The sequence below is a fragment of the Cervus elaphus genome, chromosome 21 (genome assembly GCF_910594005.1).
Source record: "Cervus elaphus chromosome 21, mCerEla1.1, whole genome shotgun sequence".
NCBI lineage: Eukaryota > Metazoa > Chordata > Mammalia > Artiodactyla > Cervidae > Cervus > Cervus elaphus.
In genome coordinates this window covers 41,168,851-41,240,939 of record NC_057835.1, presented here as the reverse complement: position 1 = coordinate 41,240,939, position 72,089 = coordinate 41,168,851, and the positions used below count along the sequence as shown (strand labels likewise).

General features: G+C 37.4%; 1 protein-coding gene across 1 annotated transcript; it reads right to left on the bottom strand.

Moving 5' to 3' along the window:
• Positions 1-16,520: 16,520 nt before the first annotated feature.
• Positions 16,521-51,934, bottom strand: PI15 (peptidase inhibitor 15). The gene is made up of 6 exons (XM_043879993.1): positions 51,758-51,934; positions 50,897-51,209; positions 26,844-26,962; positions 25,714-25,846; positions 25,478-25,593; positions 16,521-22,664 (listed from the first exon to the last, which is right to left on the bottom strand). The coding sequence occupies exons 2-6, from the start codon at positions 51,167-51,169 to the stop codon at positions 22,529-22,531; spliced, it is 777 nt and encodes a 258-aa protein (XP_043735928.1). The 5' UTR covers positions 51,170-51,209; positions 51,758-51,934; the 3' UTR covers positions 16,521-22,528.
• Between the last annotated feature and the right edge of the window lie 20,155 nt (positions 51,935-72,089).

Genomic DNA, 72,089 nt, shown 5'->3' with positions numbered 1-72,089 from the left:
AGGTCCTAGACTAATCAGTAGTATTATGGAAGTTAACCTATTACAGGCCTAAGTTTCTTTATTGTCTTCTTGCCTAGGTAGAAGACCTCACACTTTGAGTATTAGTCTGTGTGTTAACTGACCAAATCTGAGAATCATGAAGTTTTTAAAGACTAAACAGTCAGTATAGGGTACCAATGAAGAGGTTAGTCAATGTGTAAACATATTTTGAGACCCAGCATGTGCCAGGTAATGGATTACTTCCTTTGTGGGTATCTCCTCAGATAAGCCAGTGGAGGGACAAAGGTATCCTTTAGACTCTTCTTGACTATTCCCCCCACCCCCCACCCCAAACTGGGCTCTTATAAATAGGAAGATAAGTAGGCACAGAAAATACTTTACTTGCAAATAAACTACAACATTGTACACAACCTGTGCTTTCTGTTAGTTAGATACTCCTGAATGGATCTAAGCCAAAATTTTCAGAGTATAGAACAGTGAAAGAACCAAGATACATAAGAGCATTTGATATTGCCAGAACAAGAGCTCATCACGATGTCTCATACATCTTTCTCTTAACTCATCTCAACTCATATTCCAGAAATCTCCAGTCTGTTCTGCTATCACCTTGTCCTGCCGTAGGGGTTGAATCTATGTGGAAAAAAGGACAATACATTCAAGAAGACAGCTTTTCCCACTTATTCTCATAGAGAAAATAAGTGTGGCTGACCCCTCTGGAAACACTGCCCTGATTCTTCTCTATCCACAACATCCAAAGAGGCTATGTTTTGTGCTGTTATAAGCTAAAATTGCCGAAAGTGCCACAAAGATGTCCCTGAGATAGTTGAATGTGCAAAAAGACAGACTATGAGGACAGGATATTATTTGTAGTGTGTGGAAAATCTCATGTATGTACTCCTTAGGAACAATTTGCCAAGACTGACAATAACACCAAATGAAAAATGGAGATTGGGATAATCAAAACAATACTCCACTAAGGGCCTGAGCTTCACTTCAGCATCACATTTAAGCTTGGAAACAGAGCAAATCATTTATGCACTGAAACCCTTTTCCAGTCACTGTTTCAATAAAGTAAATGTCTCCTTAAAGAATACGAAGAGCTCATGGAATTTTAGAGAGTAAATTTTGTCCAGTTTTCCATTGACTGATACAGAAAGTGAGGAAAAAGGGGCTAATATATTAAAATCAAGTGAGCCCACAGACATAGTTGCCATGGGAGGCTGAGGGAAAGTCCCTTGCTCTTTATGTTCTCAAATAATTAAGGGACTACCAATTTGAATGCAGACAAGCATTATATGCAGGGAAAAGAAAGTGAAAACTTTCCCCCTCTAAGCTAGAAGCTGGTTTTCTACCTTTTGAAAAATTACTGAGTATGAACAGGCACTAAGACCTCTGCTCAGGAACCAGCCAAACTGCCGGCCGTGGTTAGTAGAAATGCTTATTTGTTCTGGGAAGCAAAACTAGTGGGAGGAAAAAAGGCAACTTTTAAACAAAATACTAAAAAGAAACAGATCTGAGGAATCTGGCAAAACTGAAAGTTTAAGTCCAAAAAAGATAATAATGACTGAATGGAAAATAATCTTCATACTATCATATTTTAATTTCAAACATTGGAAATTCTTTTATGGTCTAAGATTGCTGCCATTGTAGTGTATGATTGTGTTCCATAGACAGCTGTTTCTTGGGGTTTTTTCTTCTCTTAACCTCAGGTTAACTGATCACAGCAAAAGAATTAGTTGGGGGAATTTACTTCAAAGATCATTGTTTCGAATGAGAGGCTGTCAATTCATAATGGTCTCCTTTTGGCTTCCAGTGGCAGAAGATCCTGTTATAAAGTAAGGAAGAAAGCTAAGCATAGGCATGAAGTGTCAGTTGCTCAGTTGTGTCCAACTCTTTGCAGCCCCGTGGACTGTAGCCTGCCAGGCTCCTCTGTCCATGGAATTCTCCAGGCAGGAATATCAGAGTGGGTGTCACTCCCTTCTTCAGAAGATCTTCCTGGCCGAGGGCTTGAACTCAGGTCTCCCTCATTGCAGACAGATTAACTGTCTCTGCCACCAGGGAAGTCCAAGCACAGGCAGGGCTACTTTCTAATATCAGCAGCTGAGCCCTGCTCACGAGCGTCTGTCTCAGCTACTGATGGGGTCTTACTAATGAACACACTGGCTACGTTTTAGGGGAAATATCAGTGTAAATATGTGTCCACTCATAATCCATGTCCAAAAGTCCCATGTTGTTCTCGTTTTGGAAAATCCAGGTGGGAAAAAGATATATACTATGAATTAAAACTAAAAAGATAGACTTTCTAGCCTGTTGCTCATACCTGATGGTGATTCCTTGGTTGGATGTTTTAAAACACCACGATGTGGTTATATATGTTAAGCATGAATTTTAATTTTTATCTAAAGCTCTCTCAATCCTCTATAGAAACCTCACAGACATTTTTTTTTTTGTCAAAGTGAAAACCATAGTTGAAAGCATAATTAAAATTAGATCCACATTTTAAAGTGAATTAATGTTTTATAACTTGAAGTAATGGCAATAAGGGCTTCCCTGGTAAAGAATCTGCCTGCAGTGTAGGAGACCCAGGTTCAATCCAAGGGTCTGGAAGATCCGCTGGAAAAGAGAATGGCTACCCACTCCAGTATTCTTGCTAATAGTAATAAAGGTATCTTGTGTGATTTCCTTTCATTGTTTCACGAACTATTTGCTTTATCAAAGTATTTATTTGATATTCATCAATATAAAATGTAATATCTCTAGTGCCTGTGCACCTGTGTGCCGTGTGTCTTACACTTTGCAATCGTATGGACTGTAGCCCACCAGGCTCCTCTGTTCATGGGATTTTCCAGGCTCAAGAACACTGGACAGGGTTGCCAGTTCCTTCTCCATGGAATCTTTCCCACCCAGGGAACGCACCAGAATCTCCTGCATCTCCTGATTGGCGGGTGGAGTGTCTCTAAGGCAAGCCTCAAATTCAACTCTTTCTTTAAGAAAGGGTGAGTCTGAGATAACCGGTAGAAAAATTATATTTCATCATGAAACAACAACAATAAGGTATTCTAGAAAGAATGTTAACCCATTTGGTAGAATGGGAGTAATTATAATAGCTTTTTATTATAAAAATCTTACCTTACACATTTTTTGACTTTAATATTCCCCAACTTTGTCTACCCTTTGCCCAACAGCAGACGTCCAGTTAGTCTTTTGGAATATCAATATAGCATTTAGCCAAAAAAACCTAAAACCACCTAAATTTTATGCTGTTGTACTTAAATTAGGTATTATTTCCATTTCTATGTTCTTATTGAAATTTGGTTAGTTTCAGCATTTACAGTTGTAGATTGGGCAACTGTTTCTACTCTCAGAATTTTAGAATCAAAAAATATGTTCAAAAGAACTGAAACCAAATTTTAGTTATGTGCTAAAGGTTTTTAAACTGACACAGATGCACTTTAATTATCATATTGAAGTATTGTGTATTGGGATTTTTTTCTCTACCATCAGTCCATGAAAGCTCAAATTACTGGAACATATAGTACTCTTTTAACCAGTGGAGAAAATCTCTCCTTGACAAGACTATTAAAAATTTGATGAGCTCTCTAAAAGGGAAAAGTGTGAACAGTAGAATTACCTACCAATATTGAAATGGAGAATGTAGGCAAGTTTTGGTAATTTCATAAATGTTTTACAAAATTCAAATTGTAAAAATGGAAAATTTAGTTTGACTTAGGAGGAGGAAAGTCAAAATGTAAAAGACATTTTATTCTACAAATAATATGAGTATGTAAGAAGTTAAATTATACCCAGTGCCTAGTTTCAGGGAAGGATCAAAAACATATCAATGCATGAGTATTTGATGATTTACTGTCAGATGGTGGATCCAAAAGCAAGATCATTTCTCTTGATGCAGTTTTGGGTGAACACATGCAAAATCCATCTAAGACATAGTTCCTTGGTTTTCTTCACATGCTTTCACATCTATAATCACTTGCATGTTTTTACTTATGATAATTATTGCTATTATTTATAGCCAGTTATTTGATCTTTATTAGGAATAATGCCATTGTTCAATATTTATCAACTTTCCACTAATTCATGTCAAGAAATCTGTATACAAAATTGAGTAGTGGTTGAGAACAAGTCTGGAGTTAGCTTGTCTGGGGGTTCAAATCCTGGCTTTTCCACTTACTGGCTGACGATCCCCTTGCTCATGTTGTGTAACGATTGGTTCAAACCCTATTCAGATTATGCAGAGTTACAACTCTGTTTCTAATAGTGTGGTAAAAGACATGCTTTGAAAACCCCTCATACTTGAAATTATTAAAATCCTGCATAGAATGTTTATTTGTCTTAATTCATTACTGAGCTGACACAAAAGGAAAAAATATGAGGAATGTTATAATAAAAGAGGAAGCAGGTTGTCTCATAGGGGACTCCACATAAAGCTGGACCCTATAGGTCGGTGTAAGAAAGAAGTGAGAAATGAACCCACCACACAGGAGGGGACAGCTGAAAAACTTGCCTGACTTGATCTTGGCACTAGGTGGTAAGCAAATAAAATCCTCCTTGAGAATTTGTAACCACAACCTAGCCCTTACATGACAGATGTTTCTAGTCCAAATCCACTCTGTCTTTGTGGTCTGAAAAATCTGAATCAAGGAACTTTATTTAAAGTAGTTTCAGATTGGTAGTATCCCTGTGGGACTAACTGGAGTAAAGAAACTCATCTTAGTGGGACTGGGCTTCAGCCCAGGCGTCAGTAATCTGCAGATAACCTTCCTGGTTGTGTGAGGTGGGGGGAAGGGAAAGAGAGCTTTGGCAACATCACTGCAAAAGCAAACCAGTACGAAATTCAGATATTCGAATTAGCAGGTATAGAGTCTAAGATAACTACATTTAATTTCTTTAAGAAATAAAAGCCTATAAATATATAAATGGAATAAAATGTTATAAACAGTGACTAAGCAACTTTGAATAAAAACCAATTACATCTTGAAAAACAAAAATACAAAATATATCATCATTTTTTAGTATTATGTCTGTCTTTTTCTAATTGATTTCTGGATATAAAAACTTTCAGAAGTGCATTATAGACTGTTTCTTCCAGTTCATGCTTTGCCTTTTCTTTTTTTAATAATTGAAGTTGATTTACAATATTATATTAGTTTCAGGTATAAAACATAGTGGTTCAATATTTTAGATTATACTCCATTTAAAGTTTTTACAATATAATAGCTGTATTTCCCTATGCTATACAATATATCCCCATAAGTTATATATTTGATACCTAGTAGTTTGTACCCCTAAATCCCCAATAGCTATTTTGCCCCTCCCTCATTTCCTGTCTCCACGGGTAATCACTAGTTGTTCTCCATAAGTCTCTTTCTGTTTTGTTATATATGTGTGTGTTAGTCACTCAGTCATGTCTGACTCTTTGTGACCCCATGGACTGTAGCCCATCGGGCTCCTCTGTCCATGGAATTCTCCAGGCAAGAATACCAGAGTGGGTTGCCATTTCCTTCTCCAGGGGATCTTTCCAATCTAGGGATTGAAGCCCTGTCTCCTGCATTGCCGACAGATTCTTTACCATCTGAGCCATCTTGTTTTGTATCTATCTATCTATCTATATATGTTTGTTTTATTTTTTAGTTCCCACATATAAATGATAACGTACCATATTTGTCTTCCTTTGTCTGACATTTCACTAAGCATAGTATCTTCCAGGTCCTTCTGTGCTGTTTGTTGCAAGTGGGAAAATTTCATTCTTTTTTACAGTTGAGTGTTATTCCATATTAAATACATACATATATATTGAATAATAATATATAATAATTGAATAATAACTGAATAATATGTTATATATTTTTAATATATATTTAATTCTTTATTCATTCATTTATTGATGGACCCTTGGCTTGTTTCTATATCTTGGCTATTATAAATAATGCATTAGGGTGCATGTATCTTTTCAAAGTAGTGTTTTTGCTTTTTTGAGATGTATACCCGGGGTGGAATCACTGGATCATACGGTAGTTCTATTTTTAGCTTTTTGAGGAACTTCCATGGTGGATTCATCAATTTGTTGTACATTGCCATCAATAGTGTACAAAGGTTCCCATTCTCTACATCCTTCCCAACATTTGTTATTTGTAGACTTCTTGCTGATAGCCATCCTGACAGCTGTGAAGTGGTATCTCATGGCTTTGATTTTCAGGCCTCTAATCGTTAGTCATGTCGAGCATCTTTTCATGTGCTTTTAGCCATCTGTATGTCTTCCTTGGAAAAGATGTCTATCCAAGGCTTTTGTCCATTTTTTAGTTGGATTGCTTGGTTTTTGATATTAAATTGTATGAGCTATTTATAATTTTGGTTTTAAACTTTTGATATCATTTGTAAATATTTTCTCCCATTTCATAGGTTAACTTTTCATCTTGTCGGTGATTCCATTGTGATGCAAAATATTTTAAGTTTAATTATGTCCCACTTGTTTAACTTTTATTTCTTTTGCTTTACAAGACAGATCCAAAAAAAATCTGACTGTGGTTTATGTCAGAGTGTTCTGCATATGTTCTCCTCTAGGAGCTTACTAGTTTCAGTCCTTACATTTAGGTCTTTAATCCATTTTGAATTTATTTTCTATGTGGTATGAGGAAGTGTTCTAATGCCATTCTTTCATGTGTAGCTGTCCACCTTTTCCAGCACAATTTATAGAAGAGACTGTCTTTGTGTTTTGCCTTTTCATTCTCTTAATGCCATCTTTTGATAAGTAGGTCTTACTTTTAATGAAATTCAGTTTATTAATCTATCATTTTAGGTTTAACATTTATTGTGCCATGTTTAAGAAATGTTTGTCTACCCCAAAGTCATGAGGGATACTGTCTTAGATTTCCTTCTAGAAAGTTTATTGTTATACTTTCCACTTATGTATCTGTGAATCTATCTCAAATTAATTTTTGTATATTGTGTAAGGTCGGGTTTAGTATGTTTTCAAATGGATTTCAGTTTGACAAGGAGCCACTTATAGAAAATATCAACCTTTCCCTAGTGAACTACAGTGGTGCCTATGTCATAAATCAGGAACCATACATGTAGGAATTTATTTCTGGACACTCCATTCATTTTGATTTGTGTATCCTTATGCCAAAATCACTCTGACTTTAGAGTAGTTGTAAAATTAGTCCTGAGATTTGGTAACGTATTTCCTCCATGTCATTGCTCTTGCATGCATTCAAGATTTTCTTGAGTATTCTGCATTTTTTTCTTTTTCATATAAATTTTCAATTCAGCTGATAGACTTTCACAGAAAAACACACTGGAACTTTAATAGGGATTGCATTGAATTTGTAGATAAATTTGGAGGGTATCGGCATCTTTAAAACATTAAGTTTTCCAATACATGAAAAAGATATGTACATTTCAATCAATGATTGAATCAAACTTTGTTCAACATTTGTTTTTTGTATTTTTTTTTTACAGTAAAGGTCTTACACATGTTTCATTAAATATATAGCTACATACTAGTATTTTGGTACAATTATAAGTAACTTTTTAAAATTGCATTTAGTTTTTGTTGCTAATAAGAAATTCTCACTGGCATTAATATATATTATAATATGTTACATTATACTATAATGGTATTTAATGGTATGTTGTTGTTGTTGTCCTCAATGGTATTTAAATACTACAGTTGAATAGGATCTAGTTGTTTACATTATGAAGTTATATTTTGCCAAAAATCATTAAATTTACTTAAGGGGACCAACTCTTACATTACAATCAATTTCTAAATTTTTACTAAATAAAAATAAACCTGTAGCTGATTCAGCTTTAAAAATACCTCTTAGTAAACATAAAGTATAGCAGGGATCACATATGGTTGTAAGAGCTGAACATTAAGAAGGCAGAATGCCAGGGAATTGATGCCTTTGAACTGTGATACTGGAGAAGATCCCTGAGAGCCCCTTGGACAGCAAGGAGATCAAATCAGTCAATCCTAAGGGAAATCAACCTTGAGTACTCAATGGAACGACTGATGCTGTAGCTGAAGCTCCAGTATTTTGGTCATCTGATGTGAACAGATGGCTCATTGGAAAAGTTCCTGATGCTGGGGAAGATTGAGGGCAGAAGGAGAAGAGGGCATCAGAGGATGAGATGGCTGGATGGCATCGCTGATGCAATGGACATGACCTTTGGCAAACTTCGGGAGATGGTGAGGGACAGGGAGGCCCGGTGTGCTGCCGTCCATGGGGTTGCAAAGAGTCAGACATGACTGGGTGACTGAACAACACAGCATTGAACCATTTTTAATATTCACAATTCTATGTCAGTTATTCAAACTCTTAGTGTTTCTCTTCAACTTTATTCTGAAATATCTTTCAGAAAATTGCCACCCACTTGCCAGTACACCTGAAGAATGAATTAATTGCATTACTTTCTCAAAGGTTGGGAAATCGAAAATCATTCACATAGTCTCTGTAACATACGCTATCACTTCTGTATTTAATATAAGTAATGCAAAGGAAACACTAATTGTTCCTCTGATATAAGTCTTCTAAGTTCCTCTAAGTTTTCAACAGAAGTGTGCTGCTACAGATAGTTACGAGAGTGGCCTCTGTTGGTCGCTCATGTGGCTGCAGATCTGTGACTACAGCAGAAATCCTGTGGCAGTTGACTGGACCACAGCCTTGCCTAAAAGCATTGACTACTGCGTGAGTGAATGCAGAGGTGACCCTAGCATAGACCTTGGAGTGAAATGAAAAGGTTTTTAGAAGGTTTATAAATATACAGCAAGGGAGGGTAGGAGGTAAGTGCAACAACAGAAATACAGATCAAGTGCTATTGGTGCTCAATAGAGACAGTACAGGTTTCAACTGTGGGAAACCAAAGATCTCCAAACGAGGTAAAATTAAAGCCATGTGAGAAGAGTTTTTGTTATGAAGGACACACATGTAACACATATGCATACACATCCAGACAATGTAAATCACCTAAGACCAGAAAGAAATGTTGGCAAGTGTTGGTTAGGGTATGAGTGATGTCCGTCAGAAAAGTCGTGTAAAACATAGCAGGAGAAAACTGTAAATATAAGCCTTCTCCTCTGCATAAGAGAAGTTAAGTGAAGGAAATGTTGTTTACATTTATTTGATAATAGGCAAGATGCAAAGGAAAGTATTCTAACAAGGGAGTTACATGTCAAGGCTGGCCTCAGAAAGACTCATTTAGTAATAAATGTAATTTTATAAACTCGGTTAAGAACTTCATTATTTCTCAACTGAACCATTGAACATCCCATTCTGTACTCTCCTTGGCCATTCTGTACTTCTCTTCTGGCCTCAGAACCCAAGGATAAGAGTTTTAAAAAATGGAATGAATTATTGTTTTGGATGCAGCAGAAAGGTTGAAGAAAATAAATGCTAGCTATTTTTCAATAACTGTATCACAGAAATCTTCCCCAGGCAGTTTTGTCTGATGAAGAACAACAAACATCATTATTGTATTTCCTCACGTTTCACCTCCTCAGTGAGATCTTTCCTGACCATCATATCTAAAAACACCTCCATCCTCTCCCTCCTTCCTCTGTTTATTTTTCTTAATAATAATTATCTCCACTGGGATTTTAATTATGTATTTAGTGGTTTGTTTATTTTTCCCCTTGTCACTGCAATGTAAGCTTCTGGTGGGTGGTACTTAGTCTGAAATTTATTTTAATAGTACCTGACATGTAAAATGTGCCTGATAAATATTTGTGGACTAAATGTATTAATAGACCTCAAGGATTAAGTCTAGGCTTTTCCTGGTGACTCAGATGGTAAAAGAATCTGCCTGCAATGCAGGAGACTTGGGTTCGATCCCTGGGTTGGGAAGGTCCCATGGAGAAGGGACTGACTACCTACTCCAGTATTCTTGCCTGAAGAATTCCATGGACAGAGGAGCCTGGTGGGCTACAATACATGGGGTTGCAAAGAGTTGAACACGACTGCCGGACTAACACTTTTCTTTCAATGATTAAGTGGATAACCAGGATCTGAAGTCAGTGAATATAAATGGCAAATTTATGATTCTGAGTAGTGAGGGTCTAAAAAGTGATAAGACAGTGACTATTTGTTGTGTTATCCTGGGCTTGGAAGAAGGACAAAAATACAAGAGAAAGAAAGGATGAATGACAGAACTGGGTCTTAATGAAAATGGTCTCTCTGACTCTGTATGGCCTATTCAAACATAGTAGCCAGAGAAGTCCTTCTGAATGTGTCAGATTATAACACTGTCAATGACTTTCCATTTCATTCAGAATAAAAACTAAAGCCCTTGCAATGGTCTGGCCCACCTAACCAGGGATTCCATGACCTCTTTGCCCTCCTTCCAATACTGCTTTCTTTCCTCACTCCACTGAATCTGTGGACACAGCAGGCCTCAGGGCTCCCTTCTTCTTCTGCCTGGAAACTTTTCACCCAGAGGTCCACATGGTATGTGCCCAGGAATAGATTCCACATGGCTATCTCCCTCAAATCTTTCACATCTTTGCTTAAATGTTACCATAGTTGGGCCTTTCCAGACCCCATATGTGAAACTGAGTCCCCTCCCTTCCCACAGTTTCCATGCCTCATCCTGCCTGCTCTTTTCTCCATAGCATCTATTAACCTCTGATAGCATTCCATGTCTTATGTATTTGCTCATTATTGATCTTCCTCTCCAGAATGTAAACTCCGTGAGGCATGAATTTTTATCTTTTGTTCAGTGCATAGCTCCCAAAGAGTATGATACATAGTTGAAAATAAAATATACCATGAAGAAAATGTGTGACTGTGCATAATTACAACAATATACAAGAATGCGCAGCCTTTATGGGAGTTTGATGCATCAGTCAGACTTGTTTGGTTTTGATTTTCCACTCATGAATGTCTCTATCAATGATTCTTACTTAGTGGTATTACTCCACCCTTACGCCTCCAGGAAGGTGCTTAAGAATGTATACAGGTAATTTGCTTGTCACATTTTGTGGAAACTGGAGAAGATTCTATAAGGCATTTTGTGTTTTGAGGATTCAGGCATGATAAATACCTATTGGGAATGGGAGTCCGTCACAACAAAATATTTTCCCACCCAAATGTCAACATCATTCCTATTGAGAAGCACCACTGAAAAATCATGTTTCCTTATCCATAAAGATAACAAAGGTCTACCTGTTACTATTATGAGGCTGCTTATTAATAACTAGAAAAATATTAAAAATACATAGACATTATATTTTATTTTAGGAATTATTTATAATTTACCTGACAGCATTAATATAAATATTATTTATATCATAATTATACTATATAATATGATTTGTCATTTTGTTTTCCATCTCCAAAAAGGTATCTCATGTTCTTAGACTTTTTTTTCTATGTGACTGTTTAAATTGGTTTACTGTCTTAAGTTCATGAATCCAGTTGAAATAGAATTCTTACTTCCTCTGTGTTATGTGTTCAGCACCTCACTAAAGCTACAGGGAAAAGACCCAGATTTCAAACATAGCAATCAATTCTATTATTTCCTGATTTGATTCAAATGGAATCAGTGAGCAAATGCAGCCCTTCACATACTTCTCAGTTTTTCTTTTTTTTCTCTCTGGCCTATTCTCATTCTTCAGCACAAATGGTGGAGGAAAGGCTGAAGAACTCCTTGCTCTTCTCTCAAAACCTGCATAATTTGCCTCATTCTTCTTCAAATAAAAATGAAGTCTTATCTATTTCTGCAGTGTAGTGGTTGCCACATTCATTTGACATATGAGGGTGAAATCAGGGGCCAACATAAAAATGTCTCTTGAAGCAATCCATATCTTCAGTTCAGTTCAGTTCAGTCGCTCAGTCATGTCTGACTCTTTGCGACCCCATGAATCGCAGCACACCAGGCCTCCCTGTGCCTCACCAACTCCCAGAGATTACTCAAACTCATGTCCATTGAGTGGGTGATGCCATCCAGCCATCTCATGCTCTGTCGTCCCCTTCTCATCTTGCCTCCAATCCCTCCCAGCATCAGGGTCTTTTCCAATGAGTGACCTCTTTGCATGAGGTGGCCAAAGTATTGGAATTTCAGCTTCAGCATCAGTCCTTCCAGTGACACCCAGGACTGATCTCCTTTAGGATGGATGGACTGGTTGGATCTCCTTGCTGTCCAAGGGACTCTCAAGACTCTTCTCCAACACCACAGTTCCAAAGCATCAATTTTTCAGTACTCAGCTTTCTTCACAGTCCAACTCTCACATCCATACATGACCACTGGAAAAACCATAGCCTTGACCAGACGTACCTTTGTTGACAAAGTAAAATGTCTCTGCTTTTTAATATGCTGTCTAGCTTGGTCGTAACTTTCCTTCCAAGGAGTAAGCGTCTTTTAATTTCTTGGCTGCAATTACCATCTGCAGGGATTTTGGAGCCCCCAAAAATAAAACCTGACACTGTTTCCACTGTTTCCCCATCTATTTCCCATGAAGTGATGGGACCAGATGCCATGATCTTACTTTTCTGAATGTTGAGCTTTAAGCCAACTTTTTCACTCTCCTCTTTCACTTTCATCAAGAGGCTCTTTAGTCCCTCTTCACTTTCTGTCATAAGGGTGGTGTCATCTGCATACCTGAGGTTATTGATATTTCTCCCAGCAATCTTGATTCCAGCTTCTTCCAGCCCAGTATTTCTCATGATGTACTCTGCATAGAAGTTAAATAAGTAGGGTGACAATATACAGCTTTGACGTACTCCTTTTCCTATTTGGAACCAGTCTGTTTTTCCATGTCCAGTTCTAACTGTTGCTTCCTGACTGCATACAGGTTTCTCAAGAGGCAGTTCAGGTGTTCTGGTATTCCCATCTTTTTCAGAATTTTCCACAGTTTATTGTGATCCACACAGTCAAAGGCTTTGGCATAGTCAATGAAGCAGAAACATGTTTTTCTGGAACTCTCTTGCTTTTTCAATGATCCAGAAGATGTTGGCAATTTGATCTCTGGTTCCTCTGCCTTTTCTAAAACCAGCTTGAACATCTGGAAGTTCATGGTTCACATAGTGTTGAAGCCTGGCTTGGAGAATTTTGAGCATTACTTTACTAGCATGTGAGATGAGTGCAATTGTGCGGTAGTTTGAGCATTCTTTGGGATTGCCTTTCTTTGGGATTGGAATGAAAACTGACCTTTTCTAGTCCTGTGGCAACTGATGAGTTTTCCAAATTTGCTGGCATATTGAGTGCAGCAGTTTCACAGCATCATCTTTCAGAATTTGAGATAGCTCAACTGGAATTCCATCACCTCCACTAGCTTTGTTCATAGTGATGCTTTCTAAGGCCCACTTGACTTCACATTCCAGGATTGCCAAATTCAGACTTAAATTGAAGAAAGTAGGGAAAACCACTAGACCATTCAGGTATGACCTAAATCAAATCCCTTATGACTATACGATGGACGTGAGAAATAGATTTAAGGGACTAGATCTGATAGACAGAGTGCCTGATGAACTATGGATGGGGTTCATGACATTGTACAGGAGACAGGGTTCAAGACCATTCCCATGGAAAAGAAATGCAAAAAGGCAAGATGGTTGTCTGAGGAGGCCTTACAAATAGCTGTGAAAAGAAGAGAAGCAAAAAGCAAAGGAGAAAAGGAAAGATATTTCCATTTGAATTCAGAGTTCCAAAGAATAGCAAGGAGAGATAAGAAAGCCTTCCTCAGCAATCAATGCAAAGAAATAGAGGAAAACAACAGAATGGGAAAGACTAGAGATCTCTTCAAGAAAATTAGAGATACCAAGGGAACATTTCATGCAAAGATGGGCACAAATAAGGACAGAAATGGTATGGACCTAACAGAAGCAGAAGATATTAAGAAGAGGTGGCAAGAATACACAGAAGAACTGTACAAAAAAGATCCATATCTTAAGTTAACCGTTTAGACTGCATGGATCTGTTCCCCAAAAGACATTAATTTAATTCTGATTTTAGCTTCAGATTTTTTAAAGTCATTTAAGAGATAAAATATATTGCTTTTCTGAGACAATGGGGTTGATTAATTGCTTTTGTGGTAAACTAATAATGTTAGCACATACTCAGTAGGGATAGAGAACCCACAGATATTTTGTCATGTTTAAGAACACCATGAAAAAATTATAGTGATGGTTAAAATAATGATTTTTTTGGTTTATTCCTTATCAGGAAGAGTGTGCATGCAGTTCTTTACATAATTACTTCATTTAACCTTTACAACTGCATTCATTCATTCATTGGTCTGCCTAACAAATATTTATCGGACACTTACCTAGGGTCTGGACATACATCAATAAATATAGCAATAAACAAGCAAGTTTCCTTCCTTCAGGAGGCTTACATTCTGTTGGGAGAGATATGGAGGGCAGAAAAGTGTCAACTGGGAGGGGCCCCATATTGACGTGAGAGAGAAAGAAACCCTTGTGACTGTCTGGGAGAATAATGTCCCAGTCTGTTGGTAGAACAAGAGAAGAGTCTGAGGTGGGGATGAACTTGGCAAAAGGGAAGAAGAGAAGTCAGTGCAGAGTGAGCTGCAGGGAGAATAGGAGAGAAGGATGTTGGAGAATGAGGTAGAAGCCAGCCAAGTCAGAAGTGGTGATAAAGCACTGTGTTTTATTAAATGCCTGGGATGTCTTTGGAAGGTGTTGTGTAGGAAAGTCATTAGATGTTCTTTATTTTCAAAAAGAGCAATGCAGATGCCACATTGTGGTGGGCTATCAGAGAGAAAGGTAGAAGCAGAGAAACATGCTGAGAAGCTGCCAGCCTTTAGACCTGGTTCCTCCAAACTGTTTGGTTGTGCACCCTTATTTGTAGAAAGTTCTGGATCTTGCACTCCCACTATATACAATATAAATATACCGCATGCTAGTAGATACTAGACAGTTTTCTATGCACTAGTATGTGTGCACTATGAAATAGAGATAAGTAAAATATTTAACAAATGTAGGGACCAGAAATCAAATTGCCAACATTCGCTGTATCATGGAGAAAGCAAAGGAATTCCAGAAAAACATCTACTTCTGCTTTGTTGACTACACTAGAGCCTTTGACTGTGTGGATCACAACAAACTGTGGAAAATTCTTAAAGAGAATGGGAATGCCTGATCACCTTACCTGTCTCCTGAGAAACTTATATGTGGATCAAGAAGCAACAGAACTGAACATGGAACAACTGGTTCAAAATTGGGAAAGAGTACAACAAGGTTGTATACTGTCACTCTGCTTATTTATTAATAACTTATATGCAGAGTACATCATGTAAAATGCTGGGCTGGATGAATCATGAACCACAAGCTGCAATTAAGATTGCTGGGAGGAATAACCACCTCAGATATGCAGATTGTACCACTCTAATGGCAGAAAGTGAAGAGGACCTAAAGAGCCTCTTCATGAGGGTGAAAGAGGGAAGTGAAAAACCTGGCTTAAAATTCATCATTCAAAAAACTAAGATCATGGCATCTGGTCCCACCACTTCAAAGCAAATAGAAGGGGAAAAAGTGGAAGCAGTGACAGATTTTATTTTCTTAGACTCTGAAATCTCTGTGGATGTTGACTGTGACCATAAAATTAACACACTTGCTCCTTGGAAGGAAAGCTAGGACAAACCTAGAGAGCATACTAAAAAGCAGAAATATCACTTTGCTGACAGAGGTCCAAATAGTCAAAGCTATGGTTTTCCCAGTAGTCATATATGGATGTGAGTGTTGGACCATAAAGAAGGTTGAGTGCTGAAAAATTGATGCCTTCAAACTGTGGTGCTGGAGAAGACTCCTGAGAGTCCCTTGGACTGCAAGGAGATCAAACCAGTCAATCCTAAAGGAAATCAACCTGAATAATCATTGAAAGGACTGATGCTGAAACCTAAGCTCAAATATTTTGACCACCTGATGAGAAGAGCCAACTCATTGGAAAGAGTCTGATGCTGGGAAAGATTGAGGGCAAGAGGAGAAGGGGGCAGCAGAGGATGAGATGAGTAGATAGCGTCACTGACTTGATGAATCTGAGTTAGAGCAAACTCCGGGAGACAGTGAAGGGCAGGGAAGCCTGGCATGCTACAGTTGAGGCTGCAGACTTAGCAACTGAACATCAGTGGTGAACTGGCCTGGGAGCTCTCCCGTCTCACCAGAGGGAAAATTTGCCTGCTGCAAGGCAGAACCATCTGTAAAACACTGGCCTTCTTGGTCAACTAGTGACCAGACATGGTGCATCCCCCCGCAGGAATGCCTATGCTTTCTCTTCTTGCCCTCAGTATGAAACATGGAAATATTTATGTTCAACTACTGCAGTTTTTCTCAGCCAGAACTTCTTAACATAGTGTTGTTCTCCTCTTTCTCCATGAAAATGTCTTTTACATTGGGATCTCAAAATATTTTGTGGAATTAAATACAAAAAGAATGGAAGAAGGGAGGAAGGAGGCAGGGAAGGCAAGGAAGTTTACTATTGTAAAACTATTGAAAATCAGGAAATAATTAAATTCGTCATTATTAATTGAAATCTTAAACACAAAACAATTAATTATAATATTTTATTGAAGGAAAAATAATATAGTGGGGCTTAAAAAGCTACACTTGTTATGCTTTATAAAGTCAGAGGTTTACACAGGCTTTATGTATGTACATATTCATGACATTATATCACAACATCAAAGGCACCTTCTACTGCCACAGTATTAGGTAATGAATAAAAAATATGAAATTAATCTTTTAAAAAATCTAAAATGATACAATATTTTAGGATTATGTACATATTTGAAACATTCAGATATTTTTAAACACGTTCTATGTGCATCACAATTATCTCTAATTCTTAAAATATTATGGTACCAAAATTCTGTTTGTCAAATAACAAAGCACAAGATACTGTAATCTATAACCAAGCACCAGTTAAAATCAGTGTTAAATGCTCTATCAATTAGTTTGACTTCTAACACATGCAAAGTGAAGTGAGTGATTAATAATTTAGATAACCATTGCAAAACTTTTAGGGTCTCCATTTTTTTGTCTTTAATTAGTTGATTTCTTTTGAGAAAATGGGGAGAACTGGATGACTTTCATCAATGTTTTCCTAGTGGTTTTATGGAATCCTAGGGCTCTTAGAAGAAACTTCCAAGGCACTGGAGAAGGTTTAGTCCATGTTATGCATATTATATATCGGAGCTTTGTATAGGATTGAGATCATACAAAGGGTTTATTGCTTTAATATAAATTTGAAAATACTAATATGGGAAACTGCTTTAAAGTATATTTCATTTGGTTATGCTAACACAGTTTAAGAAATATCTTTGTCGAAACAGATTATCACACTTAGTCAGCTGCACAACTCAAGTGAAAAGTTATCTAAAAATGTTGCCTTCATTAGTTAACAAGGGATATAATCCTAAGTTTTTAGGTATATTTTTAAGTCCAGAAGGAATTTGAATGGAACAATAAAATGTAATCATTAGCTCAACAGTATGACCAAAGAGCATTATCAAATTATAGATCAACAAGTAAAAGTGGAGAGAGAATCTTTTGATATATGAAATTGTTTTAATATATAAAAATAAATGATCACTTCTGAAAGTGAAACACAGAGTTCTGTTCACTAGTTTTACCTATTATCATATTTATGATGTAAACACAATTAAAAATATATTTTATTAATACCTAGTTTAAAAAAAGAACACTGTAATAAGCACCTCAGGACTAGAATGCCATAAAAAATTATTATTATTTAGGAAAATGGATGTCAATATATATGTATTACTCTCCTAGAAAATTATGTAAATAGAATCAAGCATCTTTAATGCCATCAGAGTTACAGAGTATCCAAGAATTTAATATTATGCAACTTAAATTTTAATTGAACTGAAGAAATGGTTTTATTGGCAGGCCAAGTTGCCATCAAGAATTTGTTCTTATGACCACCAGAGGGCGCCAGTGCCTGAAGCACGCTTGGTGTAGGTGTAATCTAACCTTTAGTTGATAACTTGAATTTTACATTCCAAGGTTAAAAATGCTTTTTAAAAAGATGGATAACTTCTAAGAAATATATTTACATTCTTTAACACCCAAATAATGTTGGATTATTATATAAAAACAGAGCACACTGGCTTATTTTGTTTAAGATTCATTTAACAGGACGTTATTAATATTTCTAAATCAGGAATTGAAAGGACAACATTTGTAAATATGAATAAAAAGAAACTTCTTAACCTACTAACACTAACAATTCATTTAGCACCACATATATAGCACCAGAGTAGATACTGATAGTTCACACTTATTAAAAACTTGAATTGCAAAGAAACTTCAAAATTAAAGCAAGTATATGGTGGTTGTAATGACTTTTCAGCACCATTAACCAGTGAACTGTGTAACTTTCTAAGTTGTTGACTGACCTCTCATAAGTCAAAGTTAGAAGATGAAATAATTTTTAAAAATTATTTTGCATGTGTTTAAATGTCTTCCCTCACACATATAACAATACAAAAATATGCAAGTATAAAACAAAGATATTAGACGTTGATAGAAATCTAATTTTACTCTCCCTAAACACTTCCGTGGGAAACAGCTTCCTCCCATCCAAGATTGGCGTCCTATGCTCCTGTAGAACATTGGGAATGTTGTTATACAAGGGGAGAAAACAGACCCCGGTGTAAGCATGACTGTTCCTTCCTGAACACACTCAGATGATCTGTTTAACTTATGTGTTCACTTAATAAGCAGGATGTGAACACAGAACACTTGAACTGGCCTAAATATGTTTTCGATTGCTTATGTAGATAAGTTGATCTAACACAAGCATATACTAATGAGAAAAATATATATTGCTTCAATTCAAATATTCTGAGTAAATTATAATGATTGAATTTTCCCTACTGTTTGGTCAGCTCTGTGCTAAAACTTCATGGAACTTTCAAATGAGTATTTCCACAAAAGTTTCAGATGAACTGCCAAGTGAACTTGGTAGGGAAGTCCTAACGGACTGCGGAAGTGATGCTTCTTAGACTACTGGACAGGAAAAAAAACAACAAAACATGATAACAATGAAAATTGTTTCTGCCACATTTTAAAAGCAAACTTACCTACCATAACCAGGAACATTAAGAGTGTGCCTACACAACTCAAATACAATTCTGTAAAGGAATCCATCAGTTTAACAGCTCAACTCGTAATTTTTCCAGTCTTTTGATGACATGGAAGCCAAAAAAACTGATGTTATGACAGATTTTTAAAAAATTTTTCTACTGAATAAAGGATGTAATGAAAAATCCATACCAAAAATAAAAATCAATGCTGTAGAATATGTATGCCAATCACCATTTCGAATGAAACGTATTGAAATGAAAACCTCCATACTATTTAAAGCTGCTCTTATGAAATAGCTTATGCCCAGACCCTTTTTCCCTCTGGGAGTTACAGTGAGAAATAGCTATCCTAGCACCATTGTTGCATGCTGTGAAAAGTATGACACTCTGGGTTGATTCAAGCAAATGTTCATTTGCTTTAGCCTAGCAAATAAAACATTTCACATGGCCACTTTATATTACTAACTTTAAGAAGCACAGATAGAATAACAAATATACCCGTTACATTTTCAGCTGAGTTGTTAAGTTATAAATAAACTTATATTTGGAAAGGACTGTTGTGTACAAGTTTATGAGTATGTGGTTCCTAGTCTTAATCTGTTATATTTGGTGCTTTATCTGGATTGTTGATGCACTCAAAGCTTTGTATCTAAGACATTTTTGTCTTAATGAAACATGGAAAGGTGAGGTTCTTCTAATTCTTGCAATACTAGACTGTTGTGTTAATTCTAAAAACCCATTCATATAAAAACTTATTACACTATAGCCATTATATAAGAAGCTGTTATAAACACACAAAGATAAGACAGAATTTCTGCCAAAGAGGAGCTCATGAAAGACTTAATTTTATCGCAAATAAAACTTCACAACATTAATGATAATTCTAATATTCATGATTTTCTACTAATATGGTAATTTTACCTTCAAATGAACTTCTGTGAATCATGTGGCAAATATCATCATTCTTTTTGAGACCTGAGAAATCAAGCCACGCAGGTAAACCAGCAATAGGATGGAACTGATCATAGCCTTTTTTTGGTTTAATAGTTATTTTACTACTTCTGTAGAACTAGTTTAGGAAACTCAAGAAATACTATCTAGATAAAGCAAACAAATATCCCACTAATGAGCTTTCTCTCCAATTGCCTGTATATATTAGCTAAAAGCTGATTTGAGACCTGACTCTTCCTGTTGTTTCTGTTCTTCACATTAGTCTCCAAAAATACTTATTTTTAATAAAATCTATATATGTTACCACAAAAGCAAAGTCGTTTGATAGGAAAACATTTGGTCAGATTCAGTGTGTGAAAGAAATCTGGCCAATTATTTGTCATCATGAAAACCTGAACTCCAGATGCTGGATAATCCCCCATTGGATTTAATTAACTATCTGTCATCTTTCAATGAATCTACACTAAGCAACTGCAAATGTGTATGGAATTTTAAACAAGTAGCTTCCTTCTGTTATTTGTACTCTGGAACTAACTGTGTTTACTGATTCTGTAATTCTACTGCAGCATTATATAACTTGAACCACACACGCACATGCATGCACATGTAAAATGTAATGTGTTAAGTGTCTTGATCCATGTGTTGAATTTCTCCTCTCTGAAAGTGATTTGGAAATAAGCATTTCCAAAATCACATGAGTGAAATTTTCACAGTGACTTTGACTTGCTTTCCACCATGCTTCACTTTTGGGGCTTCCCAGGTGGTTCAATGGTAAAGAATCCACCTGCCAATGCAGGAGACACAGGAGATGCAAGTTCAATCCCTAAGTCAGGAAGATCCCCTGAAAAAGGAAATGGCAGCCCACTCCAGTATTCTTGCCTGGAGAATCCTATGGACAGAGGAGGCCGGTGGGCTACAGTCCATAGCGTTGCAAAGAGTCAGACAGTACTGAAGCGACTGAGCATGCACACATGCAAACTTAATGGAGAACTGAAAAATATTCTTCTACTTAGATATGGTAATAAAATTTGGTAATTAGTGCTTAGAAAATCATCTGAAGAGGCCCCCTTTCACAAAATCATAGCTGTTTGTGGTGTGTACATGAGATTTTCCACATGATGCTCAAGGACCACCATGCTGAATAGACTGATTCTCATCAAATAAGGACAAGCAGAACGATGGAGAGCAGAAGATATCCTTGGAACCTGCACTGTTTCTTTCTGGTATCCCTCACCTCCTGCTCACAGGCTTCAAGGTATATTAAACCTTCAGGATATGCCTTTCTGAGGCTCTCCGTGTGTGTGTGTGTGTGTGTGTGTGTGTGTGTGTGTGTGTGTGCGCGTGCTTGTGTGGTAACGCTATTTCCGTGGGGTTGCATGCCTGTCTCCTGAATCTTACTTCTCTTGGACCTTGTCAGTTCACTTAGGTCTTGCTTTCCACCTCCCAAAACAACTATTTACACTCACAGTTGTTCATTCTTCCCTGCCTCATTTAGTTCCAAGCACTATAGCTACATTTCATGCTAACCAGGAGAACCTACATATTACATGGCATGGCCTATCACCTATTCCGCCTACATGTGAACATCGTTGGGTTCCCTTCCTCAAATTTACATGAAAAATCAACTTGTTAACAAATAACATTTTTACAGCAAGATATTGAGTTGGCCAAAAAGTTCACTTGTTTCCCCGTAACATCACAGAAAAACCCGAACAAACTTTTTGGACAACCCAATAATTAGGCTGCATTATTTCCTGAATATTTTTGTGAGCTTCTTGAAGACAGGAATTATGTCTTATTATCCTTGCATGATCAGAACATAACTAGCAGAGTTCCTTGCCCATCATAACCACTCCACACATGATTACTGGTTCAATAAAAGAGGTTAAGCAAAATAAATGCGTTCAACCTTACAAAAATTGAGAATATCTTTTGGTGGACCCAAATAAAACAAAATATTTCCAGAATGAAATCTGTGGTTCTTAATTAAATTATTATATCTAGGTATCATGGAGTTTTATTAGTAGTTTGCAAATGATCAGTTTGGGGTTATTAAAGAAATGGGTGCAGGAGATGTCCTACAACCTAACATATTGTTTAGAATAAGATTTTTAAAAAATTCCTCCAAGATAACTACAAAATCATATTATCTATGTATTACATCATCTATGTATGTGTATTTATAGGCCAAATATATGTTCTATTTGTTAGAAACATACATAATTTCTTTGGAAAACAAGCTTTGGAATTGGATGCATCAACTAAGTCAATACTACATACACAGTATTTTAATTTAGACTTAGAGGTCAGAAAATAGACATGGATGTTTGATTACCTCAAAGGATTAAACAAACATACAAGATAAACACTAATCTTTACAATGAATAATAAAAGGAAAACAAGATTATGATAAAATATGTATAATATGTGCAAAACTCAATATATATATATGCCTATGATTCCCAGAAACCATTGTATTTCCTGGAGGAAAAGATAAGCTTATTTAAACCAATACAGGTAGTTTGACGTTACACCTGGAAAGCAGAGATTGTCAGTACAAGACCCTCCATAACTTGGAGGGCAAGCTGAACATGGTACTCCTACTTTATATGGTGCTTCTCCGATCCAGTTGCCCCTAGGAAAAAAAGAAGACAGCGTAAGTGTTACTTGCTCATTTTTTAAAGTTTGATTGTCCTTAAGCACATGATCACACATTGACGTGTGATGACTTTCAGAAGTGTGTCATTTTTAGAAAAGCACTGAAAGTTACATCCATTTCTTATTTCTATAGCAATTTATTCTATATATCTTACTTTTAAAATTCTTTCTTTCTGAGTAAGTTACTATCATGTTAATTTACAATAATTTACAAAGCATGGCGACATTATTTGTCAACCCACATCTGACTTGATGCTCTATCCATCACCACCGCTGCCTCTTTCCTACTGCAGCCTTCCAGAACACATACGCTGTGTCCTCTTAAATGTACTTTTTAAAAAGTCATGCTAATATTATTATAAAGATGGTAAAATATATACAAATACATGCATATATACACACATATATAGGTGTGTATGTGCTCAGTCGCTCAGTTGTGTCCAGTTCTTTAGGACCCCATGGACTGTAGCCCGCTAGGCTCCTCAGTCCATGAGATTTTCCAGGCAAGAAAACTGGAATAGGTTGTCATTTCCTTCTCCAGGGGACCGTCCCGATCAAGGGATCAAACCCTCCTCTCTTACGTCTCTTGCATTGGCAGGCGGGTTCTTCACCACTAGTGCCACCTGGGAAGCCCATATACGGTATATATACAATTCGGGGAGGCTTAGAAATGGTGACATGAGCAAGAAGTTGTCATAAGCACAAAAAACAGGTTCTAAGTGTTCAAAGGATTTCTTTCTAAAGTTGAATAGATTCTCAATATTCATAAAATGAGACACAGAAAACTCAGTAAGAGAATAATGGCTTACAGAAGCAATCATTAAAGATGATTCCAAAACATTTTCCCACATGTAAACTCACAGTTATAATTTTTAGCAATACTGTTAATTTTTTAAAATAATGCTGAACATTTAACTGAATGTTGTCAATATTTTCCTTCATCTTGATGGCCATAATGATACACCAAATTCAGCATTTAGGATAAAAACAGTCACAACGTCTTACTGTTACTAAGCTCTTTTAGCTATGACAGAGGAAGCAATGAATTTATTTTCCATAGCATGGTGACTAGTAACTACAGTGCTAACAGATAACCACAGAGCCAGAAGTGTGAAGGAAACTGAATGGTCAGGAGAAAATGTGGTGTGTTGATAGTAAAAAGTCAGGGTTGAAGATAAAACAACAGTGGAAAAGCTAAAATACTGAGCCATTGGGGAAGCCCCATATTCAATAGTAAATCAGTCAATGGATAAACATATTATTCGTCCTTTTAATTTTTATCCTTTCAGGCTAATTCATTTTCATTCTCTCATTTCTCTCTCTTTCCCTCCACCACCTCCCCCTGCCCCTCCACCACCCAATCCTGTGTTTCATTTTTCCCTGAAAAACAGGGAGGCTTGAGATAACTTCATGCTGGTATTCAACTATCAGTCAGAATTTTTAAACTTTCTCCACTGCCTGTTTCAAAAAATAGTTCTCTGTTACAGCAAATACACCATACTAACACAATATCTTAATCTCTTAGACATAAAACAATCAGACATCTCATCAATAATATTGCAAAAATCCCATCATTGGCCAAAAACAGAATAGCCAAATGAATGTAATAAAAGCCTCTTTCACTATTTGAGTACTGCCTGGCCTATTTATGTCAGAAAGAAGAGTTAGAGTCTTAATAGGAAAATATAAGGTGCATAACTGAAAATATCAAACAAATGCACAGTTTTAATGCTTTTCATGATGCAGTCACATTTTACTTTCCAAATATTACTATTCTAATAACTGTGGAGAGGGGACCATTGGGAAAATCGCTATTTTTCTAACTTTGCAAAAACACTGCCCCTGGCATACGACCATATGAATGAGTAATGCAGTTATTTGTGAAACGTTTTCTCATTCCCTCCCCATACTGGCAAAGCTGGAGAAAAATCTTTGTTTGGGACTTACTTTGGAAGACACCAGGCGTGTCATAAATCCTTTGCACATTTTAGTATTTACTCCAAAAGGGAAAAGACTCATGTATAAATAATGGAACACTTTATCCAAAAAGTCATTGTTATCAAAAAGGCATTTTATCAAATGTTAACAAATGTTTGTTTATCCTCATAAAGAATGCTCACAAATATAAAATACAACTATATTGTATAATATTTGATCAATTTTCACAATATGAAATATATAATTTTATGTGTGCCACAGGATGAAATTACTGAATTTTTTTGTACTGAAGTTTAGATCATGGCACAGCTTTCATTAAAAAGATGTCATTGCATTTAAATTTTCCCTTCTGATTCTCTATGCCTCCTTAACCACCTATGGAAAAAAAATAAATTGTGATTTTAATTCTACCCTTAAAAGAAAGAAGAAGGGCTTGTTTTCTTTTCCTAGTGAAAAAGTTAAGCCAACATTCTAGGAATGATTGATGAGAATACTGTGGTGTTGATAAATTCCCTAGAAGATCCTTGCCTGAGACTTTTATATAAGCTATCAAAAGCCTGGAAATACATGTTTATTTTATAATTTACCAGGTCTAAAGAAAGACGAGGAGGAGAATTTAGTGAATCTCCAAATCACAAATTGTCTTGCCCAAAATTTTAACCTAGAATCCTTGTGAAAAGAAATCTTTCAGCTTTTAACTTTTCAGATAATATAAGAAGACGGAAGATTTGAGGATCTGAGCTTGTTAGTTAAGTCTTACTCATATTATTTACCTGTCAAAAGTATCTATCAGACTGAAGATATTTAACATCATTAAAGATTCCAGAAAGTAGAAGCCAACCATATACTCACTTTGGGGCATAGTTGCACACCAAATAAACTGCACGGCGCCATACAGCTCCCCAGACGTTCATGTTTTGACAAGTATGAATTGCACATCCTATTCGATTGGAGGTGGCCCAAACCATCTGAGAAAGTAAACCGATATACCATTATTAGAATCAGGAGTTAAGAAAACGCAGGTTCACCAAAATAGAAAGAGCATTTTTTTAAAAAGAATGAATCAGAACTGAACAAGACAAAATAACCTGTGTATAATGTGTGCACATGGGGCCGAAACATCTCATAGGACATCGGGGATTGCAATCCTGGGGATATGGAAAGGCATAGTCTTTCACTTCATCATACCATGGCTTGACCAACTGGAGAATAGAGCGGTATCTAAATATCAAGAAACACAATGAGAACTCACAGCACAGCAGTGGCAATGTATGGTGGACTCACATTAAATTACAAGTTAATTGTTCTTTTGCAGTCTATTGATGGCAGATCAAGAGCATATCCACTCCCTCATAATTACCATCACCACCCAGCAGAATCCTCTATTCCTCCCAGTAGAGCCAAGCATGAAAACGTTCAGGCCTGGAGCAACTGATCCTGTATTTGTTAGTATGAGTCTGGTTGTTTCAAAAAGAGAAATGCAAATCTTTCCGGAAGTATCATCTTTACCTTGTTTTACCAATGTCAGAAATGTCTTTCATTGGAATCTTATATGTAATTAAAAATTAGATATTAAAAAAAAACCTCTGATACTAGACTCAGAGTGTTTTTTCCCCTTAAAGTTGTATCATTTTAATTTAATGAGAATACACCTGATTTCTCTCCCCTATATGGAAGGGAATGAGTCTTTGAATGTTGGATGATGACCTCTCACAGTGTAGAAAAATTATCCTGTTACTGGAAGCAGCTTCATTCACAGTTGTATATACTTGCATATACATATAAGTGCATATGTATATATACATAATGTGTAAATACATTGAATTTGTATAACACATATATAGGAATATGCAAACATGGGAAAGCTGCATACACAATAATGGCTTCTGCCACGATCAAGGGATTTTTCTGAGCTCGAAGAGATAGGATAAGGATACAACCTGATTCTTTCAAAGATTCTGTGAGATTAGTGTAGAATAGATTAAGGGATGGTGTTCCAAGGGTGAAAGAGAAAACTGGGGGTTTTTTGGCTCTTTTAAAAATTTAAATAATTTTTGAAGACATCTAAAACAGTCATAGGCCAATTATCAGTGGCTGACATATAGGGAGTTCTCAATAAATACTTGTAGATATTACTTGAAATTGGTGCTACTAACACTTGGAGTCCACAGGCAATAAAGTTATCTGGATAAACGGTATCAGTGAAACTATCTCTTACCTTCCAGTTCGTACAGATAGATTTTGACCCAAAAATCTCAATAAGTAAGAAGGTCCATGGTCCCAAATGCAGGTAGCTGCCCAAGCCTCTGCAGACTTTGCAAGATTTTCATCCCAAACCTGTATAAGGGGAAAAAACCCTTCAGCTTACTGGGTTTGCTATTAACAAACAAAAAGAGGCAAGAAAGGATGCTACCATTTCCTAAAGTTCTTTCTCTTCTACTTCCTGACTGAAAGAAAGCAAGATTAGGTCATTGTTATTTAAAGTTCTACAATACAGTATGGTTATTCCTCAAAATCTTTATTGTTTTAACAGTGTCATCTAGACCCAAAGTCCAGACATCAATTTTAGTAAAGGATGGGTTAACCAAAATATTGTATCTAGATGTAACTTGGAGACACCTCCTACTGACAACTAAAGTTTGAGTCTGCCAGAGTCAAACGACTTCCCTGGAGTTTATTCAGAGCTATTAATATACCTCAAAAATTAATATGATCAAATTTATTCAAATAATGAACCAAAACTGACAATGTATAATATTATAACTTTTATTGAGGTATAATTGATATGTAACAATTATAAGTTTCAAGGGTACAACTTAATAATTTTTATATATGTATATATTGTGAAATTATCATCACAAGAAGTCTAATTATAACATTCATCACCACACACAGTTCAAATTTTTATTCTTGTGAAGAGAGCTTTTAAATTCTATTTTTTAGCAACACTCAAATATATAATACAATACTATAACTATAGTCACCATACTGTATATTACATCCCCAGGAATTATTTTATAGCTGAAAGTTTGTACCTTCCACCCACACCCAACCTCATCTCTGGCAACCACCTATCTGTTCTCTAGATCTATGAATTCAGTGTTGTTTTTGTTGTTGCTGTTTTTAGATTTCATATATATGTGATACCATGTGTTGTCTTTTTCTGATTTATTTCATTTAGCATAATGCCTTTAAGTTCCATCGATGCTGTCACAATGGCAAGACTTCCTTGTTTCTTATAGCTGAATAATATTCCATTTATCCACTTATCTGTTGATGATAATTTAGGCTACTTCCATATCTTGGCTATTGTAAACAGTGCCACTGTGAACACTGAGGTGAATGTATCTTTTTGAGTTAGTATTTTAGTTTCCTTCAGATGAATACCTAGAAGAAGAATTACTATATCATACAGTAGTTCTATTTTTATTTTTGGGGAGACATTCTATACTGTTTTCTACAGTGTTGGCACCAATTTCCATTTCCATCTACAGTGCACAAGATTCCCTTTCTCCATATCCTCTCCAACATTTTTTATTTCTTGAGTCTTTGACAATAGCCATCCTAACAGACATAAGATGACATCCCATTGTAGTTTGGATTTGCATTTATGCCAACTTTTAAAGGTCAAACTACATCTAAGTATAATATGATATAATTTGATATGTTGTGTCATTTGAATATTTTATAGTAATAATAATATTAGAATTGCCATGAACTGGAAACATAGAAGTATTTAATATAACAATGTATTTAACTAAAAGGAAATTAATTTAGTGACTTTGAAATTAAACAGGAAAAAAAAATAACTGATGAACCCTTCAAGAGACACTTTCATCCTAGGAAACCATGGCACCCACCCTCAAAAAAGACTTGTTAGTTGTTCAAAAATTGTCTTAAATTAGAAAAATGAAGTTATGTTACATAAATCTATCTAAAATTATACTAAAATATATTCACTCACAAAGTTACATAAATCAGAACTATCGAGAAAGGATCTGGACTAATTCTATGGTGACAGTGGCCAAATCTCCACTGTCTATGTAGAAAGAAAGATCATTCAGAAAGAACTTTCTTTTAATTATATAGAATATAATCTGCCCATTTGAGGATTAAGTTAAATATGGCAAGATATCACATAATACCCTTTTAATACTTTGGCCACCTGATGGGAAGAGCCAACTTATTGGAAAAGATGCTGATGCTGGAAAAGATTGCTGGCAGGAGGAGAGGGGGGCAACAAAGGATGACATGATTGGATGGCATCATCGACTCAATGGACATGAGTTTGAGCAAACTCTGAGAGATAAAGAAGGACAGGGAATCTTGGTGTGCTGCCATTCATTGGGTGGCAAAGAGTCAGACATGATTTAGTGACTGAAAAACAACCTTTTAATAGATGAGTAAGCAGTGTTACAGAGTACCTGATGAACTATGGACGGAGGTTCGTGACATTGTACTGAAGGCAGTGATCAAGACCATCCCCAAGAAAAAGAAGTGCAAAAAGCCAAAATGGCTGTCTGAGAAGGCCTTACAAATAGGTGTGAAAAGAAGAGAAGCAAAAAACAAAGGAGAAAAAGAAAGATATACCTATTTGAATGTAGAGTTCCAATGAACAGCAAGGAGAGATAAGAAAGCCTTCCTCAGTAATCAGTGCAAAGAAATAAGAGGAAAATAACAGAATGGGAAAGACCAGAAATCACTTCAAGAAAATTAGAGATACCAAGGGAACATTTTATGCAAAGATGGGCTCAATAAAGGACAGAAATGGTATGGACCTAACAGAAGCAAAAGATACTAAGAAGAAGTGGCAAGAATACACGGAAGAACTGTACAAAAGTGATCTTCATGACCCAGATAATCACGATGGTGTGATCACTCACCTGGAGTCAGATATCCTGAAATGTGAAGTCAAGTGGGCCTTAGGAAGCATCACTAGGGACAAAGCTAGTGGAGGTGATGGAATTCCAACTGAGCTATTTCAAATCCTAAAAGATGATGCTGTGACAGTGCTGCACTCAATATGCCAACAAATTTGGAAAACTCACCAGTGGCCACAGAACTGGAAAAGGTCAGTTTTCATTCCAATCCCAAAGAAAGGCAATGCCAAAGAATGCTCAAATTACTACACAATTGTACTCATCTCACACACTAGTAAAGTAATGCTCAAAATTCTCCAAGCCAGGCTTCAGGAACCGTGAACTTCCTGATGCTCAAGCTGGATTTAGAAAAGGCAGAGGAACCAGAGATCAAATTGCCAACATCAGCTGGATCATCAAAAAAGCAAGAGAGTTCCAGAAAAACATCTATTTCTGCTTTATTGACTATGCCAAAGCCTTTGACTGTGTGGATAACAGCAAACTGTGGAAAATTCTGAAAGAGATGGGAATACCAGACCACCTGACCTGCCTCTTGAGAAACCTATATGCAGATCAGGAAGCAACAGTTAGAACTGGACATGGAACAACAGACTGGTTCCAGTTGGGAAAGGAGTACGTCAAGGCTGTATACTGTCACCCTGCTTATTTAACTTATATGCAGAGTAAGTACATCATGAGAAACGCTGGGCTCGAAGAAGCACAATCTGGAATCAAGATTGCTGGGAGAAATATCAATAACATCAAATATACAGATGACACCACCCTTATGGAAGAAAGAGAAGAAGAACTAAAGAGCCTCTTGATGAAAGTGAAAGAGGAGAGTGAAAAAGTTGGCTTAAAGCTCAACATTCAGAAAACTAGAATCATGGCATCCGGTCCCATCACTTCATAGCAAATAGATGTGGAAACAGTGGAAGCATTGTCAGCCTTTATTTTTTTGGGCTCCAAAATCACTGCATATGGTGACTGCAGCCATGAAATTAAAAGATGCTTACTCCTTGGAAGGAAAGTTATGACGAGCCTAAAAAGCGTATTAAAAAGCAGAGCCATTACTTTGTCAACAAAGGTCTGTCTAGTCAAGACTATGGTTTTTCCAGTAGTCATGTATGGATGTGAGAGTTGGACTGTAAAGAAAGCTGAGGGCAAAAGAATTGATGCTTTCAAACTGTAGTGCTGGAGAAGACTCTTGAGAGTTCCTTGGACTGCAAGGAGATCCAACCAGTCCATCCTAAAGGAGATCAGTCCTGGGTATTCAATGGAAGGACTGATGTTGAAGCTGAAACTCCAGTACTTTGGCCACCTGATACAAAGAACTGACTAATTTGAAAAGACCCTTTTGCTGGGAAAGATTGAAGGCAGGAAGAGATGGGGATGACAGAGGATGAGATGGTTGGATGGCATCACTGACTCAATGGACATGAATTTGGGTAGACTCCGGGAGCTGGTGATGAACGGGGAGCCCTCGCATGCTGTAGTCCATCGGGTCACAAAGAGCCAGACATAACTGAGTGACTGAACTGAACTGAATCAATGTTAAGGGCTACCTAGGTGGTTAGTTGCTAAAGAATATGTCTGCCAATGCTGGAGATGCAGGTTCAATCCCTGGGTCAGGAAGATGCCCTGGAAAAGTAAATGCCAACCCAATCCCGCATTCTTGCCTGGGAAATCCTAAGGACAGAGGAGCCTGACAGGCTATAGCCCATGGGGTTGTGAAAGAATTGAACACAATTTAGTGACTAAACACATACATACAATCAGTGTTAAATATGGTATATTAAATGGAACACATTCATTCTATAATATTTTAATAAAAAGTTAGTGTCTGTTTCTTTATGTACTTGGTTTTTCTTTGAATTGATATAACAGTCTTTTACAATTACAAAAAAACATTTTGTATTATGTTTTTCACAGTTATTTAGCTCTGTAAAATATTATAAGGACCCTGATGCTGGGAAAGATTGAAGGCAGGAGAAGGGGACGACAGAGGATGAGATGGTTGGACGGCATCACCGATGCAATGGACATGAGTTTGAGTAGGCTTCAGAAATTGGTGATGGACAGGGAAACCTGGTGTGCTGCAGTCCATGGGGTCGCAAAGAGTCGGACGTGACTGAGCAACTGAGCTGAAACGAACTGAACTGATAAATTATTACTTCAAACTTCTTTGTTTTATCTGCAAAAATCTGCACAAAAGTATCAATAATATAAAATAAATTTATATTGGATATCATAGTATTCTAGGACTGAAATTAACTTTTAACAGTATTTTGTTTCTCTAATAAAGGATTTGAGTATTCCTCTGATATTTTTAATGAAATATGAATTTATAAAGTATGGATTACAGTTCATCAAAACAGCACACATGCAAAACAGCACAATTACCTCATAAATGAATTTTAAATGGAATGGCATCAACAAATTATGTCCCTTGAACTAATTATAATCACTTTGGGGGAAAAAGAAACACATCTAAGTATTATTTACACATTGAAGTATAGTGCACTCAGAATAATAACTGCCAAAAACACCATTTTTCTGTTTTTATACAGTCATTTGAGAAATAATCTTTCTTACAGTCTTCCTTTTTAAAGATTTTTCTTTCATGTGGGCAAATTTTTTTAGTCTTTATTGAATTTATTGTAATATTGCTTCTGTGTTATGTTGGAATTTTTTTGGCCTTGAGTTATGTGGAAGCTTAATTCCCTGAGCAGAGACTGAACCCTTGCCCACTATAGTGTGGAAGGTGAAGTCTTAACCACTGGACTGCCAGGGAAGTCCCTTTCTTATAGTCTTGTTCTGCATAGCACAAATAATACTGAAAAAGAAAATATCCTGCATTCTAACTTTTAAGTCTACTGTTACGACCATCTGCAACTGAGGACATATCAGTTATTCTGTCTCCCAGTTAACTCATCTATAAATAAGGAGATTAAATGAAGCCATCTCTATAGTCTCTTTCCTCTTCAGCATTTTATGATTTAAATACCTGAGTAGCCCCAGCATCAGGACCAAGAAGATTTATTATATTGGGCTATGAATTGTTCAGTTCTAGCCTTTTCCACACCACAGGGAGAATAAAGCTAGATTCTTCACAAAATATTAAAATATTTAAGGTAGTAAACAAACAAATTTAATTTAGCATATAATAATTCTATGTGCTAACTCACATACTTAAAATGTATTGTGTATATCAAAGAGATAAACCAAAGAGTTCATGCTTCAAAAATATCATACATGAGCACCATTTTAAAATTATTATAAAGGATTTTAATAGGAAGACCGTGTATTTGGCATTATTGATGCCTACATTTTACATGTTTCTATGTACAGATATCATAATTAAAATTTTTGAGATTATAGTTGTGAGGGAAGAGGGATAACCATGTTTTTTCATGTTTGCTTTTAGGGAACTGATGGGAGGAATTTCTATCTGACCCTAAAGGAAGTTGCTGGGAAGCCTCGCAGACTGGCCAGGTCCCACACATAAAATGAGGTCGCTTTGCCCTCCCATGGGAGATCAATCATCTTTCTGAGGCCCACTGCAGAGATGCCCACCTCTCAGACTCATCCTGTAGAGAAATGAAGATCCAGGTCTTCAACTTAGGAACTACATATCTACTGTATTTTGTTGTCTCTTTGTCCGTTGGTTACAACTCCCAGGAGAATATGGGTAAGCAATGTATCCCTTCAATCTACATTGGCACTTAAATTTATTAATATGATTAGAGGTCTTTGAGTTTTGAAAACAGCAAATCAAGATAGCCTCTTTCCTATCCAGAAGCTCTAAACTGCGATTAATGTTGTCGGTTTAATCATGTGAAAGAATTCTAACAACTTATACAAGTTTCAGGAATGAAGTTGTAATCACCTAAACATTTGAGTAATATGTACATTTCTGGATGCTAAATGGGTAATCAATCTGCTGAATTTCATTAAGCATCTGTGATATTTATTTGAAATAATTTTAGTATCATACCCTACAAATGTTGCAAAAGAAAAGTCACAAGTGTGCACTTTTTTAACATTCTGTGAAATAACTAGCAAATATGCAACATGTGATATTCAGGTGTTAAACTAAACACCTGATATTTATTTAGCTTTTATGGAGCCAGCCTCAAATTCTGTATTTCTAGGTCTTGTCCCTCTGAAAGTGAATGTGTCAGTCTCTTGGCATTGTCTGACTCTTTGTGACCCATGGATTGTAGACCACCAGGCTCCTCTGTCCATGGAATTCTCCAGGCGAGAATACTGAAGTGGGTTGCCATGCCCTCCTCTGGGGGATCTTCCTGATCCAGGGATTAAACTTGGGTCTCCCACATTGCAGGCATTTTCTTTCCCATCTGTGCCACCAGGAGAGCCCTTTGTCCCTCTTAATGGATAAAATAATGTCATAGATAACTGAGTTGCCAACAATTAAAATCTTATCTTGCCTTCTAAAAATGAGGCAAAAATTGAGAAAATTATGCATGGAGACACAAAAACATTTACAGGAGCTAGTAGAAGTTAGATATTATGATTAAATAGTTCACAAAGTAAAGATGGCTTAAAACGGTGTCAGAGCATGCATAAGCCTGTATATACAGGCACTACTGCCCTGCGTGGTTTTCTTCCACTTTGTGTTACAAGCCATTTAGTTGGTCAGCTTGTAAATTGATTGATATAACTTTGAACTAAAATGTTTACCATAAGCTACTGTGCTTATAAGTAAATTTAGCACCTTGTCTGTGGAAACCACATAGTCTGATTAAGCCATGAGAGACATCCAGAATTCAAATTGATGTTATTTAATTGCTAGAAGAGTGTGGCTCCAAGAGATAGGAGGGACATGAAAAAAATGCAGAACCTCATTAGTCCAGGGGTCTTCAGAGCTTGGGTCAAAGAAATACAAAATTGAGTCAAAGAATGTCTCAGCATGAGACACTGACTTTCATAAATAGAAGAATTAGAGAATGATGTGATCCAGCCCAAAGATGGGGTTGTTTTATAAGCGATTTCCTAAAGTTTTGGTACTCATGACACAGTGGCCACCAGGACATCCAAAGCTCCCTCCTCAAACCCCAGTCACTATTGCTGGACGATAAGAAATGTAGACCAACTGAAAGACAACCCTAAAAACTACTTCAGAATGTACACCCGACACTGTTGGAGATGACATACTGGTTTTTTTTTTTTCAAGTGGGTAACATATTTTAATTCCAAGCATAAGAATTAAATGTAGAAGCATTTGAAAGAATTAAATATAAGTTGCTAAAAAGAATAAATATTTCTGGGTAAGGAACCTATACATATTTGATATTATTTATAGTGATTAAAAGAATGTGGCAACAGGTTATTAAAGCAACTAGTTAGCCTTGTAATTGCAATATAAAATGTGTTTATGAATAATTATTTATATTTGTGGTTTTAAGTTAAAAATTGTAAGAATATCTTGATATAATTTTTAAACAGTATTTCAAAATTTAGAACTTAAAAGTCACTGAATGTCCTAGCTTCTTAAGACTTTTAAATATATGGAAATGATTTTCAGTAAACCAAGTGAAATACTAAAGGTCAAATATGTTAAATCTATAAATGTAGCTTAAAATTTAAATTAATTAGATTTGTAAATAGTAACAGACACTAAACAAGTGTGATTGCCAAAACTTGCTAGATTTATGCATAGAACAAAAATATGTATAAGTGAAGCTAAAGTAGAAAACCACAAATATTACATTTTAAAATGACCTCTTAAAAAAATCTGTTCTGCACATGGAAACCATCTTCAAAGACATAAAATAATAAAAATAAAAATATCACACTGAATTTTTGAAGACATATTTCTACATCGGTTATTGTCAAGGATACTATGGTAGCAACAACACTGGAAATAATATGGCATGTCCTACAGATACTTGTTTTCTTGGACTTTTAAGCAGTCATTTCTCATATATTTAGGTAAAACATAAAGGCAGTTTAGATAGACAAGCTTTTGGTGTTTAAAAATAATTCAGCTGAGGTTCTTTGTTCTTTTCCTGGGTTAGATTGGGAAAGGACAGGTGACTTACAGAAGTGAGGAAGAGCCATTGAAAAGATATTAAGTGATGAAAAAATTATTTCCCCTGAGGGCGGTCAAAAGTTTTTAAAAAACACTTCCTGGGCATGGTTGTGGTTCTGTTTTGAATTGATGGGTTTATTCCCCTTAGGTGGAAATGCTTGGGAGGTGGCCAAAAGGAAACTGAGACCCAGTGTTAAGAATGAGCCGTGGTAAACCCGGAGGGGGTGGAGGGGCAGAAGAAGAGAAAAGGCTTTCACATGGGGAATTTTTGGCACTAGTCAGATTAATTAAATGCTATTAAACTGATTGAACTTTAAAAGAGAAGTAGTTAAAGGAGCTTGATTAAAAAAAAATTCCCTCAAGCCTCAAAAATAAACACAGATAGGGGATGGTATCATAACACAAAATATCAAAGTGGGGTCCTGAGTGTTTTTTAAGTGTTTAAACAAGGATAACAAGGACTTTCCTCAGGTAAGATGAGTGCTACCTTTCACATAGGTTGGGAAGGTAAATTTTTATAAAGAGATGATGTAGAAGTATACTTTTTTAGAAGAACTCAGAGGCGATCATTGGCAGCAGCATAAATTTCTTAAAAACTAACAAAAAAGGCCTTTTCTTGACCCCTCTTCATCTTCATATTCCAATGTATCATTCCTCTTCTTCCTCTTACAATGAAATTTCTTGAGTGTTGTCTTAACAGAGAATCCTCGATTTTTGCTCTTCCACACTCAAGCCCACACCTGCAGGCAGGTTTCCCTCTATGTCCGCTCTACTCAAACTGATCTCATCAATATCATCAATGGTCATTTCCCAGTCACCATCTTACTTGGTTAATCAGCAGCTTTTAGACTCTCTAACCACCTGCTCCTTCTGGACTCACTTCCATTCCTTGGTTTCATGACCCCACACTTGCCTCGTTTTTCTCTGACTGCTGTGTCTCCATATCTTTGCTGCTTCTTCCTCATCTCCCTAACCTGTACGTGCTAAAGGATTCCCAGGGCTCAAGCCATGTCTCTGTCTCTCTCTCTGTCTGTCTCTGTCTCTCTCCACCACTCTTCCCTGTTTCATCTATATTCACTGCTTAGCGAATCACATCCAGTATCATGCATTTAAATACTATTTATAAGCTAGTAGTAGTATTCCAAATTATATCGTTATACTTCTCCACTGAATTCCAAACTAATCTATCCATCTACCCACTTTAAATCTTTACTTAACAAGTCCAAAATTGAGTTCCAATATTCTCAGTCCTACCCCTACTCCCTACTCCCTAACCAGCCCAGGCAGTCCTCCTCCCATCAGTGAATGGTATAACCCTATTTCTTCCAGTTCAGGGGTCACCAAATCTGAACCATTGCTTGCTTATATATTATCTATGCTGTTTTTGTGTTACAGTGGCAGCATAGACTGCAAGGCCTGCAAAGCTAAACATATTTATCATCCAGTCCTTTACAGAAAAAGTTTACCAACTGCTCTTGTAGTTGCTCAGGCCAAAAAATCCATAGTTGTCTTTACTCTTTGTTTGCTTAATAATCTTTATATGCTCTGTCAGCACATCTTATTGATCTTACCATCAAGATCCTGTCTATCCAGATTATACCCACGGATCATCACCATTATTGGCACCACCTTGAGTGAAGCCACCATCATTTTGTTATCTGAACTATTGAAAAAGACTCCTAGCTCAGAAAATGTTTCATACACATAAAGCCTTAATATATAAATTAATGAAGGCATGGATAAAATAAAAATATTCAGAATTTGAGGTAAGACTACTTAAACAGGATTGGTGATTAGGAAATAAAGGAAAGAATTTTTCAGTGCTTTAATTTATGCATGGCTCAATCTATACTTCAGTCAAGTGCTTTGAAAATGCCTAAGTGTTATTTAAATGTAATCAACCTCAATGATTGGTTTCAGGGTTGTTCTAGTAATGAAAATGAGTAAAGAAATATTGGGTATAAGATGAAAAAGTACAACTGTTGCTTGACATCTGGACAATTATTTGAAAGAGAGAAAGACTTGGAAATGAGTGAATTTTCCTATATCCAAAGATGCTATTCTTTTTAACCGATTGCTGACACGTAGAGAGAGGGCACGTCTGTAAATGTTGCAGCTTTCCAGGATAATGTAGAAATCCTGATGTGTATGTGAAATGTACCCACCTCTGTGCTGCACTTAGTCACTAAGTTGTGTCCAACTCTGGGATCCCATGGACTGTTGCCCAACAGACTCCTCTGTCCATGGGGATTTTCCAGGCAAGGATAATGGAGTGGGTTGCCATGCCCTCCTCCAGGTGATCTTCCCACCCAGGGATTGAACCCAGGCCTCCCACGTTGCAGGTGGATTCTTGTTGCCAAATAGCTTTTTTAAATGCAAAATTCTCTGCAGTTCAACACTTGCAGAGCAAGTTAAACATGACTACTAATTGGAATGGTTGATGGGCCTATAGTTTGTGAACTCCAGTGGGAGTTATCATTGTCACCAACACACTTCTGTAGATAAGTGATCTTAGTACACATGAATGGTGGCAAGAAACAATGACCTTGGAGACACCTTGGCCCGAAACCTCCTTATACCAAACTTCCCAGATGGGGATGCTGTTTTTTATCAACAGTGGAAAATGTAAGAAATGCAAATTTCCAGATCAACCAATAGTATTGGTTGCTCAGTCATGTCCAACTTTTTGCAACTTCATGGACTGTAGTCCACTAGGCTCCTCTGTCCATGGGATTTCCCAGGCAAGAATACTGGAGTGGGTTGCCATTTCCTTCTCCAGGGAATCTTCCCGACCCAGGAAATGAAACCAGATCTTCCACATTGCAGACAGATGCTGTACCGTCTGAGGCAAAATTCATTAATCTAGGCAGCCGGTAATTGAGTATTTATTGGGAGGCACTGGGTATTGTGAATTCAACAGTCAGCAAGACTGATACGGACTCTGCCTTATAGTTTAGGGAAGAGATAGGCAAGTTAAAGAATTACTTGTTGTTTAGTTTCTAAGTTGTGTCCAACTCTTTGCAACCCCATGGACTGTAGCCTGCCAGGCTCCTCTGTCCGTGGAATTCTCCAGGCAAGAATATTAGAGTGGGTTGCCATTTCCTATTCCAGGGGATCTTCCCGACCCAGAGATTGAATCGGCATCTCCTGCGTCTCATGCATTGGCAGACAGATTCTTTACCACTAAGCCACCTGGGAAGCCCTACCAAACAAATAAGTGAAAAATCATAAATTACAATACATTATATAAATTAATTAGTATGTAATATAATACATTACCCATTATGCATATACAATGTATGTTATAAAGCCACTTCCAAAAAATGTGCTGCTTAGAAGTCTGCTTCTTTAGAAGCATCCTTAGTCAATCGTATATATTCCCAATTAAGTGTCATTCCACACTGCAGACTTGTAGCTCACCCACAATGACCATAGGATGTCTTGTGAAAATGAGTACTGAGTGACTATTCAAGTGAAATTTTGTGATAATATAGAAATTATCACTGGAATAATTCTTTCAGTTTAACATGTTCATTCTTCCAGTATATAGTCTCTTAATAAATAAATGGATATTTGAGCCACAAAATCTTTTTCTCAGCTCAGTTTTATGTCCTAAATCATGATCTCAGATACTTTCTCTCACCTGGGAAATCACTCCAGGGTCTCCAATGGAAACTTTTTGAGAAAGCAGATGCCCAGCCCAATCCTGGACCCAGTGAATCAACATTTCTGAGTTGGAGACCTTGAATGTGTGCTTACAAAGTTGTCTGTGTTCTTCCAATTAGAAATAATAGTTTAAAGCTTATTCAGTGGAGTGTCATTCTGATTGCAGAGGACTTTGGGCCTCCTCTTTTCTATCCCACTCCTACTCACCACACCCTGCTCCCGCACCCCCATACTCACACCACAGAAGAGGTTTGAGAAAAAGGGGGCATTTCTAGAAGTTGGTTTTCACTTAAAAGGACTTAGAACAGTGTCCTTCCTCTCTTTGAAACCCCATGGACTATACAGTCCATGGAATTCTCCAGGCCACAGTACTAGAGTGGATAGCCTTTCCCTTCTCTGGGGGATCTTCCCAACCCAGGGATCGAACCCAGGTCTCCCACATTGCAGGTGGATTCTTTACCAACTGAGCCACAAGGGAAGCCCAAGAATGCTGGAGTGAGTAGCCTATCCCTTCTCTAGCGGATCTTCCTCACCCAGGAATCGAACTGGGGTCTCTTGCATTGCAGGTGGATTCTTTACCAACTGGGCTATGAGGGAGGCCCTCCTTCCTCTCAGCTCTTGTACATTATTGATCCAAGATTTGATAAAAAATAAACATAGCCTTTCATCAGGAAAATGACTGGTTGTCACTGGTACTGACTGCTAAGCTCTGTGAGGTGGTTTGCTCTGTATCTTCATGAAAGGCAGAGTTACGAATGAGAGAGGTAATGAAACCACCCTGTTTGCTGAATAAGACAGCATCATTCATTGTGAGCATGACCGCTCCAGGAGGAGGGAACACATAGTCCGTGGTGACACAGATATGAACAGAGAGAACAGATGAGGCTCATGGGGCTTATTCAGAAATCAAAGGGAGCTCTAACTGCCTTTATTAAATGATATATCAGAAGTGACACACACATAACATTCTGAGAATCCGAAATCTTAGAGAAAGAACAGATAAAAAAATTTTAAAGTAAGGCAATCCTTTTCCGTGATAATAATGTTGACTCTGTATTTAAAATGCACATTTGATCTACAAGCAGCTTGGTTCATGAGAATATGAGATGACTCAGCAGGAGCATGTTCTACCTCACCTGCCAGCCTAACGTAAAAGGATGCAGCCACAGAAGTAGAATGAATGAAGACTAACTTGTCATCGCTCCTCTGTGCAGGTCGGGCCATGTCACTTCCATGCACCTCACTGCCAGAAGGGCACACAACATTGTAAAGCAACTATACTCCAATAAAAACTAATTTAAAGATAAGTAAACAAAAAGAAAGTCGGCCGTCATGAAAAAGGCCATCTATTTATTTAGACATGTTTATTATGCAAATAGATACATCTCTTACAGAAAAAATAGAGAACACACATGTTGGAACCCAACCAAGGACAACAGCCTAGTAAAAGGCATTCCTTACTCAGAGCCAAGCTGCTTGCAGACCCCAAGATGATCTAACTGGCAGCATTCCTGTGTGTATGTGTAACATAAGGGGTGGAGGGGAGTGGGGGAGACTTGATTTTCCATTTCCTTAATGGTACAACTTCTTACCTTTTCCAGGATTTTCAGAAGGCAAATATCTTTATGCCATCTTCCCTATGCTGGCCATACTCTGCGTGAAAGAGGTAGTATGTATAGGTATTTAGCACAAAAAGGCTGGAGGGTTAGAAAGAGCTGGGTGATTGGGGGTCAAGGTCTAATGCATGAATGCTCATAGCCTTCAAAGACTTGAAACACTATCATAATACAGAGTTTTCCTATGTGGCTGCCAAGGTTAGGAAGAGTACAGGAAGCAAGATTTGAATCCACATGAAGAAATACTTTCTAATATTCAGTGATGTCCTCAGATAAAATGCATGTGGAGACATTCCCGAGCCAGTGGGCTCAAGAGCAGGAGATGAACACATGGAGGGGAGTGTGTACTGTAGAGTCTCTTAAAGCATGGGCTTTGCTGTCAGACAGGACTGCGCTCTCATCATTTTGATTTACTTTCTCTGTGACCTTGGGGAAGCTACTTATGCTCTCCAAACTTCAAATTTCCTGTCTCTAAATAAAGAAAATTGTTCCCATTTCACATGACTGCTGTGAAGGTTAGGCGAGATAGTGACTAAAAAGAATTTAGCACAGTTTTAGCAGGGCAGGTTGTACAGAACGGTAAATATTATTATCGGAAGACCAGACACTGGAAGAGCTGTGGTCTGTGAGCTAGAAAGCTGCCTAAAATGGAAGATAATGTGAGGTGCATTTTCAATCACAATATCTGGCAGCCTAAAGTTTAAGAGACATCAGACTTTAAGTTTAGCAAGCAATCAGATAAGGTGAAAACAGATAAACCCTGAAGCAACTAACTAATCAGAAACAGAATTGTGTATAGATAATAAGGACCTTGCTTCCAGGAAAATAACATCAAACAGTGGAAGATAAAAATTAGAGAATGTTTCAGAGTTTTAAAATGTAATAACTCCCTTCCTTAAATCCCTCTTCAACATATGATTTATCTTTAAATTTTAAGACCACTTACTGATGGATTCTAGCAATGGTCCTCCTTTTGCAGGAAGTTAATACCTACCAGATATCATTTAATACTATACTTATATGCCAGGAAGATATTTTCATGTGTGGTTAATTTTTTTTTCTACCAACTCAGTGTTATAATCATCTAAAACCTGACTTCTTCATTGTTCAACTATCTTATGATACTCACGTAAACCCTGTATCTTGCTATTGTCCACTTAGTCAGAAGAATTCAAATGCCTTTCCGCCTACCTACTGCTTGCTGAAAACATGCTCTCCCTGGAATGCAGAGAGGCAGATTGAGTAGAACGCTCATATTTAATGAAATTATGAAATGTGAATTTGATGCATTTAGTAGGGTAAAAAAAAGATTGTGCCCTTAAGCAACATTTCTGGACTGTTTCAGTTGGGAGTATGTGATGTGAAATTTTAAGAGTCATGAAAAGTCTAGTCTAAACACACAACTTTGGGGGCATTCTTCCATATTTGTGTCAAAAAATATGCTTTTGGATGCTAAAATCTATCTGATTTTAGACACTATGGGTAACATGGACTGGAAACATTCAAATCATATCCCTCCAAACCTCAGTCCATGATGTATTTTATGCCAAACATTTCTCTTGACCACTTTAAACTGTTAGTCTTTATCTTCCCTGACTTCCTCCTACACCATTCTTTAGAAATTCTCATAGACAATTAAACATCTCGAGTCCATAACTATTTAATGGTCGTTGACGAACTATTAAATCGTTTTTAGATACATGAAATTCAGCACACCAGACCAGCCAGACTAGTCAACTTCTATTTTTCTGAAGTCCTTTGATTAATTTTCCCCCCAAACGTTATGCTGAGTAGGTCAGAAAGACTAGAGGCACCTGGCGCTATCTAGCCCTCTGAAACAGATTTGGATTCATGTTAATTTAAGTCTCAGCACTGATTCTAAAAAATAAAATAAATAAATAAATAAAGATACATGAAACTTTCTTGCAAAACTTCTTGAGTAGATTCCCAGACATAAAATCATCCATCCATGCTGTCTCCATGACACTACCCTACCCCCATTATGTAAAGTGGTCCATTCTGATTACCAAAGCATAATTCCCATCCCAAATTCTTTGTATTGAAAGAATGTTCCCTCCCACACACTAGCTACTATTTTCAGCCTCTCTAGATGTGCACCCTGGATGACAAACCTTCAGCTACCTAATGACTACCAGAAACCTGCACTTTATTTTGTTTTCTCCAATTCAGGGAAATTTAATTGTCTTAGTCAAAAACAGAGGCATCCTCCGTGGCTGCCCCCCAATATAAATCCTCATGCCACTTCTTCATATAAATCCCTCACCTCTACTGATTCAAGGCCCAAATTCATTTTGTCCCTATGATCTTAAGCGTCACTAAGGCCAATTCTCTCTCACCCAGGTGATTATAATGGTCTCTTGACTATGCTGTTACTTCTGCCTCTCTCTAGTCCCTCTCTCAACCTAAAACAAGAATGACCCTTCTGAAAGGCAAATTAATTTCATAACTTAAAACCCTCAACCGTTTGCCTTGATCTTAGAATAAAATTCAAATTTCTGATTACCTTCCCAGCCCCATCAAATATCACTTTTTCTTTTATCCTCTACATCCAAGCCACACTGAATTTTATCCTTCAGTGTATGTGTACCTTCTCAGAACACCCTTCCTCACCTACCACCCACTCCTTTTTTCCAACTCCTGCCTGCACAACTTTTATTTATTTTCATATTTAATATTTGAAATCATTTCCTCTTGGAAGTCTTCCCTGCCTCTCTAGCCCAGTCCAAGTTTGGGTTAGGTATGTGCCTTGTGATCCCAAAGTATCCTTTATTTACTCTACTTTAGCACTCAGCTCACTGCTTTGCCCACTTGCTTGTCTGTTTTCACAGTACTTCCTATAAAAATGTGTCTTTTTGCTCCCCATTGAATCCCTCAGCATGTCAGGCACATAAATAAATACTGTGGGATGAGGGACTGAATACTGAGTGCCTCCTGCCCTGCAGAGTGGAGTGCTGTACTTACACGCTGTTTACATGGGTTGCCCAGCAAGACTTAGATGTCATTTAGTTGTTCCACAGGTTCTGACTGAGTGTCCTCTGTGGGACAGAAATGACTCTAGGTTCTACAAACAGTCAAAAGGCAAAAGGAGAAGGGAGCGGCAGAGGATGAGGTGGTTAGATAGAATCACCGACTCAATGGACATGAACCTGAGCAAACCCCAGGAGGTAGTGAAGGGCAGAGGAGACTGGCATGGGGTTGCAAAGAGTCAGACACAACTTAGCAACTGAACAACAACAACAAATAGCAGAAATATAATAAAATTATTTCCTATACCATGGCATGTAGTCAAATATTATTTGCCACCAGAAAAAGCAATGTTGAGTACTAGGAAATATGGTCCACACATATGTAGCCTATGTGTGATTCAAAGCTCTTCTACCAAGCACAGTGAGGCTCTGAATCACATCATGATAACGTTTTCACATTTGGCACTTCTTGGAGCCTGTATTCAAAACAATCACAAACAAAAATGTCCTTGCCTTCAGCTGGCTACACAAGTAGAGAGCTGAACATTCATATATAAGCAGTACTAACTTAGAAATGCTATGCAACATGCACCTGGGGAGAAAATTCCTATAAAATGTGCCTGGTCTCCATTTGAAGCCAAGACACTTAAAAGGTTCTACATGTAGGAGAACAGGAATGTGGAGTTTCAAATGTGCTGGAGAAATGCCTTCCTGTCAGCAGTCTTTCTCACTTTCCTGTTGGCTGGCAACATTCTCAGGAGGCTTTCTAGTGGTCAGAAAAGCATTCATTGAAAAAAAAAAAAATGGTTAGACACATCAAGTTACTCATGTTTATAAAAGGGAAATTGAGTTATCCTTCCCAAATGAGAGGAAATGTGCCATCTAGTACAGTATATGATTTCATTAAAAAAAAAAAAAGATAAGGATAGACATCGCAGATGTTTAGTCAACTGTTGAATAAAGGGAAAAAAGTCATTTATATTATCTACATTCTCTTCTACATGAAGCCCAAATAAACAAAACTTGAGTTTTTCCTTATTCTCAAGACATAAATTACTGTAGGCCAATACTTTATTGTGCTGTTTCTGAGGACAGATTAATCTCTTCTCCATTCACTCGTTTGAGTCATGCTTTCTGTAACTTTACCACCTGCTGTGACTTGGAAACTAGTATTTTTCTCTTCTCCAGAAAAATATAGGAAGACTTATTCCCTTAGCTCTGCAAGTAATATCTGCAGGCACCTAACAAACAAAATTGGCCATATTATCAATGGAGCGACCTTGGGTTCTTGAAATTACTTTATGCTTTTTTAGTTTTAAGGTTTTTAGCTCATATCCATCATTATCTTCACGCTGTCCCCTACCTGTCTTTCCACCATTCTCTACCATCTATTTAGACTGCTATCACATGAGTCTATGAACTACTCCCATTAGCTGTTCATACCTGTCAAAGCGTGTAGGTGTAAGTGTCTGGCTTCTCCTTTGCTGTTGTTTTAGTCACTAAGTGATGTAGGATTCTTTTGCAACCCCATGGACTGTAGTCAGCCAGGCTCTTCTGTCCATGGGATTTTCCAAGCAAGAAGAATACTGGAGTGGGCTACCATCTCCTTCTCCAGGGGGTTTTCCTGACCCAGGGATCGAACCTGTGTATTCTGCCTTAGCAGGTGAATTCTTTACCACTGAGCCACCAGGGAAGCCCAGCTGCTCCTTACCTTTGCTAGAAGAATGGCCCCACTGATTCAATGGTTGCTAATTCTTGGCTGATCTTCACAGCCGATCTAGACTCCCTCAATTGCCAGGTGCCACCCTTCTCTGCACCTTTGATCCAGCTATAAGGCCTCCATGGCCTCTCTTATTGCTCTTATATTAAGTGATCCTCAGTCTGTTCTCAAAATCCTTGACAACATGGATAATGTGCTCTGCTTTTTCTCTCCTGGTGATTTTGTTCATGCATTGATTTACTTACTATAACAGTCAATCCTGCCCCTTCCTGAGCATCTATTTCAAACACCCTTCCTCCAAAGAGTCCTTTCATGATTTTTCCAACTATAGATTACTTCTTTCTGTGACTTCTCCATGGTATTTTGGTATTTGTCTGTACTGTTTTATTACATCAATCTTACACAGCAGTGTCTCACGCTGTGTTATATTGCATCTTACAGTGTGCTTCGGGTTTTCTTTTTTTTTCTCCCTGCTTGTTTTTCCTGTTTTGTTTACACTTTAAATACAAAGATTTCTGTTATCTTTGGCTCTTATCCTCTCACAAAAGGACTTCACATTCAATTGACTTAAATTCAAGAAATATCTTACAAATTTTACTCCATGTGTGAGTCTTGTAATGTTATTCCTTTAAGGATGATTCGTATTCTGAGAAACTAGTGTGGTTTGTGGTTTAGAGTCACAGTTTAAGTTGCCCTTATGAAGAATGAAAAACAGCTGGTGTCCAAGAAGCTCTGGAAATTTGTCAAGAAACTAATTGTAGAATAGAAGCCAAGAGTTTGGCTTGCATATCTTAAACTCTATCTATTATTTTTTGACAGGATACAGTGTTTGGAAAACTAAATATTTCTAAGTATGTGTTTTTCACTAAAATCATGACCAATATACCCAAAGAAAATATTATACACTATAATATGAATGTCACAAGTCTCATGTTCAAATTGTGTCCACTTAATTGAATCAAGCATATATGAACATAATCAAGTACTTGAAGAAGATAAAATCAGTTAATTTTAAGGGGATTTCTTTTTTCAAATTTTGAAAAACTTTTGTATTTTAGATGCACAAGATAAAATATTATTATAAATGATGAGTGAACTTTAATTATAAATAATAATATCAAAATTGATCCAAGTTATAAACATATAACAATTCATAGGGATTTCAAATAAATTCACCAAATAATGCTTAATTTTTGTCTGTACACAAGAAATTTCCCAAGAAAAGAGATATACAAAGGTGAATAAACAGACTTAGCCACTCTGAAAGCTTAAAATTAGGAAGTTTGCAGGAAATATACAAGTAACTATAAATTGGATCTAATTTTGAAGAGAGCAGTATGATAGACATAATAGGTTACAGTGACTCGAAGGAGAGATCAAATATGACTGTGAATATAGGAAGTGTCAATAAAGAACAAAACATTCTTAAAGAACACAGGAGATTTGGGTTTGATTCCTGGGTCAGGAAGATCCCCTGAAGAAGGAAATGGCAACTCACTCCAGTATTCTTGCCTGGAAAATCCCATGGACAGAGGAGCCTGGTAAGCTACAGTGTAGGGGTCACAAAGAGAAGGACACGGCTGAGCACGCACACACAAGTTAAGGAGAAGACAGTAGAAGGTGAGGAAATAGCATGGGAAAAGTCTTAGAAAAGTTGTGAAAGAAGGTGATTTCAGGTCAGGCTGGTGCAATTAGAAAAGAGCCTTGAGCTGCAGAACATCCTCTGTGAGGTTCTCACACTGCTATCACCCACTGAGGGGGACAGTTTGAACACAGAGCTGGGAGCAACAGTGAGATAAGTATCCTCAGTTTCTGAGGCCTATATTTGAGGTTAGGAATGGAACTTACTTTCAAATTGTTCACAATCCAAAGCAATGTTAAATGAATTAAAAGTAGCTGTGTTCAACTGAGATTTGTATTTTTCACCTGACCTGGGGGTTAAAGTCACTTACATTGCTGCTCTGACCTCAAAGTTGTACTTCCCTCAAAGTTTCTCTGAGTCTGCATGAGGGATCCCATGAATTATTTCAGCTGGGTCAATTTACTCCTAGAGACTTTTGTTGTCATTTAGTTGCTAAGTCATGTCTGATTCTTTTGAGACTCCATGGACTGTAGCCCACCAGGCTCCTCTGCTCATGGGATTTTCCAGGCAAGAATACTAAGTGGGCTGCCATTTCCTTCTCCAGGGGATCTTCCCAACCCAAGGATCAAGCCCATGTCTCCTGTGTTGGCAGTGGATTCTTTAACACTGAGCCAGCTGGGAAGCCCCACAGAGATTTAGGAGTTCACTGAACTGACCATGTTTTCTAACTGAACTAATCTGCTCCCCTCCCCCCAACCTTAGGGGCTTTCCTCAGGTTCTTCCCTCTGTCTGGAAGAGTCTTCCCTCATCTATCCATGTGTCTCCCTCCCTCCCCTTACTCCAGGACATTCTAAGGGAGCCCTTCACTGATTACACTATGAAATATGCAAACTTCAACCTGCTTTATTTTTCTTCATAAACTTATCACTTTCTGACATACTATTTAATTTGTTGATCTTGTTTATTGTCTGAATCCTCACCCAGGGGACCAAGGATTATCTATTTTATTCACAAATTTATCCTGGATGTTTAGAATAGTGTCTCACATATAGTAAATGCTCAATAAACAGTAAGTGAATAAATATATGTGTGATGAACTATATGGAGTATTTACATGACAATTTGAGACAGTTACTTTACTTTATAGTATAGTACTATACTACTGTTTTTCATTCTTTACTAAGTGAAGAGGAAGTGGAAGTGTTAGTCTTTCAGTTGTGTCTGACTCTTTGTACCCCTTCGGTAGACTATAGCCCACCAGGTTCCTCTGTCCATGGAATTCTTCAGGTAAGAATACTGGAGTGGGTTGCCATTCCCTTCTCCAGAGGATCTTCCCAGTCCAGGGATCGAACCTGGGTCCCCTGCATTGCAGGCAGATTCTTTACCATCTGAGGCACCAGGGGCGCCCTTACTAAGTGGAGGAAGATTTATAAAGCATTTACCATACAACTAGCATTGTATCTGGTTCTTACAAAATAAATCATATATAGTGGCTCCCATAGTTCAAAAGCAAATAATAAGAAAGGGATGTCAAACAGAATATGAAAACTATATGATTTCAGCTGGCATCATTAAGGAGGAAACAGATATCCTAGCATCTCCAGCAGTTCCCCCAATGTAGTATTTGCTCAATCTAACAAATGGAAAGATGCCCCCCAATACAAGCATAGGCTTTGAAATTGCACAGACCTAAATTATAATTCCGGTGATACTATTCATTATCCAAACCACCTTTGCCTAGTCATTAACTTCTCTGGGCCTAAGTGATCTCATTTGTAAAATAAGGATCATAATCTTAACCTCATAGGGAGACTGTGAGCTATCAAATGAGATCATCTATGGAAACAATTAACCAAATCTTTGGCTTATAGAAGCAATTTAATAATTGCATGTGGAATCAATTTGTCATCAGTGGGGAAAAACATAACTGGAAAAATATGGCTTTTTAAAATGCATTTCCGCTGTGTTGTGATATTATTCATGATCATCTCTCTTCCCTCCATATTATTGAAATAATAAATTACACTACATATTGATTGGCTATTGTATAAATTGTTGTTCCCATTTTACAGAGAAGGAAGTTCAGTCTTATGTATATTAAGCAACTTGCACAAGGCCACAAAACAGGCAGCACAGTTAGGATTTCAACCAAGATGAGTTTCTCTCCAAAGCCAGTTCACTTGTCTTGATCCTCACCTTAGTCTGCACAGTGATGTAATCACCATCAAGTAGTACTCCCTAAACCTGCAGTCTGAAGAGCGTACCTTTTTGAGCTTGCACAGAATCTTATGTATCATAAAATGTATGATTCTTGAAAACACGTTTATTCCTCTCCTTTCTATATCTGGACGTCACTTCTAGAAACACCTGTTCAATGTGAGTAACTGCTCCTATTTTTAGATCTTGAACAGGTTTTCACTGGGCACTTTTCTCAGTAAGTTCTCAGGCACCCATAAAAACTAATGTTTCTTGAACATTATTTTTCTGTAGGATCTAGTCTAATTGTTCTACCCCTCAGCTATTCATTCCCCATAATAACCCCTTGCAGCAGATAATACTTTTATCCTCACGTTAGAGATGATGAAAATAAAACAGAATTAGGTAATGAACTCATTCAACTTATAATTCCAGGACTGAGGTTTGAACCCAAGCATTTAGATTCCAGGCTCCACAGTCTTAATTGTGAGACTATATTGCCCCTCACACACAAGGAATGATATCTTCTTTTCCACTTTCATTAAGAAATCCTAGAAAAATGCCTTTGAGTCTGAAATCGTACTTCTGTGAACCATGACTCTCTTACATTTGGCAAGTCTTTATTTTTCTTGTGACAGTGATATCTACAATTAAAAAGCTTAATTAAATAAAAGAAAGAAATTTAAAAACTGACAGAAATCTCTAAATTTAGGTCAGCACTTATAAAAAGTTGTTAGTGATACCACCTCCCCCACCCCAGCTTAGAAATACCATGTTGGTGGTCTTCATTGCCTTAAACAGGCTCCAAGCTGTGCTCTTGGGAGGTGCTGGAAGTTTAACCATAACCTTGTATAAATTCAAAACCAAATATTAAGAAACTTTAAAAAGACATCTACTCTTTTAATATCAACTTAAAAAAAAACTTTCTAAGTAAAACAATTTAAACACAGCCTGTTTTTTGTTTTGTTTTGTTTTTTTAAGAGAGAGCAAAGAATGTGTTCAAGGCAAGTTGGAACAGTGCACAAATGTGCTGGCTTCACTGTTATCTGAACGACAAAGCATTAAATCACATGGAGGAAAAAGTCAGCATGTTCTCTGAGAATACAAATAGATTAGTGTCAGAAGCAGCTTTGTCCAAGAAAGGGAAGAGACACCTACCCAGAGAATAAATCATGTACACAAAACCTATAATTTAAAAAAAAAAATTATTTTCAAGAAATATTTTAGTTGGTAAATATGACTATTAGACAAACAAAGCACAGAAAAAGTTCCCTGTGACTTTTTTTTTTTTTTGTAGGAGGAACTTTCAAATGTGATCAGTCATCATACCCCACTCTTTATCTCTTTCTCATATAAGACCTGTTTCATCAAGGGTTATGGAACTCACACAAAAATATTAGATACTTTCCCTCCCTTTTAATTCTATGATAGAAAAGTCTTTAATTTACCAGGCACTTCAGAACCTTCCCTAAGATAAAAGGTGCAAAAAGCTTCATATCCTTTAACACACAAACTCTTTAAAGCCTCTCAACGTACACTTTAAAATAAAGCGTCCTCCCTCAGAATTCAAAGAAAACACATTTCTCTTACCATATATTCCATGTTTGCTGCTGGTGGGAACACTTTGCCCCGAACTTGGTTATGATAATCAAGAATGGCGATCATGTCATTCTGCGAAATGTAGCGCTTCCGCCTGGTTTTGGGGATATCCGCAGAGTCTAGTTGTGCTTCCAGGGCTGCTTCAATATCAGTGAAATTATTGGTTGGCGGGGATGAGTCAGTGGAATTGAGTAAGACGACGGCACTGGCTTCACAGAGAAGGGAGAACAGGAGTGCACTGCTGACTGCAGAGATTGCTATCATTTTGAGAGGTGGAGAGGAAGAGGCCACCAGTTTACTTTGCCTTAAAGCAGAAAAGTAGAGTTAGGGTCTATGAAAGGGAAAAAACAAAACAACAATAGGGCCAGAGGGTATGAATTTACAAAATCAGTGCTTGATTTGACTGTCTTCAAAAAATCCAAACAAATGTTGAAATCAAGCCTAGGAGACAAACTGTAGTGGTCTCTATACATTTTACTTGGTGTTATGAGGCAAACCCCTAAGAGGAACTTCCTATAGCTAGAGAAAAATAAACAGCATGACTACTCACCCTAAACTGAATGTGAGCCATTTACCCCAAATGCCTGAGTCACAGAATGCATTACTGCATATTTATTTTCAGAGGGAAAACTTAAGGAATTGAAACTCATCTTGAGAGTGAAAGGAAAACTGCATCACAGGTAATAACAGAGAATGTGCTGATAATGTCCCCCAAACATATATGGACACCAAGTAATAGAATAGATACAAAAAAAAGTTATAATAACCCAATCTCACTTCTAAAAAAGTAAAAATGTGAGCTACTTTAAAAGCAATGCATGCAAAATAAACTTGTTGAGCTAAATAGCTTACCTCTGCACAAAGCCAAAATGAATATAGTATTCTTCCAAAAATGTAAAGTTCTTTGCTAGGTTGTAGCATGAACTCTTGTGAGAGGAGTGTGTCTTATTACAAATCTCAGAGCAAAACTCTACAAGGTTTGAGTGCTGCTGGCTACAGGAGCAGCTAACAGCTTTTATATGTCACAGTCTGCAGCGGTCCAGAAAGGGCAGTCTTTCTTAGGGTCTCTCCTAGCCAAAATCAAAGGGGAGGGGTTTTGGATAGAAAAAACAGTGATTGGGTGGCAACCTTTTTATGTGGGTGGTGAGGAAATTGAGTCACACCCACAGCTTACCAAGTACAAACCATAAAAGACAAGCCTTTTTTTCTCTGGGCTTCCACCTTTTCTGAGTGGTTAATTTTCCTCATTTAATGCTTTCTAGTTCCTGGTTCCCATACAAAAAGGAGAAAAAAAAGGGGACTGTGAGTTCTTGAAAACACAGAAGGTTGAGTAACAAGCAGTACATTTCTTTTAGAAACAGTAAATGACATGGGAGCTGAAAAGAGCAAGCTGATATTAAATCAAAAGAACAGCTCACAGAGTTAATCTGGGTGGCCACAAATATGATTCAAAAGAGATGCCAGGCAAATCGGTAGTAGCCAAACTATAGCATATGATATTAGGATAATAGATGTTCAAGTGGTTGTACTTTTCTGTCTCCATGTGGCTTTATTCCTCTAATTTATATATTTAGTCTCTCTCTATCTCTTTCTCTTGTTTCACTCTCTCTCCCTTTTTTCCTTTCTCTACAGAGTGAGGCAACAAATTACCTGCCTTTTATCTATCTTGTATATAATACAGAAAGAGACGCTCATGACAAATGACAGCAGCCAAGATAACATCTGTTTCAGGTTTAGAAGCATATAGTTGAAATTTTAAGCTAAGAGTAGCTTAGCTTCTCAGGAAACATATTGGAGGGCACAGCTTAGAGGCCATGAAGAATTTAAAAGCAGCAGTAGCTGCTGCCAACAGTCAGTAGTGCCTTCTTAGAAAGATGCCATTGGAGCAAAATCTGTCTGGCAAGACAAGGGCCAAGAATGTGACTATTAAGGCAATTTGTTTTAAAAAGACCCTCACAAATACCCCGTGTCATGATAACATTAACAAAATGTGGACCATTCTGTCCATGGCAACAGGAATCTTGTAAACCACACATTATTCAGTCAAGAAATTTGCTTAACATACACTGACCAGTCTACTTTGCCAACGTGTGTTGTCTCCTGCATGTTTCAGCAGGAGGAGTACTACGTGAATTTATATTTGTCAGAAATGATGGTCATGTGGTAAGAAGCACATAAGACTGTGAGCCAAGTTTCCTGGGCTGTACTCCCAGTTGGGTCTCTAACAGTATATGTGGCCTGATGCACATAGTTTAACTCTTCATGGGTGCATCTAAAAATGGGAGAGAAAAGGTGTGCATCCAACGGTGAGATGAACTTCAGCAAATTCCTTATGAGAGCAGTACAGTGTTAGAAACTGGAAGTGCTTCTGAAGTTCAGAATTCAGTGGTGAGACACAGTCTTTGATGTTAATAGCATGAGTCAAAGTTCAGGTTTTGCTCTATTTTGGTATTAAGATCCTAACTAAATTTGAGTAATTTGAGAAGACTTTAAGGTGCAGTACTAAAAGCAGTAAATAAGAATTAATATGGCAAAATTGAAAAGACAAGAACATCTAAAACGAGCACAGAAGGTGAGAGCGGGAATAGTATGATGCATCAGAGCAGCTTCAGGAAATGCTCATGACTGCTCCCAGCTGCAAGTTTAACAAGTGGAGCTGTCCAGCTAGGATCTCACCCCTACAGAAAATACTCGTGGCACCTTGACTGAATCTCAAAGATGCCGTGTTAAGGATTCCTAAATCAAATAGGAGGTTGAGCAACATATTCTCTGTGGGCCATCCAACTCAAAGATTTCCAAGAACTTTTGAGAAATTAGTACCACCACTGATTAGCCTATCCTTTTCAACATATCTCTTATAGCTATCTGGCAAAGAGGAGGATAAAGGACTTACAGTGCCTAAGTCCCCCGATGGCTCAGTGATAACCAATCCGCCGGCAGTGCGGGAGATACAGGAGTCATGGGTTCAGTTCCTCAGTGGAGAAGACCCCTGGGGGAGGAAATGGCAGCCCACTCCAGTATTCTTGCCTGGAAAATCCCACGGACAGAGGAGCCTGGTGGGCTACAGACCACAGGGTCACAAAGAGTCAGACACGACTGAGCATGTGTGCACCCACACAATGCCTAAGTAGCAGACAGGAGACTTTCTTTCTCCAGGGTGACTGAGTTCTTGCTTAGAATCTCATAAAAATCAATCATTGCTTTCAAGGTTACTTCTCTGTCATGTATACAAAGAGCTATTGTTCATCCATTGAAGTTTGACTTGAGGTACTTCTGCAGGGATAAAAATGTGTACTTTGAAAAACTTGTCTGAACCATGAATGGGTTTCCTATAAGAGAAAGCGGAAAGAGAAAGAGAAAGAAGGAATTTCTAAGATGGACCTAAGCATGCCCAATTACATGAGGACAGAGCTGATAGTTGCTTAATGCTGAGACCCTGAGGCATGTCAATGATTTCAGATGTCTTTCAACACTCATGAATTATATTGTGGAATTCAGACTATTAAGAGAACCCACAAGGCTATGGAATCATAAAAGAAGAGACCTGTGGGAGGAGAGTTAGAATTCTGCTTCCAAGCAGATGTTATTGCCAGAAGAAGTATTTGAAATGCTTTGGAAGTAATTTTAATTTTAAAATACTTGCAAAATTAAGAGGCATACGTCCAAGTTGTCAGTAAAAGAACTACTAATGAACAACTAACAATGAGGTGGGTCTTTATGGAGCTCTTCTTGAAAAAAGATCATTGATGTGTTTAGAAACCTTTAAGGGAATGCTTGCCAACACAGACAGAAATGGAATGCAGTTATATTACTGAGAATAAACACATAGACAATTGGCAGCAACTATTGTCTACCTTGAAACCTGTGCAAAAATGGTTGCTGTTTTAAAATTGAAATCAGATATATAACGTGTCCCCAAATGGCACAACTGCTTAAGCACTTTGAGTGAGTGTGTGGGGGTACAGATACACATATGGCTTTAGTCCAAAACATTTCTAATCCAAATGTATTCCATGGACTAGTAGCATTGACATCACAGGGAGCTTGTTATTAATGCAGGATTTTGGACTCAGTTCAGGACCTGTTGAGTTAGAATCTGCACTTTATCAGGATCCTCAGATGACTCATAAACTCGAAGTCTCAGAAGTACTATCTAAATTGCTTTTTTTTCAGACACACAGAGGCTCAACCCACTATACACATGCCCACTGAATAAACTGTTTTAAAAATCCATTTATGTATAATAGTAACATGGGAGAATCAAAGATAGATATAGACAAATATGTTTAAAAAGGTGAACACAAGTCAGCTTCTAGTTTATCAGGAGAAAAAGTTGACTGGGAAAAACTAAGTAGAGTGTCTTCACAAAGAAATGATTTAGTAGTGGTCAGGGTCTTTTTAACATTCCTATACTAACCCTATTTGTTATTTAATACATATAATTTATCACAAGGTAGTTGAAATAACTGACTGCAGTGGACATGAGTTTTGTTAATTGTGACATGCCATGTAAATAGAAATTATAGCTTTATTCTGTCATCCCCAGGACAGAACCCCAGATCATCCTTTCCTTATTCATTCTCACCTTGCATTGTACATCCACTAGCTTTACAAAGCATGTGGATTTTTTATCCCTGAAAGGTCTTGCCGATATACTCCCCTTTTATCATTATTATGTCTGCTTGAAGTTATTTCCACAGTCTGTCCCTAGTATTACTCTAGTGTCACTCCTGTTGTTCATTATCAACTTTGCCTTCTTAAATAGTGAACTGAATCATTTCACCCATTTGCGTGCAACTCTCTCTTTGTTCTTATTGCCCATAGAATCAAGTTCAAGTGACTTGATCTGCCTCACCAGTATCTTGAGAATATAAATCAGTTTACGTTTTAAGCTCTATTTTCTTCAACCAATGGTTTCAATTTCTGTACCCTGCTCACACTTTATGTCCCAACTACACTTAACCACTGTTTTTTTTTTTTTCTGTTGGCTTCAGTAAGTTAATGCTGTGTGACTATGCTATGAATAATTATTTATACATAATATGGACAACGAATAGTGTTATCAAACGGAGGAAGAAAGAAGTGTGAATTTGTATGTTTATAGGGAAGGAGGTTGGGGCTTGAAGGAGAGCTAAACACTCACTTTCTATTACAGTAAGTATATAACATCAGCTACTGCAAAACAAGTTATTCCAAAGCTTAGATATTAAAACAACAGTAAATATTTATGGTCTCATACAATTTCTGTGGGTCAGGAATTTGAGAGTAGCTTAGTTATTGTTCTAGCTCACGATTTCTCATAAAGTTTTAGTCAAAATGTTGGGACCAAATGTAGTCATATGTGGCTGGAAGACTTAAATGGGGCTGGAGGATTAACATCCAAAGGGGCTCATTCACTTGGCTGGCAGGTTGGTGCTGTTGGCAGGAGGCCAGCATATATGGACCTCACCACAGGGACCACTGCACAGAGCTGCCTGAATGTCCTCACAGCATTGAAGCTGGTTTCTGCATAGTGAGTGATCCCTGAGTGAGCAAGGTAGAAGCTCCAGTGTGTTTTACAACCTATCTATGGCACTCCCACACCAACATTTCCACGATGCCCTGCTGGTTACATGAGCCACTCAGACCTCTTCAAGGATGAAGGAGACTATACAAGACCCTGACCCAGTAGATGAGAATCATTGAGGGTTCTCTTGAAGGCTATCTACCACAGGAAAATTTTGGAGAATATCTATTTTTTTTTAAATCAAGGAGTATGTATATTAATTGAAAATATGGAGTAAACTATCAAGAAGAAACTGTTAAAAGTGGTAAATGTGGGAAGCAACCTAAATGTCCATCAACAGATGAATGGAAAAAGAAGTGGTTCGTATATACAATGGAATATTGCTCAGCCATACAAAGAGAATGAAATAATGCCATTTGCAGCAGCATAAACATGGAGATCATCATACTAAGTGAAGTAAGTCAGACAGAGAAAGACAAATATTACATTTTATCACTTATATGTGGAATCTAAAAAAAAATGGTACAGATGAATTTATTTACAAAACAGAAATAGACTCACAGACATAGAAAACTTACAGTTTTCAAACTTATGGTTACTGAAGGTGAAAGGTAGCGGGGTGGGGAGGGATAAATTAGGAGTTTGAGATTAACACATGAAAAGTGAGAGTGTTAGTCGCTCAGTCATGTCCAACTCTTTGGGATCCCATGGATAGTAGCCCACTGGGCTCCTCTGTCCATGGAATTCGCCAGGCAAGAATACTGGAGTGGATAGCCATTCCCTTCTCCAGGGAATCTTCCCAACCCAGGGACTGAACCCAGTCTCTTACTTTGCAGGCAGATTCTTTACGGCTAAGCCACTAGGGGAGTCCACTATGTATTAAATAGATCATCAACAAGGACCTACCGTACAGCAGAGGGAACTCCACTCAGTATTCTGTAGTAACTGATATGGGAAAAGAATAAAAAAAGGATTGGATATATGTGTAACAGAACTACTTTGCTATATGCCTGTAACTAACATGACATAAATCAACTACACCACAATATAAAAGAAAAATTAAAAAATAATAAAAGAGGTGAAAGTGGTTGCTTCTGGGGAGCAGAAATATAGCGAAAGTGAAGTGCTGAGACTAATGTATTTTTATATTAACTTTATAGAACTATTAAATTTGTTTAAGTATATGCATTTATAACCTAAAGTGAATATTAATTGATTAATACAAATTAATTTGGTAAAGAGTGTAGATTAAAGTATATCTACTGAGCAAATAAACAGATGACAAAAGTGAAGATGGAGATCAAAGTGAAACCACATTTGTGTTTGCTGGGCTCTCTCACTGGATTTGGTTATGTTACAGGAGCTTCTAACTTACTGGACCCCTTTATCTTAATAATTCAGTAGTGCCACTCCTCAAATACCTCGCCTGTAGATCCTTGTCTACCTTCTTGTCTGAGTTTGAGGCTGTGTTTTTGTCTTTGTTTCAATGTAGAAAATGAGGCCCTGAAAAAACATATATGTAGTAGTTGCTACTGTGCATGTTTCATGGCCCTGGATAAAGAGGAGGCAACAGTAACTCTCATCTCAGGGACTGTGGTGTCATTTTAAAACAAAGTGTGTGGACACTACCCCTTGGTTTCTTTAGGGTCAGTACAAAAGGAAGGCACCCCTTCACTTTCTAATCAATCCTTAATATGGGTGCATAGTTTTCTCTACTTCCTCTAGATATCCTTCAGAAATCTTGAGTAATAATCTCAAGATTCTTAAGCCCAAAGTGTCTGGTGAATCAAGAAGAATCTCATAGCTTAGCTATACTACATCAATTTAGAGACTTGGGAAGCCACCTGGGAAGCCCTAGGGTGTGAGTATTGGTTATTTAATGAAAGAAAAAAATGACTTGAATGTTTGGATCACCCAGAAATTGTGTGCTTATCATATAGAGATGAAAAACTCTTAAACTTCTATTCTCTCTCTTTCTCTCTCTCTCTCTCTCTCTCTCTCTCTCTCTCTCTCTCTCTCTCTCTCTCTCTCTATATATATATATATATATATATATATATATATGTATATATCTCCCTAATGTTTAAGATAAAGTTGATTCTAGAAAAAAAGAACAGCACAGTGACTCAGTGTCAGGACATTTATTTCCATGTGCCAAGAATATATCAAAATAAAGGCCAGAAGGTCTGTCTGTGCTGTGGGTCAAGTACACTGAGAGATTTTAATGTACTTATTCATGCCATCATTTCAAACTTTGCCTATAGTTGGCATTTGAAAGATGTTTGTTAAATTTGATAAACAAATGCTATATCAGCATGGTCTTTTTCTAATCCAGGACCTCAGCACACAGCCAGAAAAAACTTGCACTCTCCAAAAGCCATCTGCACTCTGGCCAGAGTCATCAATTCTGTTTGGTCTTTTCACTGTGAAGAAGGTCTGGATAAACTTTGTGGGAAAGTCTCCTTAGTTGCCCAGTAAAAATTTAGAAATGAGCTTATGAGATGGTGGTATCAGGATGCCTTGAGTCATTAGGCAAATTATATATCACAAAGCCCATCATCTGTCATTCACAGTGACCATGATTAGAGGTGTGCATGATTAGAGGCCCTTGTGAAGGGCAATGGTAAGAGTATTAAAATGTCTTGAGTATGTACCATTCCAGACATTTGATATAACCTTCTCAGACTATTTGGTAATCAACAGTTATGAAAAATTCTGTTGAGTAAAATTATGCATAATGGGTTAATATTTTGAAAATAACAAACAAATCATTATTATGCTTCCCATAAATCATGCTCTCACAAGAAAAACAAATATTGTATATTAACAGATATATGTGGAATCTAGAAAAATGGTACAGATGAACCTATTTCCAGGGCAGAAATAGAGATGCAGACATAGAGAACAGATATGTGGACACAGGAGTGAAGGGATGGAGGGGGTGGGGTGAACTGGGAGATTAGGATTGACATAGATACACTGCCACGTGTTAAACAGGGAGCAAGTGGGAACCTGCTCTATAACACAGGAGCTCAGCTCATTCCTCTGTGGTTACCTGGAGGGGTGGGATGGGGGAGTGGAGGAAGGTGCAAGAGGGAGGGGATGTATGTATACACGTAGCTGATTCACTCTGTTGTGCAGCAGAAACTAACACAGCATTGTAAAGCAATTATATTCCAATAAAAATAAATAAACCGTATCCTCACAAAGTTCGATTGCCACATGGCCCCAAGGTAGGGAATGGGTTAATGATGCCTCAGGGATGAAGATCTTATCACATAGCACAAGTCCCTTCTAGACAGAAGAGGAAGAAAAAGAAAGGATTCCTTGTTCCAGAGAATATAATAAGAAGAGAAACAGGAAGATAGATACAATAGCAGTAACTCATCATTCCAGGTGACAGTCTTAGAAAATGAAGCATGAGGGGCAAAGGCTGGATAGTTCATGTATACAAAGCAGAGAGAATCGAAAGTAGAAGGTCTTTAACTTACTTCTAAACAAGGTTTCTAGGAGAACCACTGCAGGGTACCCCATACCATTATGCCATTCCCACAGCTGAATGGAGTGGTGGCATTGGCAACATGGCATATTTGAGCAGAGAAAAGAGCAGATACAGTATAGACCGAATCTCTCCCTGATCACAGGTATCTCAGAAAGCAATCTTCAGCATGCTTCAGTGGGGGAGAGGATTGGGGACAAAAAGGCAATAACAAAGAGTGAGGTAATCTTTGTAATAGAGGCTGCAGATGGAGGGAGGGCCCAAAGAAAGATTGGGGAAGAACAACTAATTGAAAGTCAGAAGCCCTGCAGTGCCAGTGAGAGCGGAAGCAGGGCATGCCAGCAAGGGAGGGCCACTGGATCCTCACTATCCTAAGTGAGAGACTCTGAGTTTCAGCACTGCAATTTCAAGAGCAGATGTTAACAGAATGCCTACCTACAAGACACTACAGAGAGTGTTGACACTTGAGCAACTTAACATCCAGGGGTGATAGACACAATTAAAAAGCTCTATCCTCATGAAATTATCCCAGATTTTCTCTACTCTCTAGTGTCATCTTGAGAAGGAGGGTGAAGGAGAAATCTGAACTATTGGATATTTGCTGTAGACAGCTTGAGTTGAGGTTCCCTCTTTTGGAATTTTTTTTTTTTTCCTGTTCTTGGAATATTTTGTTCTTTTATTAATTAAAAAAATTTTTTTTTTAAATTGAACTAAGTTCATTTACAATATTGTGTTAGTTTCAGTATACAACAGTGACTCAGATAAGAAAGAATATCTTCACCTCCAAATCCCAGCTTCCCACATGGCGGTAGTGGTAAAGAAACTGCCTGCAGGAGACACAAGAGATGCGGGTTTGATCCCTGGGTTGGCAAGAGCCCCTGGAGGAGGAAATGGCAACCCACTCCAGTGTTCTGGAAAATGCCATGGACAGAGGAGCCTTCTGGGGTCACAAAGAGTCAGTTACTACTTAGAGCCAGAGCTTACATGCACGTCAAAATCCAACTAGCTGTGTGTGGGGTCCTGAATTGTGATGTATCAACTTTCTGATACACTGTAGATGTTTACATAGAGTTGTTTGGAGGACCTATCTAGACTACCTAGGTGTTATCTCTGGATTAAGCCAAAGGGGAACAGAGAGCCACACTTTTGGACCACATTTCTTTTAGTGCTACAAGAGTGCCATCACTGACTTATGCATTGATACTGTGCCTCAGATGTAGGGGAGTGGTGCTGGTTCAGTAATTCCAGGGATATTGTTAAGGGTTTTCCACATCACTTAGTGTTTCCACTTAGAAGTCTGAGTATGAAAACTTTATTTCCTATAGGTAATAGGAAAAGCTTCATTTCTCTACCAGAATTTGTATCTTTTTCCTTTATGGCCATTTCCAACCCTAGAACTGATTGTGTTTTCTTTTCTGCTGTGCTTAACAGAACCGAGATAGTCAATTTCAGTGTCCAGTGTTGACTGCAGATTTGCATAACTACAAATTCATCTGATTTTATGTTCCTTACCTATTTGTGTTTTTGGTGGCCATGATTTTAAATTATTATTTTTCCTTTAATATTGTTCTGTTTCTTTCTCTTTTTTTCTACTTTTTATTTTATATTGGAATGTAGTTGACTAACAATGTTGTGATAATATCAGTTGGACAGCAATTATACATATACATATATCTATTCTTTTTCAAATTCTTTTTCCATTAGGGTTTTTACATAATATTGGGCAGTTTCGTGTGTTATATGGCAGATTCTTGTTGGTTATCCTTTTGAAATATAGTGGTGTGTATATGTCAATCCTATTTTAAAATGTCATTGAATATTCTTTAATGACAACAAATGATAAAAATAATAATTGTCATGATATATTGAGACTTTCTATGATAGGAACTTTTCTAAGATAAAATTTAATTCTCCCAGAAGTAACTTAAATATGATTTCTCAGTTAGAATGGAAGGATGGATCCACACTCAAAGCTGGAACTTCTGGTTTCTATGGAAATATGTTTTTTCCTAGCAGTATACTCCATATTATGTGCTCCTTGAAAAGTACTAAAAGTAAATGAATAAATAAGTGACTGGGTGAATAAATGAGCAAATGGATAAAACTAAAGATGCAAACAGCTTTGGAAACTTTAAAAGATAGTTCTGCAAGTTGTAAACTATATCTTGAAAGAAAAATAAGAAATGCAAATCTTAATTTCTACCTAAAAATAAGGTACTTGTCAACTCAAAAAATTTAATTCTCACAACAAACGATAACCTTTGAGAAAGTTTCCACACATCTCTATTTCACTGCAAAGAAAATAGGCTTATTAGATTAGGTAATTTACTCAAGTATTAAGCTAGAAAATGTTAAAGTTGAGATACAAACCTATATTTTTCTGAAGACAAAGCATGATTTCTTAGTTGCTATAGTACGCAATCATTTCGGAGTAAAGTGAGATTTATATAAATACATATCATTTATGAAACAATTATTATAAATTTACTCAATTTTCAATCCTCTGTTGGGGCACTAAAGAACAATGGAAATATTAATAAAAACTCAATGACCCTGTGCTCTTAAATGTCTTCAATGTCAGTTGCAGAAATAAGACATACATACTGAATTATTTAAAATTATAGAAAAAAATTATCTGGAAAATTTTAAATGGAGAGAAATCTGCAAATTTTAACTGTGGATTTCTTATCAAAAGATGAAAATTAGGCTCAGTATAAAAGATGACTAAGAATAAATTGATGTCGGTGAAGACAGAGACTTCCACATTAAAAGAATAGAAATTAGACACAGATATAAAAATAAAAGATAGCACTCTTATAGGACAGAGCAATTACATGTAGTCAAGGAATAGGGTTTAACAAGTAGATCAGTAATAAAACTTAAATATCCCAGAAGTTCTAATCCTAGAAGCTTGGGAAAAAAAAAAACAAAAAAACTCTGCCCAAGAATTTGTTAAGAAAAATCCCATCTGGGGAGTAAAATGAAAAGCTTAATTTGCATGTGTTGAGTTTGAAATGCTATTCAGTTGGAAATATCATGCTGTGGAGTTGGAGACATAGTACTGGGAATTTGGTAATGGTCAGGATTTATGGCACTGGGACAAATGGGAGTAGGATTTAGAATATATTGCAGGTCAGGTTCTGTCCAGAAACCAATCAACACTAGAGAATTAGTTAATATGTGATTAAGTACCTTAGTATAACTTCTTAGTTCAGGCAAGGAAGCAGGAATAAAGTTTAATAAGTCAATATAAATGAGAGGAAGAAGTCGAAATAAATCTAGGGGGAAAATGCAAAATCAGAATATACAATCTCAGGTGTGAGGCCCTATTATATGTTGCTAGCTATAGATGGGTGGTCAAATAACAGTGTGTTCATTTGGAACTAAATGAAGACTGAGTCCCATGAGACTTAGTAGGCTATCATTATATTAAAATTATTACTAACCTTCAAAAATATTCTTAGGAGACTAGAAATAAATATAATCTTCAAAAGCTAGATGTGAGTGAAATCCATGAAAATATATTAGCTCTTTAAGGTAGTGATGGTAAAGGGAACAAATATACAGCTCAGAAAACAGTCCTTGGAAAATGACAGGTGTTAGGAAGTAAAAGGAAGAAAGTCAAAGAGTAGAGATGAGGAATGGTTAAGACAAGAAGAAGAAGGAACTATCCTGGGATGCTTTTAACTCTGGTTATAGACATTATGTTTCACCCTAAATTATCTGCATTTAAAGATTACATGAACATGAGTAAGTATAAGCTATAATGTTGCTGTTGTTTAGTCACCAAGTCATGTCCGACTCTTTGCAACCCCATGGATAGTAGAGCACAAGGCTCCTCTGTCCATGGGATTCTCCAGGCAAGAATACTGGAGTGGGTTGCCATTTCCTTCTCCAGGGGGTCTTCCCAACCCAGGGATTGAATCTGCATCTCCTGCATTAACAGGTGGATTATCTACTGCTGAGTCACTAGGGAAGCCCATAAGCTATACAATCTAATGCAATAGAAAACAAAGGCCTTGACTAATTTGAAGATATCATTGGGTAGGGCTAGATTTCCGTGAACATATAGAGACTGATTATAGTATATTTTGAAGAAATTTTAAGGCTTTACTTATCACTTAATCTCCCCACTCTCTACTTCAGGGTAACCTCTTGGCTGTTAATACCCAAACTAGGGTTGCTAACAAACTAGGTAACAAGTGTGAGGCGAATGTCTCCATAGGCCCATGGTAACATGCATTTATGATACCTAAAAACAACATTTAACCTTCTTTCCCAATCAGCACACTCATACAGTAGGTTGATTTTGTTATATAATCCTTGAAAGATGTATATTTTCTGCCACGAGGACCCCTCAACCCCCACTGCATCCTACCCCTGGCTTGTAATTTGCATATTCCTAATTTTCTCAGAACGGAGGCTCTCAAACTTTAGTGATATTATAGAATCACCCAAAAGGCAGGTTAAACCACAGAATATTGGGACAGAGTTTCAGGATATTATAGAATCACCCAGAAGGCAGGTTAAAACACAGAATATTGGGACAGAGTTTCTTAGAACAACTGGAATAGGCTCAAAAATTTGCTTTTCTAATATATTCTCAAGTCATAGTGATTCTGCCTTTTGGGGGAACCACTGACTTAGAAGATTGTAGGCATTTGTATAATTAGAGTTGCTAGTTAATTTCATGTTGAGCTTTCTCACAGGGTAATGAGGTAAGGGGAGGACTGTCTCTGGTTCATCTCTGCACTCCCACTGGGCTGGCACCCCACCCAGTACAATAACAAACATGGATTGAATGGACCAATTCAGCCTCTCTATTTATAAATTTTGATTACTCCATCTTAGACACTCATGATATGGATGCTCAAATACATGCTTAACTACCTCACTTAAGGTTTTCCTAATGCCTATATAACTAGCCCATTGTTTACCAGAACTTTATAAATATTCTTATTTATTATTATTGTTAATTTCACAAATACTCCTATCTTATTATTCACCTATTTAAAATTACAAAAGTCCTTTACTCTAAGATATAAATCTGTCTTTCTCCTTCATACTATCTATTCCTATTCACCATTAGCATTTTGTTAGTAAAGCCAGTTGCTTCCTTATGAAATGATGCCTGTGTTCATTGCAGGTTTGCTCAGAATTTGTCCCCAGTGGCATAAACTCACTCCCTCCTCACCTCTGCAAATCCTCTCTATGGGCTTTCTAGAGTACTTCAACAAATTGTCTCAGATACTTCCAGAGACAAGATAAAGAAGTACAAGCTAACATTTACCTCACCTGTAACTGATGCCATTTTTATTCTGTATTAGATCATCTCTTTCATTATTCCTTCTGTGTCTAACATACATTAGTCTTCTAACTACCACACAATCATAAATTCCTTATGGACAAGTACTATATCATCTGTAGCCCCAGAATACCTAGAAAAATAATTTGTACTTAACAAATACTTTTTGGCTGTTGAATTGTTTAGACACATGAAAGTCAAGGAGCTTACCCAGTACCTCTGTGGTTTCAACAAATACTTTTTGGCTGTTGAATTGTTGAATTGTTTAGACACATGAAAGTCAAGGAGCTTAGCCAGTGCCTCCGTGGTAAAGAATCCATCTGCAATATAGGAGACACAGTTTCCATCCCTGGGTTGAGAAGATCCCCTGGAGGAGGGCATGGCAGCCCACTCCAGTGTTCCTGCCTGGAGAGTCCCATGGACAGAGGAGCCTGGTGGGCTATAGCCTATACAGTGCTAAAGGTCAGACACTACTGAAGTGACTGAGCACTTAGTACATGAAAGTCAAGAAGAATATGTCTTACCTTAATGAAAATTACAGATCTTAATATGAATGGGAAAAAAAACTATAAAATATTTTAAATTGTGATGAATATACACCCTTAAAAACTAAGTAAAAGTTATCTTTCTTTTTTAAGTGACTGCCCTTTAATATTTGAAATGAAATTGTCTTGCACAAACTACTATGTGCAATCTCTATCTCTGACTAACAGTAACTAAAACAAAAAGAACAATTTCCCAACTTTGTGATGGGAAAATTATCCATAATACCCACTTTTTCTGCAATTTTCTGTTGTTTATTAAACAGGTTTTTTTGATGTGTACATACTCCGACTACAGTATAACGTCAGCCATGTAATCTCTTAACTCCTCCAAGTTCATGTTCTTGGCCTAGGGCCACATCTTCAAGCCAAATTTTCAAAGATCTGAAAAGTAACAAGTGGTACTGAGAGTTGGAAAGCCCTGTGACACAGAAGATTATATTTTACTGTTCCAGAAAGTGGTGGGAATTAATTAGTAAGACAGGCAGCAAGGCTTCTGCCTTTTTATCTCTTCCTCTTCAAACTCTAAAAAATCTCAACATTGTACAATGTTCACATTTACCACAAGTTCTCCGTATATTGTGAGGGGAAAAACTAGACAATACAGTGGGCAGTTGAGAGCATACAGTCTAGAAATACAGAGCCACACTCCAGGAGACATCCTGCTGTATGACTTCCCAGCTCTAGGATTGTCAGCCAAATACCTAATCTTTCCGAAGACTTTCTCCTTAAGGAGGGATAATAATCTACCTTACAGTGTTGTTATGAGAATTAAAAAAAGAAACCTAATGAAAGCATTTAACACAAAATTTTATACACATGCACACACACATATCCCATAGCACATTTAGGGCATTTCTGCTTATGCCCAAGAACCTTGAGAAGAGGACAGACGTGGTGGGGGTGGGCAGGTGGAGATGACAAGGGAGGAAAGAAGGGAGAAAACCCAAACTGTTGATTAAAGGAAAAAAGAATCATCTCAACAGTTTTTTTTTCTAATTTCTTCAAATAGTATGGAGTTGAGAAGACAATAATAAAGGATGTAATAGAATTAAAGCTTGAGTTGAATGTGTGTGACTATAAAGTGTGAATTTAGTGCAAGAAAAGAAAGAAGGTCAAAAGGATACAGTGATAACTAAGGAACACAGTCTCCCACAGCTGTTCATAAGAGCAATTCTCAGCCTCCGAATGAGGTACTCAGACCAGCTGCCAATGAAGCATGTGCCAAATCTCAAAAAAGACTGAGATGGGAAAGGTAAAGATAGAAATAATAGGGAGAAAGTGAGCAGGAATGTGTAGTAATGGGCAGTGATACAATTCATCAGGATGTCTGGGAATAGCCTGGATGAACACATGAGAAAAGACTTGATGTCACACTGTCTCAGCACATTGAGTAACAGCTAGGACAGGACAGACTCAGATGTCCTTTGGATTTTCCCCTTGTTCCATTTTCCCATCATAGTGATGGCCTGTGTGCTAACAGAATATCTGTGCATCATTTGAGCTACATGAGTCCATTGAATGATGCACTTGTTCAGAAAGAGATACATGTGACTGTCCAAATGTTTGGGCCAACTTTAGAGGGCGCCAAGCAAGATCCACTTCAACAGATCATAATTTATACTGGCAGCTGGACAAACAAAAGCAGAGTGACGCATGAACCAGCTTAAGAAAATTGCCAATCCTCCACCAACTGCCTGTTACATTACTCTTAAACGTTTCTAAATAGGTCAGTTAGAATAACATCATGCGGGCCATAGTAAGTCAGAAGAAAATAAATGTCACTTTTAGCAAGTTGAATTCTATCTCTAACTGCCTTCCCTTTGGTCCTTTTATTTAACCATCATCTGGCAAAGGGTAGAAAACAAAATTGTCATGGCTTTGTAGTGGTCAGCACTTCCAGCGATTCACATTTCAACATGGCCCAGTGACAACTGTGGGTCTTTTCCAGGTGGTTTTTGGCATTACCTACATGGTTGGTCACACGATGTATTTTGCCTTGGAGACTGGAAGAATAATAACAATGACCCCATCTCTCGGAGAACCACAGCCTCACTCTGGCAGAGATTCTGAGGCAAAAGCTCTGACATTGTGAGCTCTAGGATAGTAAGGAGTTCCAGAGTCTTGGGTCACCCAACCTCTCCTTCCTCAATATTCAAAGGACAAGATAATCCCTGGAAGCATCCCAAATTAGTTCTTCTGGCTGAGGTTGGGTCTCATGTTAGAAGTGATCTCGAATAAGATTTTAGCCAAATGAAGTTCAGTTGATGGTTAAGCACATCTGGAAATACAAGCAGAGGAAATCTGTCAGCATGATAGCTCGAAAAGGGCAGCTGACTTCTTTTTGCTTGTGATATTGGGGGCAGAAAATTATCAGGGTCCATCTTTGAGGTAAGGAAATGGAAAAGCTGAAAAGGAGGAAAGAAGACTTGAAGTGGCGTTTTCTTTTTCTTTTGATATATTAAGATGGTGTGTGGTAATCATGCCCTCCTTTCAATGTGGGAAGACAGGGCTCTTTAACCATTCCTGAATACCACTAACTCAAAAGTTTTACCAACAGTTGTTAAGTGCCAGTTTTCACAGTGTAAACTTCCTTATTCTGTATTCTATATTTTGGCTAAAAATTCATATGTAAACAAGAGCTAATATAAACCTACAGAATTAATTTAAAACTATGCCTTGGGCCCCCATTGCCTTACCTATAGTAAAGCAAACAATATCAATAGTGCAATAGACTAGGAATAATTTGTCCTTCACAGAGCCTTTTAGGTCAAGCCAAACTTATTAATGCATCTGCTTTTCAATAGAAAAGCTGTTCTTTACTATATTTCTGATCAAAAGCTTAATGAATATTGAGGTTTGGATACCTTTGAAAAGTATGATTTTGAACAGTAATTGGAAGCCTTCAGTAAACATGCATTGATAGTCTTCTATGAATCATAAATAATTACTGACCACTCGGGGTACCCTTGTGGATAGACCCAGGCTATTCTTTTAAGACACTTATACTCTAATAAAGCAAAAGGTCGTAACACTGTAGTCAAGAGTCAAGCAGAGGTCAGTTTATGAAACGGTAAAAGTACTAACATAATGTTACCAAAAATATGAATGATAATTTCTGACTAGCACAGTAGGGATATTTCATAAGAAAGAAGAATTTGATCTGAATCTTGAGAGAAAAGTAGGATTACAATAAGTAAGGGTATAGACCAATGGCATTAACAAAGGTAAGAGGCTTTAAAGAAGTTGCAGTGTTCTGGGCATAGAAAATAGAATTGTGTGATTAGAATGTAAGGTGTATAGAAAAGGAGAAGGTGGGAAGCTGAAGCTGGAAAGTTGTAACAGGTCCAAATCACAGAGGAACTTTCTGTTTCACTAAGACATTTGAACTTTATTCTCTACTAAATGAGGAGCCACTGATGATTTTGAGGAAATGGTATGATGACAATAATGTTAAAAAGAAGATAACTCATGTGACAACATGAACAATAGATTGAGAGAAAGACAAGCAAGAAGACATTTTAAAAAATTGTTGTAATAGTCTGGGTGACAGATCATAAATGATTGAACCAAGAAAGTGAGAATGTGCTGTTCAGAGGGACAAAGTCCAAAAAATTTCGTTAACAGTAGATTTGATATAACAAAAAGTTATCTGAATTGAACAAAGTGAAAATTAAGGAAGAGTTCAAGGAATAGCTGAGTGAGAAGACAGTACTTCTTAGATGAAGTACAGGAGAAGCCAGTTGGAGCAGGGGCATCAGAATTTGGCTTTGATCCAGTTGGGTAAGATTTTTAAAAGACAGTTGTACTTAGAAATAGCATCAGTGAATTAGTGGACAAAAACCAGACTGCAGTGAGTACAAAAAATGAAGAATAGATGTCAAGGCAACAGATATAGGCTTCTTTTGAGAGATGTACAAGTAACTGGTCTGGTACTGCATTCTTAGACCTGCTTGTCAAATATATTTTGCACTGTTTACAATAACCAAGACATGGAAGCAACCTAAATGTTCATCAGCAGAGGAATGGAAAAAGATGTGGTACGTATATACAATGGAGTATTACTCAGTCATTAAAAAGAATGAAAAATGCCATTTGCAGCAGCATGGATGGACATAGAGAGTGTCATACTGAGTGAAGTAAGTCACTCAGTACGAATAAGGAGAAGTATCGTATGACATCCCTTATAGGTGGAATCTAAAAAGAAATGATACAAGTGAACTTACAAGAGATACAGATTCAGAGAATGAACTTATGGTTGTTGGGGGGAAGGGATAGCTAGGGACTTCGGGAAGGTCATGTATGCACTGCTATGTTAAAATGGGTAACTGACAGGAACCTATTGTATAGCACATGGAACTCTATTCAGTGTTATGTGCCACCCTGGATGGGAGAGGAGTTTGGGGGAGAATGGACACACACCACACACACACACACACACACACACAGAATGGATACACACACACACACACACACACATATATATATGGCTGAGTCCTTTCAGTGTTCACCTGAAACTGCCACAACATTGTTGATCAGCTATTTGTTGTTGCTGTGTAGTCTCTCAGTTGTGTCTTGACTCTTTGTGACCCCACAGACTGCAGCACACCAGGTTTCCCTGTCTTTCACTTTCTCCTGGAGTTTGCTCAGACTCATGTCCATTGAGTTGGTGATGCCATCCAGCCATCTCATCCTCTGCCATCCCCTTCTCCTCCTGATCAGCTATACTCCAATACAAAATAGTTTAAAGTTTGATTAAAAAAAGAATAATAAAAATATATTTTTGATATTCTTTTATCTTAAAATCATTTGAATTGGTTTTATAGGGATTAAGTCCAATAAAATATTAGAAAAAACAATGAGGTTAAATTAAAAGAAGGTAACAGACAAAATTAGTCGAGGATATATATGTATAGCTTAGGAAAATGGTGATATCAAAGCCATAACTGCTTAGCTAATGCTCCTGAACTTGCTTACATGAAATTAAGAATGGAAAAGCATTGTACTCTCAGAGAAAAGGAAAGGAAACCTACTTTGCATTCTCCTTAAACATTTACATGTGAGAACTGGAAATTCAGTTCAGTTCAGTTGCTCAGTCGTGTCCGACTCTTTGCGACCCCATGAATTGCAGCACGCCAGGCCTCCCTGTCCATCACCAACTCCCGGAGTTTACTCAAACTTGTGTCCATCGAGTCGGTGATGCCATCCAACCATCTCATCCTCTGCTGTCCCCTTCTCCTCCTGCCCCCAATCTCTCCAAGCATCAGGGTCTTTTCCAATGAGTCAACTCTTCGCATGAGATGGCCAAAGTATTGGAGTTTCAGCTTCAACATCAGTCCTTCCAATGAATACCCAGGACTGATCTCCTTTAGGATGGACTGGTTGGATCTCCTTGCAGTCCAAGGGACTCTCAAGACTCTTCTCCAACACCAGAGTTCAAAAGCATCAATTCTTCGGTGCTCAGCTGTTTGTATGGTCCAACTCTCACATCCATACATAACCACTGAAAAAACTATAGCCTTGACTAGACAGACCTTTGTTGGCAAAGTAATGTCTCTGCTTTTTAATATGCTATCTAGGTTGGTCGTAACTTTCCTTCCAAGGAGTAAACGTCTTTTAATTTCATGGCTGCAATAATCATCTGCAGTGATTTTGGAGCCCAGAAAAATAAAGTCAGAGAAATTACTCCATCTCATCTTACTTGGGAAACCTGAGGTGAACAAACATCTCTACCCAATGCAATGTAAATTTCTCTCCATAATATAAAAGAACTGCATGTAATACATGCTCAATAAATGTTAATAAGTAGGAAAAATCAATGATACAGAGGTTGCTGAAGATTTGTTCCACTTTTATCTGTAGATTGGATAAAGTGACAAGAAGACAATCAGACTTGTGCTGTATTTTATGGGGAGAGAAGAAAACTAGACACACCTCCGGTTATACACTCCAAAAAAGCAGCAGCTTCAGACAAAACGGTATGACTTGAGAAAGTGAGAAATCAAGATACTGAAAGGAAACTACAGTAATTTGGATGACCAGAATTTGTTTGATATCTTATGGTGCTGAAGTTTAGTGTAGAAATATTTTAATAAGGATGTTAATTTACATACAGTTTAGATTAGTGAATTAGAGATGATTTAGTAATAGGTTAGGGAGACATTCCACACAGAGAAGATGGAATGCTCATGACCCAGGTGGATGGAAAAGGTGAAAAGTGAGCAGTCTTGGTTCTAGATTAGAGTGTGGAATGGAATGTTATAAGATGAAAAGAAATGATTGCTATAGTGTCAGCATATAGAAAGTTGCTAAGCATATTATTGGGTTAAAAT

Excerpts from the sequence above, each read along its gene's own strand:
- PI15 (XM_043879993.1), bottom strand. The coding sequence starts at position 51,169 with ATGATAGCAATCTCTGCAGTCAGCAGTGCACTCCTGTTCTCCCTTCTC. Across the intron at positions 25,847-26,843 it reads CTATCTGTACGAACTGGAAG|ATACCGCTCTATTCTCCAGT; the intron begins GTAAGAGATAGT and ends CTTGATATTTAG. Across the intron at positions 22,665-25,477 it reads GTGTGCAACTATGCCCCAAA|GGGCAACTGGATCGGAGAAG; the intron begins GTGAGTATATGG and ends TTTTTTTCCTAG.